Source organism: Miscanthus floridulus, chromosome 8 (assembly GCF_019320115.1).
Source record: "Miscanthus floridulus cultivar M001 chromosome 8, ASM1932011v1, whole genome shotgun sequence".
In the NCBI taxonomy this organism is placed as follows: Eukaryota; Viridiplantae; Streptophyta; class Magnoliopsida; order Poales; family Poaceae; genus Miscanthus; species Miscanthus floridulus.
In genome coordinates, this window is record NC_089587.1 from 40444446 (window position 1) to 40516048 (window position 71603).

A 71603-nucleotide genomic window follows, 5' to 3' on the forward strand; every position below is an offset into this window, starting at 1 on the left:
GAATCTACTCCTGGAAGGATGGTGTGAAGGGTAACTTTGATATGTTCTAGGAGGTGGCTCAATAGCTTGAGGACAAGTACTTTTAGAAAAAGTTAGAGCAGGTCAGAACTGCATCAAATGCAGAAGGTAGACAATGGCTCACAGGTTTGATGAGGGATTTGGAGAAATGGATGAGAGCTCACGATGCCAGTGGATGGAGGTACGAGTTTCAGTGCTAGCAACATGGCAGAGTCATTCAATAAGTTGCTATTGGGGATATGTGGTATGCCCATGAATATAATCAGTTCAATTCACCTTCTATAAGCTTGTTGCCTGGTTCAACTGATAGACACACACAAGCAATGAAGTTGTGGAGTGATGGGGAGATATGGGCTCCAAAACCAAAGGCACACCTAGAGAAGGCAAATGAAAGGGCTGGACACACATGAGGTTACATGCTTTCACCATGACACAGGGACTTACCAGGTCGAGCATAGTGGTACAGCATCCGATGATGAGGTCCTAGAGTCAAGGATGCATGTGGTTGTCCTCCAAGATTTCAAATGCACTTGTGGTAAACCAAGGCAGTACCACTTTCTATGTTCTTATTTGGTGGCAGCAGCTAGGCATCACAACTATAATATCGAGAGCAAGATACCTCATGAGTTTAGTGTCGACACTGCTTGTGCACACATGGAGCCCTCGCTTCGTGCCTTTCTGGGACCCTAGAGAGTGGCCTCCATATGATGGGCTGAAGTACATTGTGGATCCAGCTTACTGTTGGAACAAGCGTGGATCAAGGAAGAGGATGAGGCACAGGATGGTTATGGATTAGATACCCGGAAGAACGAGGCATGGGAGAGGAACCCCATTTGTTACTTACCTCGAGCAGTACGAGTGCTGCAAGTGTGGTAGACTTGGCCACAATTCACAAAGTTGCCATTGGTAGATTAGTGAGGTGCGATTATTTGTTGATTACATTATTTAATATTTGTCGAATTCATTTAATTAAATATGCATGTCTCAATTTATGCATGTAATTGTGTCAATTACTTGTACATTTCTAAGTTCATGTTTCATTGTATATTGAATTTCTAATTCATTATATTTTTTTGTAGGATGGCATAATTCCACCTGCTCGACCCGACGTACGAGGCGACCCACCAAGGAAGTCTCATAGCACAGGGACAGGTAATAATCTATATGTTTCATTCAAATTTTGGTGAGCGTACATTTGTTCATGAAGTAATAGGAGACTATGTTTTATTCTATAGCAGGACCTTCCGCTCCTTCATCCTAGAACCCACAATGGGTTCTTGTACATGCGGTATGATGAACATGTACACTCCTTTCCTGCAAAGAGCTAGCCTAGATGTTATCTCTTTTCAGGTTAGTCATGGGTTGCCCAAGTTAACTCAACAGCCATAATTGTGTTGGTTGACAGGTATTATATTCAATCATTGCCTCCATTCATGGCCATTTGTTCATGCACTTGCCTTTTTGACATGTAATCTTGCTTTGTCTAAAATATAGGTGGTGGCTAGAGACTCACAGCTTCCACCTACCTTTCGGGGAGATGATAGTCATGCTCTAGGACTGTTAGAAGATGCTAGGCCTGAGGATTCACGGCAACCCAATCACCGGGTAGTGCAAGTCAGAAGGCTAGAGAGCATAAGTAGAGGCCTTCCTTGGGCGTGAGCTTGGCGAGCAAGGGGCTCACACTTCTGGAGTTCTCATCTCCTAGCTCCGACAAGAGTTCTCACAGTGCCCTGAGGAGGCAGATGAGGAGACAGTTGGGTACTACTCTAGGGCGTGGATCCTACACCTGTTTAACTGCGTTCTCTTCCCCGACGCCATGGGTGACACTACGTCCTAGATGTGGGTCCACTGCCTCAGTGACTGGGACTAGGCGGGTCATTACAGCTAGGGCTCTATAGTCTTGGGTTTTCTATATCGGTAGCTGTGCGAGGGGTGTCGTCGGACTTTGTCCAACATGTTACTTGGTGGGTGCATGTACCTGCTCCAGCTGTGGATGTGGGCTCATCTTCTAGTTGGTCATCCAGAGGTTCTGGCTCATCATGAGTGGTTCCAAGGTCAGCCTCCAAGTCAGCAGCCAACGTGGGCGTACCTTTGGGACCAGGTCAGGGTTCCGTATGTGAGGTTAGAGCGGGCGTACATTGAGTTCACGAACAAGCTAGACACGCTGACGGCATCTAGTGTAACTAAATTTTATTTCCCATGTTGGTTTGAAATGGATTAGTCTACCATCTAACATCTTGTTTGGACATGTTGCAGGTGGAGTGGGAGCCACACGATGGAGAGGGGGCACTTCCTTTCAATTGAGCAACATTTGTGGGTTCAACGACAACTTCTATAGAATGAGGTGCCCTCTAATCTCCTTCTACACTATTGAGTTCCACCTACCAGATAGAGTGGCACGCCAATTTGGAGTGAGACAGCTTTGGCCTACGGCTCCGTTCTCGACTAGCGTTGACTTACACAAGTAAGTGTTTTGCTATTTTAAATGTCTCGTGATGGTCCATTTCTATTAATATGGTGACATGTACATGGATTCAAGTAATGATGACATACGTGCAGGTTGGATCATCAGAAGAATAGAAAGATTTTTGACTAGGAGAAGCACCACCAGTTCTACATTGAGCAATGGGAGGAGATGCATGACAACGTGGATGAGAACAATGAGCCGCACACGAACCATGAGTTTAGGTGGTACCAAGCTTGGTACTAGCGTGCAACACGTTGCAGGCTAAGGGTATAGTGGACAGAAGATGACTATGCCAACATTGAGTCCTCCGACAATGAAGACACGGCGTACGACCAATCTACTTATGTAGGAAGGCAGGTGGAGGTAGGACCTATCGTGGACAGAGTGGTAAGTCAATTGACTTATTTTTCTATGTTAAGTTGCATACCAATACATTAGGCGTTAGAGTTATCTATTTTAGTTAGTGCCACCTTCGAGCCATATCCTCCTTATAATACGTTAGATTCTTGTACAAAAGAAAACAAAACCTATTGCTATCTGTTCAGAAGTATTATTACTGAGAACTTTGTTGCAGGGTAATACACTCAAATGCTCCATTGAAGAAATTGAGCACATTCGACTGAGAGTCAAGGATGACTACATGCGTAGCTTCCTAGATGTGGTCCATTTCTATTAATATGGTGACATGTACATGGATTCAAGTAACAATGACATACGTGTAGGTTGGATCATCAGAAGAATAGAAAGATTTTTGACTGGGAGAAGCACCACCTAGTTCTACATTGAAGCAATGGGAGGAGATGAACGACAACATGGACGAGAACAACGAGCCGCACACGAACCATGAGTTCAGGCGGTACCAAGCTTGGTACCAGCGTGCGACACGTTGGAGGCTGAGGGTATAGTGGACAGAAGATGACTACGCCAATATTGAGTCCTCCGATGATGAATACATGGTGTATGACCAATCTACTCATGCAGGAAGGCAGGTGGAGGTAGGACCGATCGTGGACAGAGTGGTAAGTCAATTGACTTATTTTTCTACATTAAGTTGCATACCAATACATTAGGTGTTAGAGTTATCTATTTCAGTTAGTGCCACCATCAAGCCATATCCTCCTTATAATACATTAGATTCTTGTACAAAAGAAAACAAAACCTATTGCTATCTGTTAGAAGTATTATTACTGAGAACTTTGTTGTAGGGTAATACACTCAAATGCTCCGTTGAAGAAATTGAGCACATTCGGCCGAGAGTCAAGGACGACTACATGCGTAGCTTCCTAGACATAAGATTCAAAATATTCTTTCAAATATATTATTAATACATTAGATTCTTTCAGGTTAACATAATTTTGTACAACAGAGGCTGTCACATTGGCTACGCCGTGTGGCTGCTCATTGTGGTTGCAGGACAGACACGACGCAAGACGTGTACATTCCTTCCACAGGCAGAGGAGGCTTAGGTTCCTCTAGCCAAGCAGCTATAGTGGATAGGGACAAGGACAAGGACGATGATGAGGATGACATGGACTAGAGGCACGAGGAGCTTGGCCCCTCTTAGCTCTATGATGCTCCCTCGACTCAGCCTACACAGCCTCTAGGCACTAAGCGACGCTGTCCACCTGACCCTTACACTCCAGGTACGAGTGCTCTCGGTCACAAGGGTAAGGGTAAGAGTAGGAGGCTGTGAGGGTTGTGGTAGATGTTAGTATGCACTATTATAGATTTTGTATTTACTTTCCTATAACTATTTGAGACTGTATGGACATTGTGGACTATTTGGACTGTGCATGACATGTTATGTTGATTGTGATGTTCTTTGTGGTTGCATTGTGCTCTCTAGATGATTAAATGTTTGGATTATATAATGATGTCTCTGTTTATAACTGTGGATGCTCCTAAAACAAGGGAAACTCTTGCGATTTTTTTTCGTGAACCATTAATCATTCTACATTGCTAAAAAGGCACAAATATAGTACACAAATTAAATGTAAATTCATTAGAATGTGTATAGTCCAATGTATCGTACAGACGCTTTGCAGATGAACCTAGACTTTTCAAGTAACAGTGAACGAATAAAGGCTTTTTAGAAAATAAAAATAGACTTTTAAGTTACAAGGACAACAACGATTTATCACTTCACTGACATAGTACTGGCATGCAAGGAAGCACAACTCCACTCCATCTCCACCATCCATCTTATGACCATTTGATCCAAGGGCTGAGGTGAAGAGGCACATGGATCGCTGACATGGCACATTGAGAGGCCTCTATTCCTCCTCTCAACCTATAAATAACCCCTCACTCCCTCTCATTCACACACAAAACAAGGAAGAAGAGCACTCCTCAGCATTTTCTTTTGTTGCAGTACCAATGTCTGGAGGGTCGTCTAGAGGGAGAGAAAAGGGGAAGGGAATAACCATTAGGTGGGAGGGTCCTCTTGGTCCCGATTTCTTTGAGGAAGCTCTTTATGAGAGGTTCTCAGTTGAGAGCAAAAATGATTTCACCAAAGAGGCACCACTGAGAGGATACGATGAACAAAAAGAAGAGTGGCCAAAATACATGCATGGTGAGGACTGCCTAGTGCAGATGTTCACTGATAGAATAGATGGAGGTCAATGTTTCTTTAAATGCCCGTGAGCATGGGTACTTGCTATTATTATTTGTTTCTTCAATATGTTGCTCGTCTATAAAACTTATATGACATACTTATTGCAGTCTTCCTTGACCGAAGAAAACTATGGGTTCACTAGGTGGGTCAATCCTCAACCTATTTATCCACATATGGAGTACATCTACTATCTATAGGACCGTATCTTCAATCTAGAAAGAGAAGTTAGCAGCAGTTACAAGGACGACGGACGGGACGACAACAACAATGGTGCCAATTCATAGGAGGCACTCTGCAATGATCCATATTGCACCTGCCCTAATCATAGGAACAAGGGTCCTCCATCACCACCCTCGCCGCCACCACCACCACCAACAATGGGAGGCTATTTTGGAGAAGGTGCAACATAATTTGCTATGTGGATACACTACTAGGATGACTTTATCTTATTCACATGGCACATTTATGTGTTTGTTGTTTGGTTTAATTACCTAAGGCATGTTAGGTTTAGTCAAAGGAATTATGTACCCTAGATCGGTACATGATCTCACATGCCATTTTATGTGTTTTGTGTGTTGAAAAGGCTCAAATCTAGTACACAGATTAAATATAAATTCATTAGAATGTGTATAGTCCAACCGTATCGTGCAGACTTGGGTTGAGACTCCCGACTCATGTCGGGACTTCCGACGACCACAATCACTAGGCAGGCTAAGTGACTAGGTGTTAGGACTTCTGGCATGAGTCATGACTTATGACTATTGGGAGTTCTGGCTTATGTCGGGACTTCCAACACCAACAGTCACTGAAAAATATTCTATGTGCTCGTGGAGTGCTAGAGTGTCTTTCTTTTAATTTTATTTTTATGCTTGAGCACTATATCTTCCTCAGACCAACTAAGTTTACATCATTCTTTATATTGTGGTGGATCCTAAACTCAAAAACAAAAATAAAACCATTAGAGAGCGCATAATGAGTAATACCTACGACATATCTCATTAAGATCACATTTGTCCCTAATTTGGATGTCATCAATACACCAAAACCCACATAGGGGGCAAATGCACTTTCAAATCCTCAGTCTAAAATATACTAAGTAAGCAACTCATCATCTAAGTACCAGTCCTCTACCATAATCCTGTTGCTGTGGCTAAGCTCACCTACATTACTCTGACCTGCCTGTCGCCTGTAGTAAGCGGCCTTCGCTAGATCTGCGGCCTCTACGGCCTGAGTGAACAACGCGTCGTCATCCTCCTCCGCCTGTAAGCCCACCTCTGCTAGAGCGATGAGCTCGCTCAGTCTGTTAGTGTCATCATCTGCCTCCTCTGCCTGCAAGCCCGCCTTTGCTAGAGCGATGAGCTCACACAGTCTGCCAGTGTCGGACAACGAAAAAAGGCTTTTAAGCACTCACTGGCACATAATGCAACAACAAGCTTATTCAAGACCTGCATCTATACTCTTATCTCCTCCCTTGCCTCCTCCCTTGCCCTCTCCTCCTCTAACGTCATCCGTCTCTCCAATCCACATTTGTCAAACCCAACATCGATCGGGTTACAAATACCGCGCTATCTAGCAAACTCACGCATCTTTTCTTTGTGATGTTTAATGAATAGGTTGACGTAGTCAGGTCCATATCCCCTCTTCCATGCAATTACTTGCCTCTCCTTCAGTTCATCCAAGAACTTAGCTTGACCATCATAACATTCCCACCTATATTTCCTAGTGCTCTGATCAAACAAAAAATTATATCATATGTCTTAGCAAAAGAAACAAAATACGATTTCATGTTTACCACAAAATAACCAACCTCATCATATTCAACCATATGGCCGCAATAATGGCCTATTCCAAGCTCCGAAGGGACTAGGTCATAGTTGGATTTAACACCACATTCGCACATGACAGGAGGTGCTTTGTAAATTCACATTTCTTTCTTCTTTTCCTTAACCTTTCGTGGTTCTTTCGGCCATTGGTTCTTAGGACCATACAACCACTCCTTGAAACGACACTTCGCCATTGAAAATACCTAAATAAGGTGACATTAGTACATGAACACATATAGCTCAATATTTCAACACATACACTTTACACTTACTTCATGCTTGTTTGGACACACAAACTCCAACATATTCTCAGGGTTTATCATAGCTCGATCTCCGCAATGGCACAGAGGAGGTTCCTCGAGTCATCTAACTATGGCTATGTGCTTCTCCTTAACTGTCATTGGCGGAGGGTTAGGGGGTGGAACCCACCGCTTGAAGTGCTCATGTGGATGTCTCCCTTTAAACCAATCGTCGAAAAGGAGATACCTATGATCAAACTTGTTTGCACCGTCGATCCACTTAAAGAAAAGGCACCTCTCATGGTCCCACACAATGAGATTCCAACAAAATATTAGTAGCATACTTACATAAATAAAGAAAAAAAAAGTGCAAACAATTTCTTACATTAAAACGACTGTATGTGTAGAAGCACCGTGTCGCTGTGTCTGGATATTTCAATTGAAAAACGTGGGTCAGGAAACCACAGTCACAGTTAGAGATAGGAAGGTCAGGAGGGACGGGGGCATCTTTGCTAGACGCGTCGGGGTATAATTCTCGAGGACGACCCCATTTTCGCCAAAACTTTTCCCAATATATTTCTTGAATCTAACAAAACGGATGTAATTTAACAAACAAAAATCAAAACATCACAAATAAATGTCAATAAGAACCATAACTACAATACAACTAATTTCGTTATAAGAACCGAAAGCAATTAATATTAAACCCTAAACCTAGGGTTTTTCATTTAATGCACAACAATGAACCCATAACATAACTACATGCGCTGCGATTACCTAGGTTTGCTAGTTTTTTCACGCCTTGGCATCATCCTACGGTTGTATAATACAAGTATTGAGGGATAGAATGAAACCCTAAGTAATGACGATTCTTAGGTTAAAAATCCGACTAATATATATCGAATCGATGCGAAAAAACTAGGAGGAAAGCGATGATACCTTGCTCTCGAAGATATACGGATCAAATCAAAGTTTTCAAGGTTCAATATGTCGATTCGTGAGGTAGGATGAGGTGGGAAGAGAAAAAACCCGAGAGGAATGAGAAAGAAGAGCAAGAAGGCTCGGACAGGGAGGTTGGGGCCGGTGTTAAAACACAAGCTCGACGCCAGTCATCCTGGCGCCGAGCTCGGCGTCATGAGCTACGGCACCCGAGCTTGGCGTTGGCGCCGAGCTCCCTACCATATCATCGTCACGTTGGCTTCGAGCCTAGGAGCTCGGCGCCAGGGATGATAATGCCGAGACAGGGGGTTCAGATTTTAAAATCTTTCCTCGAGAAACATATTTATGAATTTTTTTTTTAAAAAAAAGCTAAAAAATAAAAAACAATTCAGTCGCAGGACTCAGGACCCACACAAGGCTTTTCCGCGTGTCTCGCCAATCTTTGGCCGGTTGTGGCCTCTTCCTCTCTAAATTCCGGCCAGATCCGCAGCCCCTTTTCCCATCGCTGAGGCTTGGCTGCAGTGATGGAAGCCAATAGCGAGATGACGGGGTCCAGCACGCCTCAGTCGGCGGCATGCGCAGCCGCGATCTCTGCGGTGCTCGGCGACGACGACCTCCTCCGCGAGATCCTGCTCCGCCTCGGCTTCCCCACCACCCTCGTCTGCAAGCGCTGGCTCCGGCTCGCCTCAGACCCGGCCTTCCTCCGGCGCTTCCGAGAGCGTCACCCGCCCGCACTTCTGGGCTCCTACCTCAGGCAAATGGGCTCATGGCGCCCGCAGTTCGTGCCAGTCTCACAGTCCCCTGAGCTCTCCGCCGCCATTCGCCGTGCGAGCGTCACCGACGGTCAGTTCTTCATCAGCGACTGCCGAAACGTGCGCCTCCTCGTCAGGGATTTCGATCCCGCAGTCCTCAGCCCGTTGCAGCCTTCGTGTGCAAAGGCCATCCTCCCACCGCCACCGAAGCATAGTCTCGTATGGTTCTTCCTCTCCGAGAGAGAGGAGGAAGTCAGCGTCGACGGTGCCGGTGCCATCGCTGTACTGATGCTGCCTATCGGTACGGAAACAAAACTCCAAGTAGATTTGCGCACTCCACGGTCTGGCGTCTGGGTCGTCCGTCGCAGTGAAGTAATACTTCTCCCGGAGAAATTGCCTCCAATTCGGTACATGCTGCCGCCGGTCCGAGGCAAGATCTACAGCTTGACCAAGTCTGAGCATGTTCTCCGGTTGGATATGGCCGCCGCCAAGAGTTCTCTTCTCCGGCTCCGTAACTGCCAATGGCTAGCGAAACATCGGTTTAAATTAGTGAAACAATAATGATACTTATTTTTCATCTCTTTGTTTCTTTTTGGTATTTTGTGAAGCTCTTAAATCTGCTTTCTTTCTCTATACTTATTTTTTCATTTAATTCTCTCTTTCCCTCTTCACTGCTTCTATTTCATACGTCCTCTCATCATGCTCTAATTTTCTCTTTGTTTCTCAATATTTTGTGATTACCTCAGTACATCATTAATTCGCTTGATTATTCCGCACATCGTTATTTTCATGTTCATTTTCATTTTGAGTTGGAATGGTTCTTTTTTTCTAAAGCTAGAACATGGAGGCTTTTACCGTCGTGTCATTATAAAAGTTGGTAATTACTCATAAGTCATTAAAAAAGTTGAGTTTTCACAGGTGCCACCGCTCTGAACTCTTTTATCCTCCACCTCACTTCCATCGAATTTGACTCTAACCGTGTATGTGAAAAGTCAAAAATACTCTCATGTCTAAATATGCAATTAATTTTTTTTTAGCATCTTAACAATCTTAAATAAAAAAAATTTAAAACTAAAAAGTTATAGATCCCATTGATATCTATAATATTTATATAATAACTATCTTCATTTGATTCTGTACAAAAAAAAATTGTGACTTTTCTAAGATATATTAATCATATCAAATCATATATTTTTTGTACAAAAATAATGAAGATAATTTTTATACAAAAATTGTAGATACTGTCGAGATCTACAATTTTCTAGTTTTGAGTTTTTTTATTTGAGGTCACTAAGATACTCCAAAAAATTAATTATATATTCAAACTTGAGGGTATTTTTAACTTTTCACACTCGTGGTTTGACACCGTTACAGTTAAATCTGACGGAAGTGGCGTGAAGGGCAAAAGAGTTCATAGCAGTGACACGTGTAAAAACTCAACTTTTTAAATAGTTTATGAGTAATGACTAACTTTTATAATGGTACATAGGTAAAAGCCTCTTGAACATGTTATCCAAAAGTTCGAACACTTCTATCGGAAGGCCGTGTTTAGTTCACCTGAATCGGCACCGTCGAAAATACTATAGCTACACTGTAGTGGCAGTAGCATTTTTTTATTTAGTAATAATTGTCCAATCGTTGACTAATTAGGCTCAAAACGTTTGTCTCGCAAAGTACAATCAAACTGTGCAATTAGTTTTTGATTTCGTCAACATTTAGTACTCCATGCATGTACCGTAAGTTTGATGTGACGGAAAATCTTCTTTTTGTATAGTGCCAAAGTTTAAATTTTGGGGTGAACTAAACATGGCCTAAATATAATATTTTGCTCGTGAAGCTAGAACACTTTTCATTTAAAGTTGGAATAATTTTTCACACGAAACTAGAAAAATTTGTCGTGAATATGGAATATTCTTCTGTTAAAATAGAGAATTACTTATTTTACAGTATCTGCCAATCATCCATGTTCCTTTTTAGGCAGCTGGCCAGTGGCCACCGCGGTACAACAGGAGGCGGAGCGGAGAACTGCTTCAGCGAAAAGTATAGCACAATCCCGGAGGTGGGCACGGATCAGCGTTGGGAAGATGATGATGATTAGGGGCACGTTGCTGCTGTATTTTATACAGCCAGGAACCGTATGAGTCTAACCGAACGGGCCCTAGATGAATATACGAGGGAGGAGCATCGCTCTTCAAGGATGAAAAATGAAAACGATAAACTGGCAGCCTTCAAGCTACAGTGTAAATCTAGTGGCATTGAAATCAAGCGATACGTTTTCATATCTCCCATGAATAATGATATGACAACAAAAACTGGCAAATCAAACGAGGACATGATTCATGCTAAGGCAATAAGTCTAATTCATCTACAAGGTAGCAGGAATATAGATTACATGTGAATGCAAATAACAGAATATATACTTGACTGTTGACTAGAGTTTATTCGTGATGTACAGATTGACTCAAGATTATCTAATGAATCTCTAATCATTATTGATGTTCTGCAAGCATGCACCATGCATAACTAATTTGTTACCACTTGTTTAATTCTGACAATCTGCTCAGAATATGGACAGTCCAAGATTACAAGATGAACTATACAACGGTAACTTTTGGTTTCACGGTACACTGCGGACCTGGATATACACTCGATAGATCTCGTATACAGGAGAAAAAAATATTGAACCCCATCTGATAAATGGTAAGACAGAGAAACAATTGGCATTGAAATCCATTGCCACATGTAGTCAGATTCCAGCTGCAGTATTGACGTGCCTCCCAGGTATTCTCCATCAGGAGTACAGGCGGCACTTTCCAGTTCCAGCACATATTGTACACTCGTCGACATCACCCGCAACATGTCGCAGGCAGTACTTGATGCGATCATTCATGATATCCTGCAAAGCATATTCAGCATGGAGAGTGCAATAACATGTTACTGAGTAAATAGATCAACTCATCAACGAGCCCTGTCCTTAATTGCTCACAGTTAGACAATTGCCTCCTGTACTTTTAAGAAATTGATACCAGAATTCCAGATCATAGCCCGTATAGACTGACGATTATGCACAAGAATAATGCCAGCTGGTTATAATGTAAAAGTTGCCTTTTATTTATACATTTATATACAACTATAGTTACACTAGTTGCTACATAAGCCTTTACAGTATACAGTGCTTAAATGCCCTAGACCTTGAAAATTAATCACTATGCAAATATGACATATCATAGACATACATGAAGGTCAACAAGGCCATTACTTACACACATATTATAATTTTGTTTTGTAGAAAATTTCAACATTCTTTTTCCAAAAGAGGACAGCAATTCTAGCGATCTATTTGTTAACAAAATTCTTTGTCACAAAATTCCACAAGAACTGTTGTGTTAATAACTGCAAATCAGATTCACATCATATCTACTTTGCTTCTCTACTAACAACTGCTGAAAATGGTAGAAATAACCTAGAGGGAACTCACAAGCACGTACCACCATAAGCTCATGCAGCCCAAGAGGGGCAGTGACAATATAGGGTATATTTGAGTGCTCCTTTGATGCCTCTGCTGCTAAAGCAGGAATGTCCTGAGAAAAATCAAACATGGTGTCAGTGCATATGAAAATCCTTGTCTGAACATAACTATTATATGCAGCTGCATGTACAGGGTAGATACACATCTTCATCCTAAATAAACTATAAGCAATGGAATACATTACCTTTAACAATTAACACCCTTGTCAGCAAGCATTGTCAACCTTACATAAATACAAAAAAAAAGGGAAAAAACATACTTGCTTCCAGTGTCGTCCAGGGGAAAGGAAATATGGACTAACAATAACTCGGGATGCTCCTTGTTGCACACATTTTCCAAATGCATCCTTTATAGTAGGCTCCGCTAGCTCCTGCGTTTTTTAAGAAACTGAAGGTAAAGCAACAAAACTTACTGATCACAAAGAAAATAAAGAATACTACAAAGAACTAGAAATCAGGAAATATAGAAAATAGCAGAAAAAGAAATTAAGCAATACATACATTTAGCATGAAAAACACACCCACTGTTCATCCAACATTGAACAATTAATACACCAAGAGTTACTAAAAAAAGAGCCCCAAGTACAATATAAATCACATAGAGTGGAGGTAACTATGGTGCTAACTGCTATCCTGTAGATTGCTATATGCCAGGTCACCTTTCATTCAAATCACTTAATGTTGTATTTAACTGATTCCAATTAGCAGCATTAATTTCACCAATTGATGATCAAGATGGATATATTCTTTAACTTGGCTAATAGGCATTAAGTTCAACTGTTTTGTGGTACACAACAGGTACATTACCAAAGGTTCACTGTAGTGGCACTATGGTGTGATCTCCAATATTCTGTGAAATGGCACTAAGCAACGATAATACAATAAGATTCAACAATTTATTCAATTGCAGTTTGAAAATCACAATAATTCTTGACAAGTGGTTTGATGATTCAATCACCTAAATGTTGCATAAAGCATCAGAAAATGAAAAGATGAGGGCCATGACAGCCGCAATTGCTTCTCTTGACTATAGAAATCGAGTGGTTGATGTTTTCTATTCTAAACCATAATACCATGAGGCAGTAACCTGAATTGTTTCTTGGTAGATATTGGCAACATGATATGTATTGGTTTGAGCATAAGCTGGAGATTTCAAAATTGGCTAGCAAGCCAGTGTCAAGCTGTCAGTTAGCTGTATTCTGGAAAAGTTTTTTAGGGCCTGTTTGGTTTGCACCCAAATGTTCCATATATTAGCTAGCAATTTTTGGTTGCCAAATTGGTGGCCAAGGATTTGGCCAACTTTGGCAAGCACAATGGACTAAGATGGCCAAATGGAATACTACATTTCTGTGGAGTTTGTTTCCCTGATTATCCAACAGTATAGTATGTATATAACTCAAGCCTATAATCTTTTACACTACTTGAACCAGAAGACCAGCTGAGTATCTCCACTCCAGAGTAAAATTATACTAAGAGGACAAGAACAAATGTATGCATTTTAAAACATCCAAATAAAGGGAACTAAATCTAAACTTCCTATTAGAGGGTGTGTAGGTGTGTGTTTTAGGCAGTTTTTTCCCCTTCTTCCTTATGAAAACACATATGCTCAAGGAAAAAAAAAACTTGCAAGCTAAGCTAACCAATTCTACATGGAGACTAATAATAGGGAAAAGTTACATAGGGAGTAGAATACTAGCACTAGTTTGGTTTTGTTTTGCTCTGAACAGAAAATGTATGGTCTAGAGTGTTTAAAGAGTTGTGTTTTATGTTTTTAATTTACTGAACCAGACATTAAAGGGAAAGAACATATAAATAAAGAAAGCTAGCAAAAAAAAGGACGTTGCATTTGGCCCCATTGGCTGCTAAGGACAAGTGACTACTATTCATCTACTCTTAGTAAAATTTCAGTTTCCTTTGATACAGCCTGTTGAAAAAAGTATGCTATCTTCTCATTCTAGGATATTGCATCATGTTATCTGGGGTACTATTTTGTTTTCCACTCAGACATAATGCAATGATAGTTTCCCATGCCCTTTTCCTTTGCCAAAAACATCTACATCTCATTGACTGATTTCATACAAAATAGCTCCATCCTCCCCTGACCTATACTACGGATCTGAAGTCAAAGTGCTTAAAACCCAACACAAGAAATCTTCTTAGAAGCAGATACATTATATACAGAATTCAAGAATTCATCCTCCATTTGTTCTTTGGTTGTAGCTTCAGTATTAGATGAAAGCATAAGTCTAGTGTTTATCTACCTAGGATACTTATCTAGATGGCTGTGTCAGCCCTTATCCTTATCCTTATCTTGCTTTAACATCTACTTTAGCATCTATAGCTTTCTTAAGTTGCAAGCAAGCTATACTATATGTATCCCCAACCTGCCATAGTTGTGGCAAGGCTAATGAAATCACAAATTCAGCCCCAAACCTGTGCTTTGGTTCCAACAAATGGTATCTAGAGCCTAGTTTTACCTGGGGTTTTTCACCTTTACCAATCCTCAACCCGCAGCCATGTCCAACCGGTCCAATCATTCTTCTTCCCACTCTTCCCATGGCTCCACCACCTCCAGCGGGCGGAGCAGGATGTCCCTGGCTTGCTGCGCTGCAATAGACGTGGGAACGAAGTGTCGAGACTGCAGCGGGAGGGCAGAGGACGCGCAGCCGGAGGAGCACCGGGCTAGGAGGCGCAGATGGAGGACAGAACCGAATGCTGGCAGACAGGACGGGGACGAGAGGAGGGGCAAATGGTCGAGTCTGTCCGCTCCAGAGGCACGGGCGGCAGGGATGCGCAGTGCGGGCAGGAACGGGACAGCGTCGGCCCATTGGCGACGCAGCTGACGCGGAGCGGGAGAACGGGCGGACGCGGTGGACGCGAGGCTGTCGACCGCGACGCGGACCGGGGCCTGCGGGGCGCAGGGAACCGCGCGGCCTTCGGAACAAGCGGTACGGATGCAGACGCAGGAGCGGGACCGGACAGGCTGGGAACAAGCGAGGCGCACCGGACCGACGCGCGACTTTGATGGAGGACGCGCGCGTGGCTTCGACACGGGACGACACGGGACGTGACCACGACCTGGGCGGACGCGGACGCGACTTCCGCGCTCCGGGCAGACGCGGCCTCGACGGTGTTCCAGGAGGACGCGACCGGGATCCGCGAGTCGACCGTGCACTGGAGGCGCAGCAACTGCGGGAGGAGGCGGCGCGGCTAGAGGCGGAGCAGGACTTCGACCGGGAGCACGACGGACGGGACGCTGGCGCGTGGAGCCCTCACAGGCGGCACGCCTTCCCTTCCCCGGCCGGCACCGTGGTCGCCGTGGCCGGCCCGGCTCCCCTCCTGTCGTGCAGACTGTCGTCAAGGGCGCCGGCGGCGGATGGTCCATGCTCACCAAGACCAACTACGCCGAGTGGTCCATGGTGATGAAGGTGAAGATGCAGGCGCGGCGCATGTGGGCCGTTACGGTACGGTGATGCCGACTTCGACAAGGATCGGCGGGCGCTGGAGGCGCTTCTTGCTGCTGTTCCGACGGAGATGCACTCCTCCCTCGCGAACAAGCGGACCGCCAAGGACGCCTGGGACGCCATCGCCGCGGCACGCATCGGCATCGACCGCGCCTGCAGGTCCACGCTTCAGAAGCTACGTCGGGAGTGGAAGAACCTGGCTTTCAAGCCGGGTGAGGACGTCGACGACTTCGCTCTCCACCTCAACACCCTGATGCAGCAGTTGGCGCGGTACAGCGACAACGACATCGACGAGGAGAGAGCTGTCGAGAAGTTCCTCCGCGTCGTCGTCAAGTACTCGCAGGTCGCCATCGCGATCGAGATGTTGCTGGACTTTTCCGAGCTGTCGGTCGAGGAGGTGACGGGTCGCCTCAAGGCCGTCGACAACCGCGAGCAGCTACCTCCCTCAGAGCCGGGCACCATCGGTGGCAAGCTTCTCTTCACCGAGGAGCAGTGGCTCGCCCGCCAGCGGGAGCAGAAGGGGGAGGCCTCGGGTTCTTCGGCTTTAGGTTCGTCGAGCAACCGCAAGCGTCGGTCGCGCAAGCGAGACAAGGCGCGTGGTGGCGCTCCTGACAGCACCGACGGCGAGCGCAAGGTTACCCGCGACGACACCTGCAAGAACTGCGGGAGGACCGGCCACTGAGCCAAGGACTGCCGGCAGGCGAAGCGCGGCGGTCAGGCACACATCGTGCAAGCGCAGGAGGGTGACGAGCCGGCTCTATTCTTCGTACACGGGAGCATCAAGCCGCACTCCTCTCCCGCACCAGCGGCCGCCGCGCTCCTCCACCTCGACGAGTCGCGGGCCCACGTCTTCCTCAGCAACGGGTTCGGCGGCGACAAGATCGACGGGCGGTACCTCGACACCGGCGCCACCCACCACATGACCGGGCGGCGGGAGTTCTTCTCCGAGCTCGATCATCAAGTTCGGGGACGCCTCCGCTAGGGAGATCAAGGGCGCCGGCTCCGTCGTCTTCACCGCCAAGACTGGCAAGCACCGGCTGCTCACCGGCGTCTACTACATCCCCGCGCTGAGGAACTCCATCATCAGCTCGGGACAGCTGGATGAGAACGGCTCGCGCGTGGAGATCGAGCACGGAGTCCTGCAGATCTAGGATCGCCTTCTCGCCAAGGTGAACAGACGCACCAACCGCCTCTACGTTCTTCATGTGCAAGTGGCGCAGCCCGTGTGTCTTGTAGCCCACCGCGACGACGACGCCTGGGGGTGGCACGAGCGCTTTAGGCACCTCAACTTCGAGGCCCTGAAGCAGCTCGACAACAAGGAGATGGTGCAAGGCATGCTGCGAGTCAAGCACATGGAGCAGTTCTGCGACACCTGCATCCTCACCAAGCAGCGGCGGCTCCCCTTCCCCCGCCAAGCGAGCTTCCGCGCCAAGGAGAAGCTAGAGCTCGTGCACGGCGACCTCTGCGGCCCCATGACACCGGCCACACCTGGAGGCCGGCGCTTCTTCCTGCTTCTCGTCGACGACGTGTCCCGCTACATGTGGGCGGTCCTACTCGACACCAAGGCGGCAGCTGCGGACGCCATCAAGCTGTTGCGGAGAAGGAGTGCGGCCGCAAGCTTCAGGTGCTACGCACTGACAACGGCGGCTGAGTTCGTGGCGTACTATGCCGACGAGGGGATCCAGCGCCACTTCTCCGCGTCGTACACCCTGCAGCAGAACGGCGTCGTTGAGCGCCGCAACCAGACAATGGTAGCCACCGCTCGCGCCCTCCTAAAGCAGAGAGGGATGCCGGCAATCTACTGGGGGGAGGCCGTGATGACTGTCGTCCATCTCCTCAACCGCTCGTCCACCAAGGCCTTTGACGGCAAGACGTCGTACGAGGCCTAGCATGGACGCAAGCCGGTGGTGACCCACCTCCACTTCTTCGGCTGCCTCGCCTTCGCCAAGGAGCTCAACCACGTCGGCAAGCTCGACGACCGGAGCACGCCAGGAGTCTTCATCGGCTACGCGGAGGGCGTCAAGGCCTACCGCATCCTCGACCCTGCGACACAGCGCGTCCGCATCTCCCGGCCGTGTTCGACGAAAGGCGAGGCTGGGCTTGGAACAAGGCAGTGGACGACGGCTCGACTTCGACTCTCAAAGACTTCGTCGTTGACTACATCCACTTTGAGGGAGCCGGGGGAGCTAGCAGCTCATCTTCACCGAGCTCGTCCACCTCGGCACCCGGCTCGCCATCAGCTCCAGCGAGTCCTCCACCGCCTACACCACCAGCGAGTCCTCCACCACTGGCTCCGCTCCGCTCTCCTACACCGGCGGCGCCCCACTCTCCTACACCGGCTCCTCACTCTCCCGCACCGGCGCCCACATCTCCGAGATCGGCACCAGCAGCTTCGGTCCGTGACGGGCAGCGCACGGTGGAGTTCACCACTCCGCTATCCGACGACAAGGACCGCGTCGATGCCTACCACGACGACGAGCCTCTGCGCTACCGCACCTTGGACAACATCTTCGGTGATCAGCCCGTCCCTGGACTGGCGATGCACGACTTCGAGGCGGAGCTGCACCTGGCGCACGAGGACGGCGAGCCCCGCTCCTTCGCTGATGAGGAGGGAGACGCGGCATGGCGCGCCGCGATGCAGCAGGAGATGGACGCGGTCGAGCGGAACCGGATGTGGGAGCTGGCAGATCTTCCCGCCGGCCACCGCGCCATCACCCTTAAGTGGGTCTACAAGCTCAAGAAGGATGAGGCCGCGGCGGTGATCAAGCACAAGGAGCGTCTGGTGGCACGCGGGTTCGTCCAGCAGGAGGGAGTCGACTTCGATGATGCCTTCGCGCCCGTCGCGCGGATGGAGTCCGTTCGTCTCCTTGCGTTGGCGGCCCAGCAGGGTTGGCGTGTGCACCACATGAACGTCAAGTCCACCTTCCTCAACGGTGACCTGAAGGAAGAGCTCTACGTCCACCAGCCACCGGGATTCGTCATTCCCGGCAAGACGAACAAGGTTCTTCGCCTGCGCAAAGCCCTCTACGGCTTGCGGCAGGCGCCCGAGCTTGGAACGCCAAGCTGGACTCCAACCTCAAGCAAATGGGGTTCCAGCAGAGTCCTCACGAGGCTGCTGTCTACCGGCGGGGCAAGGGAGACAATGCCCTGTTGGTAGGCGTCTACGTCGACGACTTGGTGATCACCGGCACCAAAGAGGCCGAGGTGGAGGCGTTCAAGGAAGAGATGAAAGCCACCTTCCAGATGAGTGACATGGGCCTTCTCTCCTACCTGGGGATCAAGGTCCACCAGGACAACTCCGGTATCTCCCTTTGCCAGACCGCCTACGCCAAGCGCATCGTCGAGTTGGGCGGGCTCACCGGCTGCAACCCAACCCACACTCCCATGGAGGAGAGGCGGAAGCTGAGCCGCAACAGCATGGCGAAAGAGGTCGACGCCACGCGGTACCGGCGCATTGTGGGCAGCCTTCGCTACCTCGTCCACACGCGTCCAGACCCAGTGTTCGCCGTTGGCTACGTCAGTCGGATCATGCAGCGACCGACGACAGAGCACGAGCAGGCCGTCAAGAGGATCCTCCGCTACGTCACGGGCACTTCCGACTACGGCTTGCACTACCCGAGGTGTCCCGGTGCGGAGCACTTCATCGGGTACAGCGACAGCGACCTCGCCGACGATATCGACACAAGCAAGAGCACCAGCGGAACGCAATTCTTCCTCGGCAAGTGTCTGATCAGCTGGTAGTCGGTCAAGCAGCAAGTGGTGGCTCTGTCCAGTTGCGAGGCGGAGTACATCGCTGCCACAACCGCTTCGACTCAAGCTCTCTGGTTGGCTCGGCTGCTGGGCGATCTCCTAGGCAGAGACGCAGAAGCAATGGAGCTCAAGGTGGACAGCAAGTCCGCCTTGGCCTTGGCGAAGAATCCCGTCTTCCATGAGCGCAGCAAGCATATCCGCATCAAGTACCACTTCATCAGGAGCTGCTTGGATGAAGGGAGCATCAAGGCCGACTACATCAACACCCAAGATCAGCTCGCCGACCTTCTCACCAAGTCCCTTGGACGGGTCAAGTTCCAGGAGCTTCACGCCAGGATTGGGATGGTTCAAATTCCCCAGAAGGCGCCACACAAGACTTAGGGGGAGAATGAAAGCATAAGTCTAGTTTTTATCTACCTATGATACTTATCTAGAGTAGTTGGTAGTTGTGTCAGCCCTTATCTTGCTTTAGCATCTACTGTAGCATCTCTAGAATATGTTGTAGCTTTCTTAAGTTGCAAGCAAGTTATCCTATATGTATCCCCAACCTGCCATAGTTGTGACAAGGCTAATGAAATCACAAATTCAGCCCCAAACCTGTGCTTTTGTTCCAACATTACATGCTGAAATTACCTTGGAATAATTTGGGACACAAAACTAATTTCTTCAATGTGCTGGTCAAAGAGAAAATTAATTTTCAACAACCCTTCTTTATGGAAAATGACAGAATCACAGCCTGGCATATTTGGATATTGGGAGGCAAAGAAATGGAGAAATGGACTGGTCTTTCAACGACGGAAACCCAATTTCAATGTCAGGAAAAAGAGCTTCAATGTGCAAATCCTTCTCCAAATCATGCAGGACAAAAGAAAGCCATAGATGATATCTCTTTCTTGTGTAAATGATTTCTACCTGTTTAGTCTTTCTCACTTTTGTTTTCTCCTTTTTCTCAGTACAGTTATCTTATTCCTTTTCTTTTATATTAATATATATCTAGCATAGTAGGGGTTTCCCCTACTGTATTTCCTTAAAAAACAATATAAGTGAAATGAGGACAGATTCTATATTCCATAACTACTTTATCTATTTGATTCAATAAGGTGGCATCAGCCTTGTATTGTCCTTTGAGAGTTTAAGTACAGGATATCCAGAGTCAAGTACAAATTTCATCAGCAATTAAATACAAACAAACTACATAGGATACTGAACAAAATCGATCATGGTAATTCTGAATGAATGAGCTGGCACTGAACAATACAAGGTGCAATGCATAGCTCGAAAGCAGAGTCAGACTTGGCTACGCATAGAATACACAAATTAGTACACGTTAATACTTAAATTCAAAACATGCTGGTCCAAATTTCCCAAATCCAAAAAGATTGTGGGTCACATAGAATTCAACTTACAAGTTGATTTACTGATGCCTACTTTTTTCAGAAAATTGTAAACAGGCACAGTACTGATTTGCATCAAAAATTTGGACGATGCTAGAAGCTAAGTGCATTAATAAATTAGATTTTTCCATTTCTCACAAAGAAAAAACATAATAAGGCATAAAAAGGCTGGAACAACGAAAAATACCATATGAGCAGGCTCAACAATCCTATAGCTAGTCTTCGCCCGGAACATCTCAACAAAGTCATCTGCATTTTTCAATAAACGAATCAAGACATAGTAAAAGCACCATGAATGCAAAAGATAAGGCTTGCAAGAAAAATCAGGTTTATTACTTAGCAAGAGATTGGACTCTTGGCGTCTTGACCCATGATCAACAATAACCACAGCATCCTTATCCCCCACAGCAAAATCCTCCCTCCCAGATGTTTCGGACCCAGGGGCAGGTTTCGGTATGGAATTCATAGCCAGGTTTCCACTAGACCTTCCAGCTCTCCGCAGGTTGACAAAATGGATGGCCTTCCTCACAGCAGTGCTACGGATGCCAAGAAATAACAGATGCCATTATGAGAAGCAGCGACACAGGAGCAGTAGCAGACCGCACAATTTGCTAAGAGGTTAGATAAATGAATTTACCTTGACACAAGTTGTTTTGCAGGAGTTGCCGTATAGGGCTGGGAGGGGACTGAAACAGGGTGCATAGCAGGGGGGCAGTTCAGGTGAAGAACCACCAAGATTCAATGGGGTGAAAACTGGTATGAGCTCTCAAGCCAGTGCAACCCTCCAAACCTAGCTGCACGAATTCAGTGGCAGACCCAGAAATGAGGCAAATGAGGGGCTAATAATTTAAGGCTAGAAAACTTACTAGTGGTATACTAAAACATATAATAGATATAACAGACAATACTGGTGAAACGCAGTCAGATTTTGCAACAAAGTGGAAGAAAATAGCTGGATTCTAGACATTAGTTCGGTATGTATTAGCCCAATGACTCGCAAACAATGCGCACTGAAGCACCAAGGTTTAAGAGCCAGTTTTCCGAAACCTTGTTTTACATCAAACTCGTGGCCAGTTTTCTGAAACCTTGTTTTACATCAAACTCGTACTTCGCATGGTTGCATTCATCGAAACCATGCTATTAAAATCTAGACATTGGCATTTATCGAAGAAATTATGATAAATGAAAATCAGAAATCAACACTCCATTACTCAGTGGCTCACTGTGGTCTCGGGGTCGTGCTGTGCAGCAATCCAGCAGGGGGCGAGGGCATGGGGCTGGCCAGTAGGGGCGACCTGCGCACGCGCTGATCTGCCGGCACGCGGGCTTCCTTGCCCAGGGCCCAAGTCGCCGGTCGATGGGGAGGCAAGAGGTCGGAGTCCGGAGGGGCACCACCACACCAGCACGCCCTGTCAGGGAGGAGGAGAACGGAGGGCGGAGGCACGGAGGCGAGCGGAGGGGGCGTGTGTGGTCGGGGGATTTGGCGGCCGCTTGGCGGTTTGGGCGCGGTGCTGCTAGGCGCTCCACGCTACGGGTAAGAGCGAGTGGGCGGCCGTAGGGGCTGAAGCTATAGGGCACGTTGATTGCCTAGACCAAATGGCCGACCGTGCCTGGGGTGCAACCAGCCCAGTTTATTTGCCTGGACAAGCCCGTTAGCCAGCCCCGCACGCCCCTCAAAGCAGGGCTGGGCCTGGCCCAGGGAAACGAATTTCATTTGAGAGAATTCCTTATTTGACACTGGGAAAATGAGTCGTTCCTTTCTTGGCCCTGAAATTTTCTTCGTTCCTTATTTGACACTGACTTCAACTTTCGTTCCTAATTTGACACTGCCGTCAATTCCGTTAGCTAACGGTGTTAACTGACCGTTAAAAAGACGTTTTTGCCCCTAGAAAAAAAACGGCGAAGCAAATTTGAGAGGAAAAAAAACCTGCGCCCGCCTCTGATGCATGCGCCCAGCTACAAAAAAAAAGGCGCAGGTTTTTTTTTTCTCTCAAATTTGCTTCGCCGCTTTTTTTTCTAGGGGCAAAAATGTCTTTTTAACGGCCAGTTAACACCGTTAGCTAACGGATTTGACGGCAGTGTCAAATTAGGAACGAAAGTTGAAGTGAGTGTCAAATAGGGAACGAAGAAAATTTCAGGGCCAAGAAAGGAACGACTCATTTTCCCAGTGTCAAATAAGGAATTCTCTCATTTCATTTTCACTTCTCTAGAGCCCGGTTCGTGTGGGTGCGGTGCGTGCGACCCGTGAAGTTCTCGTCGCCTCCCTTCTCGTTACGGGGGGGGCGCTGGCCCAGCCACGTGTGCCCTCGGCGGCCATGGCAGCTGCAACGGAGGTGACTGGATGCATACCTAGGCCCATATTTTCTAAGGCAAAAACCGTGAGGGAGTTCCACACAGTACTTCCAAATAAAACTATAAACAAGAAGTTACATACTTACAAAGCTTGACAAAGCAAGGGAAAAATTAACTGATGGCATTTAACCAAAAACATAAAGAAAATTTAATAACTTCCTTAAAACAAATAGCCCATAAAAGGCACTTGTTTTTTGAAATTACAAAACCAGAGACTATGACTCGGACGTCTTCCTTTAGAGACCTTGTCATTCTGAAGTTTCCATAGCTCCCAAGCGGCTATTAGCACGTCTTCCATGAAGAAAGGCAAGTTTTGTTGAGCTCTTGCTCGGGAGATACGGAGTTGAGAACTTTGGGTTACATCCCACTAGATAAGAAGCTTCTGCCAGCAGCTCCTTGCAAATTCACACGAGAAAAACAAATGACCGATGTCTTCTTCTACTTTCATGCTAAAAGTTCATGTTAAAAGTCGGACTCTAAAATTAATCTCATATTCACATTTTAAAATTTTAGCAAAATCGCTAGCAATTTTTGGATTTTGAATTAATGCCTAACAAATTTTGGATCTTGTTAGATCAAATGATTATGGACAACCAAATCCAAATAGATGTGCATCCAAAACAAGTAAACTCCAATTGAACTTAATCCACTACGACTTCTATAAGGCAGTGGCGAGCCGGCGGCGGCATGCCGAGGATATGCGGGAGGGATTAATTACTGAGGAAAAAGGAATAATTACCACTACAATACTGTTAATTATATAAATTTATTTTTTATTTACTTGTGTCAAATCAACGGTTCAGCAAAAACCACCTGAATGTAGCACTGGTACCTTCCAACACTATAACAAAGCTCAAAAAAAATTTCTCCACAAAATTAGTGCAATTAATTTGACCAAATTTATTCTATTGTTCTAAAATTAACGCAATTATTTACTAGTTCATCTTCCATATATATGTAAGCTTAGAATCCTGGTCAAATCTTACTCTTCTACAATCCATATATCTTTATATTTATCTATAAATCAATGCAATTAATGATTATCTCTACTATAATGGACTAATTGAAATTATACTAGATCTCTAGGAAAATGTCTCCCGCTGAGAGCCTCCAACCATTGTGCACCCAGGAAAAGGAATTCGTCTCTATTAAAATGCTAATAAAACACCAGAAACCCTCCGACAGTCGATGTGTGATGTGTGATTGCAGGCTTCTCACCCCGCGCCTTCCATCGCACTTAAAGATGGCAACGGGCACAATTTTTGTGGGTATAGTGTATATAAACCCGCACTTGAACTGAAACCCACACCAGCGCCCGCGCCCATTACCCACGACAGGTACAATAGTGTGCCCGCACCCACCACCCGCAGGCACAGAATACCCACGGGCACACCCACTAGCCCGCCAGATATCAAAAACATAGAGTGAAAAAGTAACAACTAAGTAGCTAACAAGGCAATTGGATAACATTAGTATAGTACAGTACATGGCAATATCAAATTCTACACCAATTATGGTTCATAGATCACACTCACACCGTCACACATGATACAGTAGTACAATATATATAGTACAACTTCAACAAGCTGCTATCAATCAAAGTCGACACTCGTGATGCATGATTCTTCCTTCATTTCTTCTTCTATGTAAAGGCAAGACTAAAAGGTATCAACCTTACCATCATCTTGATCTAGCAAGGTATTTTTTAATGGTAGTAGTTGCAGCCTATAGATTACAGGTTTTAGAATATATGAAACATAAAAATGACCATTTTATTACCTTTAAGCGAGTGACGAAGCCAACTTTGGCTACACATAAGAGCTTCCACCATTTGAGGAGTAAGACGGTTGCGATGCTCACTTAAAACTCTACCACCAGTGCTAAAAGCTGACTCGAAAGCTACTGTGGTGACTGGAATAGCAAAAATATCACGAGTAATCATCCTCAAAGTTGGGAAACAAGTTCCCGCAACCTTCCACCAGCCAAGAACATCAAAATATTCACTCTCATTATGAGGAAGTGGTTCTTCATCCAAATAGCGATCTAACTCATTCTTGGCTTTAGACAAACTTGAAGTTTGTTTATTTACAGCAAGTGACTTGAATATGGACAGCACAGCCGCTGCACTAACAGTAGAAGAAGCAGCACCAAAAGATGATGTACCCACACCCTCTTGGCCAGTTTGCATGTGGTATTCACACATCAACTCTGTTAGCAACTCATAGCTCTTTTTGGCATATTTAGCAGCTTCATCTTCACCCAATAGAGCAATGTAGCAAGCTTCCAACATTATCATCTTAAGACGTGGATCAAGAATAACAGCTAAAGCCATAAGACCTTGGATGTCAAATCAATATTTATCATACTTCTCTATCATGGCAATGGACATTTTCCTAATTATCTCATTTTCATCTTCTTTCCAAGAATTAATTTTAAGTTTGATCTCACATACTTTGGGGAAGATGTTAGCTGTCACATACTTGCTTCTAGAAAACAATGTAGCAAGCTGATAGAACAATTCTAATTTCTCACAAACAAGCGAAGCAAATTTCCAATCATCTTCTGGAGGACAATCAAAGCTTTGATCAAGGGTTCCTAACCATTCAAAAACTTTCCTATAAGGTATAGCAATACTAAGCATGATATAAGTCGAGTTCCATCTAGTTTTGCCCTATAAGGTACTACGGCATGCAGCTGCCTTCAGCCGCGTGATGTGGGATGAATTTTGACCTATAGGTTGAATACGTGCAGTGGATGAGGCAGAGGGCGGAGTAGACGTGCAAGGATCAAATTCCTGCTGCCCTGGAGACACTGCGACCTACATCTTCATGGGAGAGAGAGGCTGCTTCTGGGCAGGAAGAGGATACTGTTTTGCTTGGCGGACGAGGTTTTGGGATAGCCATGGCTTCTTTCTATTTTATTTCGTAGGATATGCAATCCCTTACAACTGCATTTATACCTTCAGAACTTGAACTTCGTTGCTTGAGTGTACAGTGATAACCATATAACTATATAGAAGTTGATCGTTTTTGCCTTATTTCTGTGGTATGCTTCCTTTCTTGATCATAGACATTGTCTGGTCCATGCTCATGTGTACAGTGATAACCATATACATGGTTCCCTTGCAGAGCAGTTGTGGTTTCATTAGCTAACGGTGACGTCTAGAATAGGAAGTTGTAAGGTTAAGTTGATTTGTCATGGCTTTGCAGGTACAGATCAAATTAGATGAAAACTAACTTGAATTAGTTGATAAAAGTACTCGCAGGGCTTCTATTTTCAGGGAGTATATTGAAGCAGGAAATGACATGAAGATCAATAATACAAGGATGTAGCACGGGGATTTGTTGCACGGGGAGTGTGCCTTCCTTTTTGGTTTTGGTGGAGCAAGGAAGAGCAATAAGCAGCGCTCTCCACAGCCACGGATTCGACTGCCCAGGTGCTACATCAGATCTCAGTTTTCCTTGTGTCTATGACATATGACCTCTGGACTTAATTTAGTTTGGTTTCTCCAACTACTGTAGGAGATGGCAAAGTGGAATGCCAGGTACAGGGAGAAGTTTGGCTTCATGTTTATGATTTTGCGCCTCTGGGAGGATTGCACCTGAGCCTGGCTGAGCTTAAGGTCTGTTTTCTACCAAAGTACTACTTCCAGAAGGGCTTGCCAGGTACAGGGAGAAGTTGGCTCCAGGATCATGCCGAAATGTGCTTATTATGAAGTGTGTAAGTAATTTTATTTTAACTTTACTTGCAGATGCTACCCAAATTCTCTACCCTTGCATGCAATGTGCTGATATATTTTTCTTGAAGGCAAGTATTTATCGTGCTATTGCATTCCATGGTATTCCAAAAGAAATTTTATTGAATTCTCTTTGAGTTCTGAAAAGCTTTCGATATTTCCATTCTGACTGTATTTACTCATATTAATGAAGACTGAAAGGCTTTTGATATTTCAGAGTGGTGTGCACCTTCAATCTAGAAACAAGAATTCTGTATACAAATCATTTTCCTTATCCTTTTTCTTTTGTAGGCTGACATATGCCAGTTGGGGATGGACCAAAGGAAGGTTGTGCTAGCTAGGGAGTACTGTGATGACATCAAAAGGAAGAACAAACCAACTATTCTTTCACATCGTATCCTGATTAGTGATTTTGATCTTGTTCTCTTTATTAATTCCCAAGCGCTGATATCTGCAGTTAACTTATGTACTACTATGCAGTGGCTATACTTCTCTTTTTTTCATGAGGTACCATTGCAAATAAGTTAGGCAAAGTATTCAGTATGAGCTGCAACTGTATCTGGCCGCAAACGGATTGTAGCTTGTATGCATAGATCATTTCTCTAGGCTGATAACATAGCTTGTATGCATAGATCATTTCTCTATACTACTAACAGTTGTTGTTTTGGTTCTGAAATATTTTCTGCAGTTAACTGAATTATGACTTTATTTTCTGATATCCATTCAGGTGGACAGGTGGAAACAGGCATGAGAATACGTCAGGGATCATACACTTATTTTTGTTTAAAATATTTGTAGCACAATGTGGTATTTTATTGTATGTCCTTTGCATTTAAGAAAATGTTGCATTTTCATGTAAATTTAAAGTGTTGGTTGGAAATATGAACTGATCTTTCATCATGATTTCCATGTGTTGAGGTTGTTGAAGCTACACTTATTTCTAGAATACAAAGATTGGAGCAGAGACTAATGAAAATTGAGCCTCATGTGAGTACCAAAGAAGTCTCTGCACCCTTGAACTTTTTTATATTACATATAACTCTTGCTCTTCTTGTAGAAAACTGTACACGATGATGTGTTTTTTTTTTACTGCATACTCCATTTAAGCATTGTCACTTAGATGCTTCTCAATCATTGGCTTCAAACCTTTAAGCTGTTACTCCCATCCCCTATTTCATTGGGATTTCGATTTAGGCAACTTTCATTATAGTGCACACAGTGGAATTCAAACAGCAATGCTTCCAGTTATTTCCATCTCTTGTATGCCTTCCAGAAGCCCAACTGCAAATTCACAGTCCATCCCTTTCCTATAACACATTTCCCATCTTAACTAATCTGAGCTCCTGATCTTCAGATACATCAACCAGTACAAAGAATAAGAGTTTATATACTCCCAGTTTTGGCTACTAAGTGACTGACTCTACAGCAGACCTCATATAGGACATGCTGTGCTAAATGTCATTGCAGCACTTTCAGAAAGTTAATCCATTAATTTGTCGTCAGCTTTTGACTCTGCTCCAGTAGAAAGAGCCCTACAAAGTTGATTCTGCATTTTCAATGTGCCGATCTAGGTATGGTGGGACTTAGTAGTTCACTACTGCAGTTAGTAGTTTTTTGCTTTCGTTTGTGAAATGAAGTTTATGAGCTGCTTGGTGGTTTAAACGCCACCATAGGTCTCTGCATTTGTGTTGAATCATATTACTCGAGCACTTAAAACTTCGATGGCAAATATTGCTTTCCACTTGCATCTCAGGTGGCTACATTGCTAGAAGTTCTACCAAATCGATTGACAGCTGATGTGCTGGAGCAGCTTCGTCTAAGTAAACAAGCATTGGTATAAAAACTACATTCTGGAAGCAATTTTAGCGGCCACTTTTCAAACTTTTATTTTGATTTTATTTATTTATGTACTCATGTGTCAAGGTTGAGCTGGATTCACGAGCAGGTGACCTCAAACAGATGCTTATTGATAGATTGAGTGATAACATGACCTATTATGCCTTGCTATGCATGAGTGTTTTTCGGATTAAACTATGAAAAAAATATCGGTGTTTGGTTATTTTCATGTATATCCCTGAGATAAGCCCATGGCGTTAGCACGGGCACTATACTAGTTATTAATATGGTTTGAACTTGTCTGGTCCAGTTGTAGAACTAATCTATTGGGAACTTTTGAGTTATGACACATTATTTAGTATAAAGGTTTGTCATTCCGTTTATTCTCCATCACAAATCACAAGTTAATTAGTGAATCACAGTTCCAGAGTAACACATCTACCTAAGATAAGATGAGGAGGGCTAATATGGTTCTGCTCGTGGCAGTTGGCTTCCTCATGCTTTGCTTCCAGTACCCACTAATTTCTTGTTCTCCTATATACAGTTCATTGTTTCAGCAACTTGAATCGAATATATAGCAAGTGAATGTTACTATCTGTTCTTTCCACTGGTGTTCTTCACAACAGATGCTGTAGCCCTCAAGAAAGTTTGTACGTCTAATTAAGAAGATCCCGCCACAGGGTAAAGCATGTGATCCCCAAACTTGCCATGACAACGCTAAAAAAGATTTCACCGCCGATGGAGCTCGATGCCCGGATCATTCATCTTGCTAAGTGCAGGGCCATTGCGTTGCTGGAGGTTGCCAGCGCATCGTGTGCGCGCTCTTAAAAAAAAAAAAAAAAAAAAACGCACTCTACAAAATGAGACCTCCATCTCTTCAACATCAACAACGAAATGGGTACTGACTGGCTATGGTGGATAGGATGCCATGATGTACTGACGTCGATGCAGAAATTAAATAAAGCTTCATATTGAGTCGCCAATTTATATATGAAGTTTGTTTATAGAGTTCAGCAAATATATATATGATGTAATGTAGGATCTGCTCTTAGGGCACCAAGGCTTCGAAGAAATCGCATCCACACCCGTCTCGCCGTGACGTTCCCATCCCAAATCGTATCCGTTCCCGTTCCCCGGCCTCCTAGCAAGCGGATTGGCGAAGCCGCCATGGCATGCATTACGTTGACGCAGCAGCCAGGAGGGCGGCTCCAGCGTGCAGGAGCTGCTTCCTGCTGCAGCTGCACGCCTAAAGCGGTGACGCCTGGACCTGACGAATGAATAAGCCACCAGCCTCTCGACGCAATGAAAAAAATTGATTAAAAGCATTCATGCATATATAAGCTAGTAATTAAGACATACATATGCTTTGCACTGGGTCTACTACATATCTTGCCATGGTAGGCAGGCATGTCCCTTGGCGGGAAACCACACGGCTTCTCTCAAAATAAGAGTACCATACCAACGAAGAGATGTCCTAAACTATGTCATAGGTCTGCTGCGTGCAGCGTACAGGAGGCGTTACGGATCAAGCTCCTCCACCTTAACCTGCAGGTCGCGCAGCACAAGCTCATTACCACAGGGCTGGGTTATTCTCTCTTCGATCTCCTCAAACTTGCGTTTTCTCTTGTTGAATTCCTTCACCAGTTCCTCATGCAACTTTTCCTGTTCGCTTATCCTGGTTTCGATTATTTCCAAAAGCTTCATTTTACTATCCAGATTTCTTGTTCTTGTGACGACATCCAGATGGTCGTTTGACTCGCTCGTGATGGTATTGGGCAAGCCGGAGACGACTGGAAACGTTATCTTCGGATCACTGAAAAAGGACCAGACTAATTTAACACGGAGTTATGGAATAAATGCACCATCAAAATAAAGAATGATTTGTGATGCAAATGCTAGCATAACTAATGCTAAATATGTAGTTAAATTAACTGATGCTCTTTTTCGAGGCTGGGAATGACAAGAAACGCCCAACATGCATGCTGATTAAACAGAATTTTCTTCTTAAGTTAAAATAATAAAGCCAAATACATTGCCAGTTGCTTCCTTAGCTGGTATTCTAGTGATCTCAATGCCATCTAACAGAATCGAATGCATCATGATGTACAACCAAATTAGCCAATGGAAAGTAGCAAGGTGGGGCTGCGTTTAAAAAAAAGGAGAGCCAAAAAGACCATGGAGGTTGAGGAGGCCACACAGACACCTGCATGCTGCAACAAGCTGACAACCCTAGAGTTGATTATGGCAGTAAAAATACTGACCTGTATCCAAGAAGTAGTTTCCCTTTTCCTTTGATTACACCACCATCCAATGATATTGCTCCACCATTCAAATAAGGCATGGCTTGGAGCATATCATTTCGGGTTTCATACACTTGAAGCTCTCCAAAGAGACTATAAAATAAAGTTTCACGGAGTCCATGCCCTCTACTTGTGGTTATGTTCAGATTATCATAAGAAAGATTTATCATATTGACAGCAAATCCTCTGAATCCCTTAGGTCCATGTGGAGAAGGCCAAGCCAGGTTTAATTCCTTTTGTGGACTGTTCAGCAAAACGCCTCCTTTGTAGGGCCTGTCAAAGAGATGTGCCATCAACAAAAAAGCAAAAATCCATAAGGCAAATTGCAAGACTAGATTTCCTTCTCTCCTTTGACAATACATATATAAAATGGGGTTGGCGAAGGCCAGCTACTTATGATACAAATAACTACTTAATTCTCATACTATTCTAACCTACACAGGCAACTTGGGGAATTAAATTTTGATATTAACTTTTATAATAATGTCGTGCACAGCTTTCATTAGTGGGAAGGCTTAGTATTGCTTAGAGATAACCACACTATCAAGCTTAGTTCCTAGCTATCATGTTAAACGATCTTTAGTCAAGATTGTGTTAGTTAGATGTCGCTAATACCATCAGTTTTGTTAGATGTTAGGTAGATTTGTCAAGCCAGCACTATACCAGGTGAACACCTTTGGAAATAAAACAAGATTAAACACAACTCTCCATCTAATCAGCTTCTCAGGGGCTCCCTGAGAGGGTGGATGCCAACTGCTACTATCCTACTGTGTACTCCCCAAGGCCATAGAAAATAATAATGAGGAAATAAGTGCAGTATGTTTTATTTGCAAAAAGTATATCGGATTTCTGGGTAAGTTCTTTCAAAGAATTGTCCGGAGAAGTATACAGCCTTTGTGAGTTCTTTCAAAAATATGCTAGAGAAATTAACTTGACCCAGAAAATACTATCTGTTTAGATGCAAAATTAACGTTATCAAAAGCCCATATGCAACCTACACATAAGGTTCCTTGGTCAAAATTACTTAGCACTCAAATGGAGAACCACGGAAACAACTTTATATCAACTAGAAAATGTGGATCTTACACTATATCATCTAAGCAAATGACAGCAAATCTTCTCTTTATGGGAACGCCCAAAGCAGCTGCTTCACGGTGAATACCAAAGCCAACATCCACTCCTCCATCAGTGTTGTATTTCTCAATGTAATTAGCAGCTTCCTGTGTCTTGCAAACTACTGAGAGCATGTCATCTTTGCCAAGATACACAGCAAGCATCCTATAAATGTACACATCCATTACAAGTGATTATCATCAAATTAAAAAAGATCCAAAACAAACTACATATCAGTGTCAATAGATAAATTTACATACTGTTTTTTTGCTTTGAAGAGAAAAAAATTACCTGCCAATTTTGCCATCAGGCACAGTTCCAAGTAGGGCAACAATACCAACAACGCCATCCATGAAATCACCACTGGAACATATCACAAAAGCAGCAGTGCCAATTTTTTCTCTAATTTTATCACGAACCAACTCCTTTGCATCAATGAATGACCCAACCATGGCCCCAATCTCATCTGGTAAAAAACTTTGAAGTTACATAAAGAAGCAAACCAAAAGCCAGTTGTGGTAATCATAGAAATGGCAGCAGACTCCATAAAACAGATGGACCAATGCAGCTGGAGCCCAAGCTCAAGTTATGATTATAATACCAACACTATGCCAGTATGAAAATAGGAATATTTCAGGACATAGAAAATTCACCTTTTATAGTGTCAATTTGTTTCTCCAGTGAGACCTTACGAGAATATAGAGTTTTAAGTGTCTCTTCTGTAGACTTTATCTTCGAGTAGGTATCTCCAACTTTATTTTTCGTTTTCTGCAGAAGGCACGAAATAGTAATTGACAGAGATCAAGCGACTTCATGCTTGAGTTTTCTTTTCAATCTTGCTTCCAAGTTGATCATAATTGTAAGAAAAATCTAGCTAAGTACTTATTGATTTAAACTTCAAATCAAACAGACTTCACCTTCTCTAATAATATTAAGTGCAACATATAACGGTGTAGTGCTCTGTACTTCTAATAATGCCAATTTCGTACCTTAACAACATCTTTTACATATGTGACAAGATGGCTAGGTTGACCAGGAGCAAGTTGACTGGGAAGTAAAAGATTTGAACTTTCTACAATTGAGATTGGACAGCTGAAAATAGGTTCAGATCCGTCCTCCAAGGTGGTCAACGCCAAATCAAAAGATTGAACTTGAAGCTGGAAAGGTTAAAATTCAGCAATACATTTGAAACATTGGCATAAAAATGCCAGAAATCTTACAAGTAATTGATACCTGAATCTTTATTTGCAGATCAGGATAAGATGTGTGACATGCCACAATAGTGACTGTTCCTTGTTCATGAGGAAGCTGCACACGAGAAAGAACACACCTTCCATGTTTAATAGCATACTGTGCTCCTTCCACTAGTGGTAACTCATTTGATGTGATGTTGAGTGTATGCAGAGGTCCATCAATGGATTCATCAATGAGACCATCACTATCAGACACTTCAAATGTGACATTCTCCAAGAAGGAACCTGCCGGACAACTTTCTGGAACCTGCCAAATCAAATAACAATAAATAAACAAATAAACCCCAAACACTATCTAAAAATTAAGGGTCAAATCATAGGAACAACATTCAAGGGAAAAAGTATCTTACATTTACTGCTTTTAATTCTCTCGTGGCTATTTGAAATATTTTCGTGAAGATCTCCTTCTCATTGTGAAAAATTGTTATAGAAGCTGTACATGATAGTAATAAACACAATAAATAGAATTAAAACTTGTTACAAAATGCTGGCGTAAGCATAATACAAAACAACTGACCTTCTGAACCAAAGCCCCTGACAACTCTTAGTGTTCTACAAAGGTCAATAAAACCAGCACCATTTACCTGGGAAGTTTTCTCTTCAGTATACAAGTTGGCAGATGCATAACTGCAGAACTATAATCAACATAATGGATTCCATGATTGTCAAAACATGAGTTAGAAACAGGGGAACAGTTAATGTAACTTTATCTCTAACAACATATCAAATTCCTTCAAGCATACAGTAAAGTTCATCTGTCATCCAGTAAAAAACACCATTAAACTGATATGGCGTGGGGAGCGCAGAGGATAGCGAGGCAATGATCACGGCTGAATCGCCGGCAGCCACCGTCGAAGGAGAAGACGGCGGCCTTGGGGGGTCCTATTTCCTTCGATGCCTTATTCACAGCAGATCCAGTGCCCTTTATACTCAGGTGCACTTCTAACAAACTAGGAAACCAACTCCTAATAATCCTCCCGACTCCTTCCTTCCTAACCAAGGATGGCGCATGCGCCTTCTAACCAATGATGCCGCATGCGCCTTCTTATTTTAGCCTCTGGACCTGGCGTGCATGCCCATGAAGGCCTGGTGGCCGTGCATGCTCCTGGAGACCTCTTCCACTGCCATAACATAAACTGTGATCAATATTTATACCAACTTGTCACGGTGGAAAAAAATCCCCACATGGCATATATGCGAACTGATCCAGACTTTCTCCTTCACCCAGGCCTCCCTCTCCTTCAAATTCAATTTGATGGGGGTGGCAGTAAACAATCATGTTTCAAACTTTCAATGCAGAGACCTAGTCACCTAGAGGGTCCAAAACTGACTATCTGAATAGTAACAGCCAGCGGTATGTATTTCTTCTTCTAACTATATGTGAGCACTTTTAAGGATCAAGCTGTGCAAGGCACTATTATGATTTTCCTTTTTTTGTGATGAATGAAAAGTTCCTTCTGTATAAATGCAGTTGTGAGTTGGAAAAAAAAAACCCAGATTAACTACTGTGCCACTAGCTATCGGGTCGCATGTCCCTATTTCTATGAAGTTCAAACAACGAGATCCAAGCTGCAATTTATCTTTGCGGGCTTCTGAATGGGTCAGTGGGCATAGGATAGGCTTGGGCTTTTATAGGAATTGGAACTCTCTGGCTTGGCTGGGTCAGTACTTCAGGTTATGCTCATGTTGGCCAGTAAACAATACGAAAAGTAAAGTGGTTAGTCAAAAAGAAAGGTAAATCTAAGGTCAGAATGCATTAAAATGTTCGAATTCGTACATTAAAGTCTTGGCATTGATGCATTGTGTTGACCGGTCAAAAATATCATTGTACTTTAAAAAAATATCATTGTGTTGAACGGTCAAAAACATAATTGTACTTTACAAAAATTGAAAGATGAACCGGAACCATACATAAATATAATATGACTAACACATCTGTTCAGGCCCTGTAGTTGTGCACTGGATACTTCTGGATATAGAGTATATAGTCATACATTATGTGAAACAATTACCTTCTGAACAGAGCATTGTTTGTCTAGAAAACACATTCCATCAACATGGACATTGAGTTTTGTTCCTTCTTCAACATGATTGCCGAATTGATCGAACACCTGCCACATCAAGTGGATTCAGGGTCTGAGATAAACAAACACCATGTGAGGAGTTACTGAACCACATTTAATATTATACTTTATACACCCCCCAAATTTCAGATGTACAGTAAGACATAACTATTGCATTGTAGAATCACTATTCATGGTTCCAGGTTTTAACTCAAGAGTAAACATTTTTTATTGTACATATCAGTAGCCAACAAAGATCAAGAAAGTGACTACCACTGAAAAGCAAGCATTTAAGTGTAGTTTGTTCCTCTGAAACACTTTTCTTGCCCATCACAAAAATTACCTTCTATTTTTTTGTTTGGATGAAAAGAGAATTAATCTTTTGGTACATTAATGCAATGTCAAGACCTAAATTCCTATTAAAATAAGATGCTATTAATACTCAATAAGTTATGATGGTTCATAAGGATTTCTAATAGCTATGTTGGATCCCTTACTAGTCATCAGCAATATAACCAATTATGTATGTTTACGTAAAATAGTGGTGTACAAGTTGTCATCATAATCACGTACCTCCAGAAAGACATTATCAATCAATCTTCCAGGAGTTAAATTCTTTTCTTGGAAAAGGGAAATGTTGATATTAATGGTTGATGGATGGCCTGGTTTAACTGCACAGAAACATATTAACTGAGTGAGAACAAGACTTGGTACTTAATGAACAATATGAAAAAATCCTCATGAAATACATATAAATGTAACTATAAAATTGTAAAATATGAATGTAAAAGATAAGATAAACGAGCTTGCTATCTAACCTTCACATGGACAGATACCAGAAAACTCATCAGCAGATGAAGAAATCTTCAATTTCGCTTCATACTTTGGCCGTAGCAGATCCAAATTGCTGGTTTCGAACCGAAAATCCTTCATGGCCAGCGTGACATCAAATATAATTAACAATAAAACATTAAAATTACCAGATACTGTCAGTATTGTAAAAAGAATGTTCATACGACATACCATGATATTCAAAGTTAATGAATCTGACGAGAGTTCCACCTCAATATTATCAACTTGTGCAAGAACATCATCACCATCAAGTATAGTTGCAATAACGCTCGATGTATCGAGGAAAGGAATTCTGTTTTCATACTTGTCATGGCTTCTAATAGCAAGACATCTAATTGGACACCCAAGCCTGTAATATCTATTCTTATCAAACTGGAAAGGCAAAGAGTAACTGTAGCAAGAACAGACATAACAAATGAAGCAACATCAAGAGTTCTGTGTAGAATTCCACATGACTGGCACCCATTGAAATTTTTGGGCAATTTTGAGGCAGTGCTGGAGTACAGAGTCTACTGAGTCCATATTATGGGCTAATGGTTATAATGGCACTATATATTAAGGATGAGAGAGCTGTACGGACACCATAAGAACAGGTAGCAATTCAGGACTTCAAGTGCATCATAAAGCATTTTTCTTTTGTACGAATGAAGATGTAAAGAAAATCTTGGTAACAGTCAAATCACATGAGAGCATATGAGAGTAATTTAGTTGACTAAACATTAAATCAATCAACAAGAGCATACTCCCTCCGTCCCACAAAGAATGTCATTCTCATTTCCCGAGAAGTCAAACATTTTTAACTTTGACCAAGTAAAAGAATAAAAGAATATTAATATTTATAATGCATAATTAATATCATTAGATAAATCGTGGAATATATTTTCATAATAAATTTATCTAGTGATACAAATGTTGCTAATATTTTCTATAAAGCTAGTCAAACTTGAGAAAGTTTGACTGTTGTGGACTCTTTCATTGGAAAGCAGTACACTAAAGGAAGAAGAAGATGCCAGCAACCACCAGTGGCTAATTCTGGGCTGCTGCTACAAGTTAGGAGCTGGAGACTAGGAATAGGAGATTTGGTCAGCAGGTTGTTAGTGCATGTTAGTGCACAGCCGGCCAAGTTAGGATCTGGAGAGTAGGAATAGGAGATTTGGTCAGCAGATTGTGAGTGCATGTTAGTGCACAGCCGGACATTAGGGGGATATAACTAAGTGCCGGCTGATTGAGAGGGATGAGCAGAAGTAGAGTTAGCCGATCAGAGCCTCCCAGGGAGGGCGATCTCCTTTACTGCTGCTATTCCAGTTAATGCAGCCATTGTAATCACCTTCCAGTTCATCAATAGAGTGCCCAGATTCCTAGCCATATCATTGACCAGCATGCATCCTATAGCGTCATTCTTTTTGACACGGAGGGAGTAGTTAACTAAGTATCTAATCTTCGATGTTAAGGAATTAGAATAAGGAAGGGAATAACATCTGATTTAATGTTCACGAGACAAAAAGCAAGTACACATGCATCCTGGAGCAAACCTTATATCCACATGAGTCTTATCAGTGGAAAAGTCAGCAACACTGAAAATAAATTGCCTAGAGTTCGTGTCTGGACAAACTTTTAAAGTAGTCTTATGATGAATGACACTTGAATCTCTGCAATCCTGCCAAAAGGAACATACAGCATAAGGTTTAAAACACATGTTTTTGCAGCTAATTCCATATTTAAACAGTACTATACTTACCACAGAGAAAATAAACTGGTAAACTCCAGATTTGCTAAAGATAAGTGAACTTTTCCTCAATGGAAATACATACAGGCCATCTATGTCATTATGCGATGAGGGCTTCACCCTTTTATGTATTAATTTTGCAGGACAGTCTTTACTCGTCAAATATCTAACCTCCATTACCATCTCCAGCTCGTCATCCTTCACAATATTCTTCTGGTCAGGAAGACCAGTGGAGCTAGGCTTATAATTTCCTGGCCGCAAAACAGCTATGATCTCATGTGGAGGTTGATAACCAGCCATGACAACTTCGTATGGTAGATCCTGTCAAAGTAGTAGGTACACGCAAAAGGAAAACACCACGTAAACAAACACAGTTTAAAGACATGAGCGCAAGTCTATTAAATTACTGACCCCTCCTAGTCCATGAATATTTCTTATAACTTCTATTGATGCAGGAGCCTTCTCCTTTCTCTTTTTCAGCATTTGATTCCAAGAATCATCATCTATTATTTTGCACTGCAAGTATAGCAATTAAACAAACAGCAAATGCCCAGAAATTTGCATGCATTTTACAAAAATGTTACCATTTTATTATCTATAATGCTGACAGGAAAGGAGACTGATTCTTTGATAAAGATATTGGGACTTGTGTCTTTAGCTTTAATAATATAGCATCCTTGCCCATCAGGGTACTCAATAGGCCTGAAATTTTTGCAAAACTTTACCTTTACAGAAACAACAGGAAGAGGGAAGCAATTTTTTTTTTATGAAACATAAGAGGGAAGCAAGTAGGTTACTATAATAAATAAATGGGATAAAAAAGACCTGCATATAAGGCGGACTTCACCTGTGAATAAGACATTTACACATTAGAAATCAAAGATACACTAACCTCTTTGATAATGAGGATACAAGATTCACAGTAGAGCATGAGTGAACTCACCACAAATATCTCCTTGCAGTCCCTGAACAACAATGTACTCCAAAGTGGTACACATAGAATTTTTCAATGTACAGAAACTAGCTTTCATCTGTCCAGTTGCTCCCTTAAGTATTTTAAGATGATCTCCTCTCCTCCATGTTTGCCCTCTTCTGCTAATTGACGTATGAACTCTAACGACTTCAACTGCAGGATCGTAATAAAAGATAAGAAATAATGCTACTACTGGATTTAATGCTTTGTTAGTTGAATAAGCACACAATAAGCGCAATGGCATTGCATCCATAACGCCTCACCATCATTGGATATTCCAAGTCGATCCTTGCAATTTGGATTGATAATAAGAGTGGGTTCATCATCTCCACCATCCATTTCCGCATCATACTTTTCATGCATTTCCGTGATCCAATCATAATACTGTTTCTCGAACTGCTTATAACTTAGTAAATTTCCATCTTTACCATGTGCTTCAATATCAACCTCCTCAGCTAGTTAGCAAAAGATTTAGACCACCACAAATATTAGAATAATTAAAAGTGGATTTAGCAAGTAAATGCACTGTTAGAAGGCGACTGGAGAAGTAAATCAGATGGGTCGATAAAGAACAAACCTGAGCAACTGTTCAAGTAATTGCTACCCCAATTACGAAGTGCCTTTGTAAACGGATCGTGTTGTGCTAAGTCAGTCTGCAAATTTAACATAACTACAGTAAGTAACATAACATTGTTGTGTGCATATCTAAGGAACAAGTGCATAACTCATAGAATATGAATCAATGTGGTAACTGTTGACTGCATACCATAAATAATTAAATATCAATGTAATACACATACACTCTGCAAAACATCTCCTTTCTGAAACAGTAGTTCAGTGGAAATAATTCATTGCAGCAATTTGACACACTTATAGACAGACAGCTGATTGGCCTTTTCGTTTTCACAAGACATCAAGCTCCACTTGGAACACATATTTTATATTATATTGCTTGGTTCAAAGTTCAAACTACTTTTGCAAAATATGTAATTTTACCTCATATAAAACAAGTGATGTTCTACTCCAACATATGCAATTAAATAAGTTCTGCTTTGACAAATAACTTTGTGAACATCAGGGTGGGTGTACGAAAAACAATGAGAATATTTGACTCAAATATTTCACACTGTAGAAAAGATAGGTTTTTACAGCGATAGCTTATTTTAGTATGCATGTACTGTTCTAAACAGTAAACACCTTCAAATTAGTGTGCCCAGGGAGTTTTTCTTTACATATTTTTTTTATATTTGGTCTACCAAAGCAGCCTAGCTTCAGTAAAGGCCAACAATTCTTTCGTACACCTGGTAACATAGGAAATGAAAAGGAAAGTAGAAACAGTGTAACATAGCAGATAAGGACTGAAATATGGCAATTTACCTTTGACAGCGTTGGATAAAACCCTGCATCTGTTTCTGCAAAAACAGATAAACCAAAAAGAATAAATAATGCATGCAATTAAATAATAAAATTTGATAGGTGTTTGGATCAGATGGGTCACTAATAGTTTTCAGAAAAAAAAAAGTAGATTGTTTAGAGAAAAAATGCTTTAAATTTTGTAGTTATACTTTCAAAACAGGTAGATAATACTTGTTCGATCCTAGATAATTAAGCCAGCTTTTAATGACCTTATGTTTGGTGGCGTTCAAACATATAACAGATGAGAATGACTGTCATTCCTTTTAACTTTATACTTGCCACCAAGATCTGCCTACTTGCACCTGCCCATTAATCCTGGTAGCAGCAGTGAGTGTTAACTTGACACAAAGCAAAACAGGCTAGGCCAGTGACACATAGCATCAAATTGTGTTGGCCAGTTGCCACTACATCAATCTCCACGCTGAGCACAAGACGCATAGATAAAAGTGGTCATCAAGCTAATCGCGCAACCATGAGCAATATGTTGATGCTGCAATGGCAAATGGCACTCAAACCAGAGTACCAACAAGCTAAATCAATGTGTCATCCCTCCTACCACCTCTACATGTGGATTAGGTAACCAACTGAGTCGCTGTGCAATCTAACTTGTACCTACATAAGTTACTTCAATGCAGGCAATCACACAGCAGTGTTATACTGTTCACCAGGCTCACCAGCACAGCTCTTAGTGGAACTTGAGACAATATGTCATGTACCTCATTGTCTAGCAGGAGGTACTTATTTAGTTAGACAACCAGCATGATAATTGTCACTACTATGAGCGTGAGGTTCATCATGGTCTTAAAACAATAATATCCATACTGCCAAAACAACTGCCACGTTGGGTCTACTAAAACAAGCATGCAACAACATAACATGGGGATCTACCAAAAACAGCTTTCCAGCGTGGGTTGTGTAAGTTTGTTGATTGCAAAAATACAAGTACTTAAATATATAAAACCAAACATTGAAGGTACATGTGTAGTTGCACACAAGTTTGTAAATATCCTAATGAATTTTTCCTGGTTTTTCAGCTAACACTGGTTGCGAGTAAAAACCAATTTCAAAAACTATCCAAGCACCACCTCAGGAAACCTTTTGGTCTGGTAACAAGTAGAAGCAGTATCATGAGCTTACCTACAAAGCATTTCACCCTCTTGAAGCATCGCCTAAAAAACTCAGCCTTTTGGCCTTTTCTTTGTTTAGGTTCCATGAATGGAAGAGGACCCTATAGTGAAAAAATGATGATGTGGTCAAGAGATTGATGAAAAAGAAAAATGATGTAGTCTGACGCAAAAGTAATCTGGTTTTTCATCTGCAAAAACTCTGCCAACATCCGCACAAAATAATTTATCTCTGAATATAAAAGAAGGATTATTTGACTAAATTGGTATGTATTGTGCTGGAAATATATAATGTATTCAAATTTCAGTATAGGGAGTTTAGCATTATAAAGTTAACAATTTCCTCCCACTATTAATTTTCCCAAGATGAATCTTCCTTAGGATCTGCAACAACGGGACATAGTACTTGAGTTTGAGAAGAAAATCCCCGAAGACAAACCAAAACTTAATCAGCTCAGCAGGCTCTGACAGATAACGAAGGCATCAGACATTAGTACATGTGGAATGTTTTGGGCTGGTTAGCATTATCAAAAGTAACCGAATAAATCAGGCAACAGAGAGGTTCTGCAAGAAATTCTCTGTTGACGTGGTACCAGATTTTACGTTACCAAACCATTGTGTTAACCAAATGGGTTGTACAAGATTTGGAGTTACCAAGTGTTAGAGGAAGTAGAGTTTGAAACATTACAAGGACATGCAAGTAATCCAAGGATTACCAAAGCAGTCCCAAAGACACAAAAGACAGGAAAGCAAGATAAAAAGGGTACAGAGACCCACGTCCTCGACACCCCCGACAGACTGGAACTTGTGACAAAAGAGAACAACGCAACGGAACCCAACGGAGCAGTGAAGCCACGGTGGCGAAGTATCCACCCAGGACAGACAAGACAAGCTTCCAACAGCAACGGCGGCAAAGCATCCGCTAAGGAAATGACCAGGCAACCCTCGGCGGCAACGCATCCGCCAAGGAGGCCGGCACGACGACGGTGGCAAAATATCCACCAGAGGAGCACGACCGCCAAGTATCCGCCGATGACAAAACGCACCACAGTAGCGGCAAAGTATCCTATGAAAGCACGCGGCGGCAAAGCTTCTGCTAGAGGGGGGAGACTGAAGCGACGTAGGCGGCAAAGCATCTGCCCATGCAACATTGACGGCAAAGCATCCCTCGAAGAAGAGCTGTAGTGGCAACGCATCAGCTACGAGAGACCAAACGACTGCGGCAACACCAAGCAAAACCGCTGGACAGACCACTGAGACGAGTAGATTGAAGCATTTACAGGCACAACACTGCAGGGGGCAGCTCCGGCGAGAGAGATGGAAGACAGCTCTGGTGAGAGAGGTGGAAGATGGAGCAAGGGCACAACGGTAGTGCTCCAACGAAGCCTTCGTGAAGGGTAGTGACATTCGCAGACGCCACCAACGCTGGCAAGCACTGTAGTAGGACCTTCGTCCCCAGACCTGCCCCATCGACAAGCGCAACGAATGGAGTCTTCGGCGACGCCTCCAAGAAGGTAGGTGACGCATGATGCGCCACCGCCGCCGGCCCAGAGCAAGCCAAGCAAGGTTTTCACCCAGAATCCATTCAGGGAACGGTCGCCACACCGACCAGCGCCGGGTTACGCCCGTCACTCCGCGGCTGGCCCAAATCGGTTCCGACGAAGGCAGCCACAACCTCGGCCCTCCACCCCATGAGCGCCGCGAAGCAGAGGCCAGGACCCACGGGCCACAACCGCGAGAGCCAAGAACACGACCATGCACCGCGCCGGCCGGCCAGCTAGTGCCAGGCAACCAACCACCGGCCGGCACGCCAGCCAGCTAGCAACCGCCGACCAGCAGCAGCCAGATCTAGCCGCCGCGGGGTGGCTGGGGGCAGACCATCGGCCACAGCACCGGCAGCCGCGACCACGACCCCTGCAGCCGCACGGCCGTGCAGGCCACTGCCACCCGTGCCATGGCCGGCACCAAGCCATGGCCGCCAGCCTCCGGCCTCCCGTTCACGAAGCCCGGATCTGCGCAGGACGAGGACGTCGCACCTGAGAGGTCTACAGACGCCACATCCGGCCCTAGGGGGCCCGGATCCGGCCGGCCGGAGACCCCATCTCACTGAAGCCGTAGAGGGAGAGGACTGGGGGGAGGAGAGAGGGGGATGGTGGGGGCTACGAACGGGAACCCCCCTTTTCGGGGCAGCGGCGGCCGGAGGGGAGGTGGCGAGGGGGGGCCTGACGGCGCCGGCGAGGTTGCCTCAAGGGGGGCCAGAGGCAGCAAATCAAGAAAGTGGCATGATTGGTGCCCAATTGAGGGGAATCCTAGGCGCACCATTAGCAGGTGCTAATATAGAAGCTTAGTAAGAGTGATTGGAGTGAAATAAGGGGTGATTGGGCTATGTCATGGCCTATCGATAAGGATAGCTTGCATAGGGGTCAAGTAAGCCTCTCTATATAAGGAGAGATGTATCAATCTAATCAAAGCAAGAATTAGAAGGAAAAGACTTGTCTCTTGCTCGGCCGTGGGCAAGGCCCCCGGCCAACCTCCTCTCTCCCTCTCAACCTAAGCCGCCGCCATAACACCAAGCCAATCAGTTAACCAAATGGGTTGTAAACGATCCACAACAAGGGCTGTAATAAGCACGCAGGCTGACCATACATGATAACCTAATTTGGTGCGTGAGAAATTGTGCAAAAGTTATATGGAATAACCCAAATCAGGGTTCAACAAAATTGGTACTGATGGTTTCAGTATGAAAATATTATAGAATGATAGAAGGTAAGATATTCACTACTAGCGGCTTGTGAGAAATGGTAAGATTCCATTATGCTTCAACCAAGAAAAATAAGGAAATGCTAGAATGCTACAAGAGTAGAAGGAAAAGCAATACTAGCAAGGGAAAACATTATTGCACGTCATAGAACAGAATGGTTTGCACCAGATGTTGGCTTATTAACTAGCTATGCAAAATCAGAACATGAGAGTCAGAAAGAACACATCATAACTCATGACCAAATTAGAGTGGATATTCAATAGTGTACCCATCTAGCATCAGGAAGTAAACGTCCAAGCCTCCGAATTGACACACGAGAGAAGTTGTCGAAATTTTCTTTTATTTCAAAGCCATCAATTCTTAACTTCTCCAAGATAGAATCTATAGATTCTTTTCCCTGGAGAACAGTAAGTTAGTATGGATGCACTACAACATATTCATAGATCATAACAAATTCTATAATACCTGTATGATTGGAAAATACACACACCTCAACCGCGCATGGGCTTTACAAGAAGCTGTGGATGCAACATGAAAACTAATTAAGGCGACGGAAAAAAATATCATATCCTAATTTTAATGGAAGAGGATAAATTACCTGTTGTTTTTTGTGTAAATGTCATGTGCAAAATGAAATCAGGACCATTTGAAGAGTGCATATTAGTTACTGTGACTTCACCCTCTTGTATCTCTGATAAATTTACGCCATTAACCTGAAATACATCCACAAAAAGGCATCTCTCAACAAAATAAACTGGTACATAAAAGCTGCACATTTTGTGGCCATGTCGATCATTCCAATGCAACTATGCCAACTTTTCATGTGGACCATTTGATAAGAATTGGGTAGGCTAGATTCTGGGTGGCCAAGATCATCATTCACAAGGTCTAAATGTTTAATGAGCATATGCGTGCCTCTGTGGTGCACATGAGGAATGAGAAAGATAATTCTAGGGGATTACAGTAGGTTCCACATTGTTTTTTATTTTCCATTTTCTGCCATGTGTGGACAAACAGGATATGAACGATGATGGAAAAAATTGGGTGACATCAATGCCTTGTAGGCCGATCACCATCAGCATTCATAAGAGAGATTTGGACCTTGAGTGCACTGGCGGAGCTTAGTGAGGGCCATAATGGGCCATGGCCCCCCTAAGCTAGATCAATTTTTAATGAAGGTCTTGGATTTACTACTTTAGTTGCTAATCAAATATTAATATATCCTCTCTTCTTGTTTACATCATATTGGCCCTCTCTCCAATTATGGCCAAGCTCCGCCACTGCTCGAGTGAACCAATTAGCCAAGTTCATGGACCTAAAACTGCAAACTAATAGTTCGGGGACATATGTGACAATGCCGAACAAGTTTAAGGACCACTAGAGCATTTTCCTCTTTCAGATTTAACTAATCAGTAATGGTCTGATACTGAGACTTGTAGCACTATCAAAGAACGCTAGTCAAACCTCGAATTCCACTGGGTTCCTTGTATTTCTCCATTCATTATCCTCATCATACTGAACAAATTAAAAACAAATCTCATTAGTATAACTGCACTGATTAGGATATAATCCTAATTTGCAAACAGAATATTACCAAACCCTCCACAGATCTAGTCAACCACTAAAAACATGTAAAAGTGAAGTGCATCAGTACAGCAGTCAAAATAGCTCGATTCTGATGGATCAATGATCATCTTGAATTCCGAAATTCAACTTGCAGGCAAGCCACATTGTGAGACTCGTGGTAATGTTACTGTTTTGAAAAAAAAAACTCTAAAAACATTATCTTGAAAAAAGAGTTATGGGCCAGCAATAAGCCAATAAGGCTGGTAACAGGTGATTATCTGGATACCTGATCTCAAGCTTAGTTTCAAGCCTGGACCTACTTTAATTGGATCTTGAGAAACACACCAATTAAGATTGGTTAGCCGCACTGTACAAGTCCATTGCACAGTCAAATTATATCAGGGAAGATGCACAAATGAGTATTAATTACAATGCCCTCATTTAACAGATTAGTTTCCTGGAGCTATTCAAAAGGTTCAATAGCTTTGTGCTTCTGGCTTTAGTTTTAATACTCTACAAACAATTAAACAGTTGACTATGTAGATCTTGCTGGTATCAGAAAAACTTGGCCTGAAAATCTCAGTTCATAATAAATTCAAAGAACAAGCACACCTATTCATGCCCAAATATAGTGCAAAAATGGAAACTTCAAACTTAACCTTCCTAAGATAAAATAAAGATATTATTAAGTCACTAGATTATAGTACGGAATGATTTTACATCAGAACCTGTATGTATGGAAAATATATGTCCTTCAAAAAACCACGAAGTCTAGCTCCTTCCAAGTGTCCTTTCAGCCCACAGATCTCGACCTGTGAATGTGAATTAAAACATAAGTGCAGAAAGAATTATATGTTTGCATAATGGAAGTTAACAAGAGATCAATCCATTTTCTCTATAATCCCACTAAATATGTTTAAAAGGTGAACAACTTTACAAAACATTAGCAAACTACATAGGCTCCAATGCAGATTTATTTCTTGAAACTTGTTTTATAGAACACAATGGTGAAAACGGGTTGCAAAACAGACACTTGGAGAAGTATATATGACTTGTACACTAATGAGTAAAATACTTTACCAACCAGTCATGACAGTGTTTAAGTATTTTAGATCAAAGTATTCTAACAGTAAGGAAGGTTCACTCATTTCTACTAGATAGGAGGGCGTGAGACAAGCATGGGATCTCACATGCCCTATAAGGCTACAACACACAACATAGCATAACGATTATATATATATACATATATATCAATTAACGAGTTCCCACTAGAAGGTGAATGCCATAGAGAAAGGACACTTCTCCATGAAATATTAAGTGAGCACATATATCCTAGAAAATTGGTATTGGAATTTCCTATTTAAGACTGAATTATCGCAACAATTACTTTTGAGAACATATTCAATGCAGGACACTGTTTCAGGACACCAGAACATTCAGAAAGTAGTTCACCTGGGTAAAACTTTGATGTGGTGACAACAAGATCTCTTCTTTAGATGGATCCCTAAGTCCTCCAGCAGTCTGCAATCCAGAGGGTACTGATCTAATCTACTTTGCAACTTACAACAAGTAAAATAGAAAAAGAGTAAAAATTGGAGAGAGAAAGCAACCTTCCAAGTGTGTTCGGAATTCTTAGCCGATGGCTTTTTCACTAAGGCTTCCCTTGAAAGGTGCAAGGTAAACACTTTTTTCGATTCCTTGGTTTTAGAGGAAACTATAGCAATTCTGTTGCAGAGAAGAAACAGAACAAGCTCATGAAGCATAAAAGAAAAACTATCTAAGATTATGTGACAAATGCATACCTTCCAAGATGCATCGAGGCAATAGTTCCACCATAACCAAACATGCCAAAGAAGGGCTGCAAATATGTAACAAAATCAATACATAAGTACATCAACAACAAAGCCATTTAGTCCAAGCAAGCTGGTTACACTAGAGATGAAACCGAACATGAGCAACTAATACGACAGAAAAAGGATAAAAAAACATATAAAAATACAAAAGGCATCAATATAAGAAATATCATTAGGGGATCTAAAAGCCTGGTGTAGGTACGAGGATAGCTGATTTAATTAATACATGAGCAGCCTACACATTGAATTCTTTAACTGTATCACATTTTTTCGAGTTATAAGATACTCATTAAGTTTTATCTACAAAAATTAAAAAGATTTATAAAGGAGCGCAGTATATTTACATATGAAAAGTCATATTAAAAAGGAAATTGTAAAATATGGAGCCAAGCAATTTCTTTAACTCAAGCCGTTGCCATGAAATATGTAATGCTAAACAGGATCAACAAAGGACTGCACTGCATCCATCTTTCAACAGACGGATAATATGAAATGTAGAGAACAAGTATATTATACCCTGTTTTAAAAAGGTGGACTGTGGGAACTTAGGTTAAGCATTTAAAAAAAAGGTTGGACTACCAATATTCTTTTTCCTACAGGACATAATTTGGATATATTTAAAGAGTAAATTGCATCCACCATACAAAAACTTGACAGGTGGGTGCAACTGGTCAAACAACTTGTAAATTGGTCAAATGGGTACAACAACTTAGTAAATTGATGCATATAAGGTCCAAACATTGCTAATACAGCAAAATACATACTCATCAGTTAGGTGCTAGAATTAACGATAATCCAACCAGTATGAACATCCCAAATAAAACCTGAACAATAGTAGAATGGTTGCAATCTACAAAAGATTATCACATTCGCACTATAAATTTTCAACCTTCTATTTTGGACAGAGAAGATTATTTCCATCTGGCCTACTTATTGATAAAATTGAGTAGCAATATTCACACGATAAGCCATGACCACAAGTCCGCAATCCTATCAATACCCTATGCTATCACTCCAGCATCCAACAACAAACTGTTGATCACCTTTCAGTGCAAATACAAACTTGTACAGTCATAATATTGGCCAAGAACAAAGTACTTGTTGCAAAAACAGAGAAACACCATGGTTCCAGTCCTACAAGCTTATGAACTAATACTAGTAAACAAGATTTATGTTGTAAACCAACAATCCTCCTCATGTGAAAAACCCACCTTGGCATGATTAGAATAGACAATTAAAGTTCAAGAACAAAAGACGCTAACTATATTCACGAGGAGTGACCAGATTCTCTGTGATGAGGCTCTATCGCTAGTGGCTTAGGTGATCAACATTGTGGAGCACCTACTTCGTGATGATGTCTGTCTTATAGCTGCTAAAATCATCTTAAACAGTTCCACAACACATAATGCACGTGCCACAAACCCACTATTAACCCTTGCATCTAATATGTGAGTACATATTTTATCACACTAGCAGCGTTTGTACCATACATGCACCAATTTTACCAAGTTATTTTACCAATTTTGAGCAGTTTACAAGTTGTTGGATTAATCTGCACCCACCTACCAAGTTGTTGTATGGTGAATGTAATTTACTCATATCTAAATAACAAACAGGTTCAGTGCTCAACCTTCAAGTGTTGCCCAACTGACCAAGTCCAAAAGGCAACCACATTTCCAAAATCCAAACCATCGCGTATCATGCTAATCCACCATGGTTTTGCCTAACATGGCAACAACATGCCCATCTGGTGTCCACATGAACATCCATGTCCGCATTCCTCGTCCATGCATCTCTCACAGTTCACGGCCCATTATGCATCATGTTTGGACTCAATTTGCTAGCTATAGGGGTGTCAACCAAACCCACTGCCCAAGCACCGTATCCTCCCTCGAACACACTAGTGGCACAACCACCCACCACCAAGTCAACTGCCACCACAAGATCAATGAAGGCTTTTTAATTGAGTTCACACTAGCAGAGAAACAAGAAATATGATCAATGCTACAACTCTAGAAGAGCCTCACTTCTGCAAAAAACAGTGAAAAAGATAAACATAGGTCTAGTCTAGGGGTGAGTATTAGGATAATTGGCGGTGGCGGTGCGAGGGAGGAGGGGCATGCTGCTGGGGGGGGGGCTGCGCGCTAGGGTTTGGGGTTGGCGAGGGGACTTAAAACAGAATGAAACTGGAGGAATCACCACTTCCATTGTGGGGGTGCCTTTCATATATATTGCCATGTACAGTGATGGTACAACAGAAGGCTATAACCCCCCACAACGGGAGTGTGGTGATTCCTCCACCTCATTCTGCATTCTACAGTGAGGCTGCCAGTATCTGGTTTTTGTTCCTATTCAGATTTCCAGAACCCTAACCCAAACAACCAAATGTGGAAGTAAGTCTACTGTCCACCAATTGGTCAACTTCAAATCTGCACATTTGCACTGCCAGGATGTTATCCAAACAATAATAGCCTTACTTTTTCATATACAATGCGATGCAACTGAAATAAATCGATGTGCAGTCAGTGAAGTGTTCTCACCACTAAGTATGGCGCTTTCCGGCCAATACCTTTTTGCCGAAATACTCTATGGTTTGAAGAACCCATTGTCCCCCTGCACAATATGTGAGATTAATTTTTAACAGACTATTGTAAATGGAGAAAATAGTATGAACAAACATAAATACAAGTACTAGTGAGGTTCATTTATTTCATGTATTGGAACTTGGAAGAATGCTACAAAAATGTCCATAACTTGGACGAAAATCTTTTTCTTCTCAAGGATACTTCCAACAAATATAGATCTGTTGAGAATCAAATAAAGGAAAAGGAGTGAAATGCTGATGTATATTAGCTATTATGCATGTCAATTGAGCAGAAAAATTCACAGATGTGTGTAATCTAGATATCCAATCCAACATTGTAGCTTTTGCTAAGAAGCCTGAGCTTGTATCCCAATATTATTCAATGACACACTCACTACACCACCCTAGAACTCCCACCATGGTTCACAAAATGAAAAATTACCAATCAAATTATACAGTGACTGAGCTACCCACATTACCATTTAGAGATAGAGTTCCCATATGAACCATCCATTCCCCTACCAGTGTCAAAAATCACGATCTTTTCTTTGTCAACAGTTATCCTACAAGAAGGTTCAAATTTCAGTAACAATACCAAGTCTGCAGTCCAAAAGACATGTATGCCCAAGAAAATAAATACTAGCACTGCAGAGCAAATAATAAAGGTCACAAACAAGGTGGAGAAAATGCGTAGTGTAACTATATGTAAACTTGAGGACAAAACTCTGAATAATGTAAGGTCACAAAACTTAACCCATAAACACCGACAGCAAAGAGCATCATGACGTATTAACTTTTTACTTGGAGGATAACATTAAAACCAACACTCAACTCACTCCCTTCATGTTGAGTACTCAATGGAAAAACAAAACAAGCTAAAAACAAAGTACAGCACAGCAACACTTTTTTATCTGTTAACCTAACACATTAAGGGTGCGTTCGGTTACGACGTTCCCGGTCCTTCCTGGCCAGGAAGGGTTCCGGACCTGTAGAAATTAACGAAGAAACAACGAGGCCGGGAATCAATTCCGTATAACCGAACGAGGCCTAAGAGAACCTTGCACACTACTTCTACCAGCAGTAGTAGCTTTTATAATGTTCAACTCATTCTTTCTAACTGTTCAACTCATCCTTTCTAACTGTATTAAGATGGTGATGCTGGTGTATCAATTAGCCTTTTCTTTTAGCATTACATGCTAAATGCAGCTTAATAACTACAAGAGTATATAGATAGGTGTAGTGACAGGTTGGTTGAACGGATAAAGGAAACAATATCAAAGATCGATTCTTTTAGACCCTAGTAATTTGATGGTAATATACAAATGCATGGGTACTAACTTGATCAGCTTTCTTTCTCCTGGGTCATTTGACCACAAAGCTTGTAGTGCATTATCCTGTGGTAAGGGAAAGGAATAAGAAAGGCAAATGGACGGGACACCATCAGAAAGAGCCAGAATTCAGAATATATAGGATTCTAATAAGAAAACTAACAGTAAGGTCAGCAAGAGCACTCTCAGTGCTATATTCTGCTGGAAGCTCCTGAAGCAGATCAGTCTGAGGGGTAAGGTCCCACATATTCTGCAGACAATGCAACAACTTTTCATGTAAGAAATATTATATGGATTATCTATGCTACAGCTTGATCTACTCAACTGATTCATGAATACTTGTGACACAACACGAACACAAGAATCTTGAGCCTTATCGAAAAAGAAAATGGATCTTGGGATCTCAACGATATGATTATGCAGAAATTGTATCTTAGCATGATAGGATGTGTGCATCAATTCTTAAAGAAGTTTATAGTGATCAGTACTTTGTATGAAGAATAGGTAAATCAAGTTTAAAGTGCAGAATAGCATTACATAAATAACTCACCTCATATATACTGGCTGATCCTCCTTTTCCATCCTGGTAAAACAAACAGATAAATCAAATAAAGTGTGCGATAGTATGCCGAGCCATCTCATTAATCAAAACATAACACATTGTTATAACAAAAAAAATGGTTATGGGCTTACATGGAGTTTTAATATATTGACACTCTTGGTGTCGAAGTTGCTCAACTTGATTTTGTCTGTTATTATTCCGTCAAGCAAGTCTGTTAGATAAACTTTGCCATTGACATCCCAATGTGTATTGCCCAACTCCCCCTTAACCTTAAGCAAGAGATCAGAAACAGATATTTCATAACCAGGGTCATGCAACGTGAGCATACTGCTCACGCCACTTGGCAGCAAGACCTGGAACCTGTACACTCTGCTTGCATTTGCCATCCCACAGCAAAACCTGCGGAGTAAGAACAGAGCGCTGTAAGAATAAGAATTCCGCGCACCGTAATCGAACGAAGGTAAGGAAACCCTGCGGAGCAATATGAAAAAAAAAACAAATATTTTTGCTTCGATCACAAATATTTCTGACACAAGAGCTATCCATTGCAGGAAGAGGGGCGAAAACCCCAAAAACAGAGCGCAGCGACAACAAAATTCCACGCACCATAATCAAACAAATGTAAGGAAACCCCGCCGAGCAGGATGAAAAAACAAATATTTTCGCTTCGAATCCCAAATATTTCCAAAACAAAGGAAGAGGGGCGAAGACCCCAAAAACAGAGCGCAGCAGGAACAAGAATTCCACGCACCATAATCGAAGGGATGTAAGAAAACCCCACCGAACAGGATAAAAAAAACAAATATTTTCGTTTCGACCATAAATATTTCTGAGACAAGAGCTATCCATTGCAGGAAAAGGGGCAAAACCCCCAAAAACAGAGCGCAGCGAGAACAAGAATTCCACGCACCGTAAGTCCGTAATCGAACGAAGGTCGCCGAGCAATTTAAAGAAACAAAAAATTTCGCTTCGATCACAAATATTCCCGACACAAGAGCTATCCATTGCAGGAAGAGGGACGGAAACCCCAAACATCAGAGCGCAGCGAGAACAAGAATTCAACGCACTGTAATCGAACGAAGGTAAGAAAACCCCGCTGAGCAGGATCAAAGAAACAAATATTTTCGCTTCGATCGACTTCAAATTGCCCAGCAGAAGAAAAAGGAAGTGGACAAAAAAAGAAAAAAAAAAAAAGAAGTCACCTGCGTGAGAAGCCGCTTCCGCCGCCGCGGCTCCCGCTCAGAACACGGAAACCACTGCTCCCCCAGACGCAGGGAGATGAAATTGGTTTCTTTCGAACTGAGAGTAGAGAAGGTTTCTGCAATGTGAGGACTGAGGAGGCGGTGCCGGTGCGGAGTTGATGCGAGAGGAGAAAACGAAGGGGCGGAGTTATGCGAAGAGGAAACGATGGGAGTGACTGAGCGAGTGAGGTAGCTTTTTTTTAAATAGTGAGGTAGGGTTTTGATTCGGAGAGAATTTCCCGTGAGCCAATAAAAAAAGATCACAATCCTCCGTAAATCATGCGAGAAGTTCAACAGTCTTCAGCGTCACTGTTTTAATTTTTTTTTATCCTCCATATCTATAGGTGTGAAAAATAAAAAATACCCTTAAGTCTAAATATATCATTAATTTTTTTGAGTATCTTAACGACTTCAGATGGAAAAACTCAAAACTATAAAGTTGTAAGATCTATAATTTTTATATAAAAATTATCTTCTTTTAATACCACAAAAAATATGATTTTTCTAAGACATATTAATCATATCAAATCATATCTTTTTTTATGGAATTAAATAAAAATAATTTTTATATAAAAATTATAGATCTCGACGAGATCTACAACTTTCTAGTTTTGAGTTTTTTTTATTTGAAGTCGTTAAGATGCTAAAAAATTTAATGATATATTTGGACTTAAGGGTATTTTTGACTTTTTGCACCTTCAGTTTGACACTGTTAGAGCTCAATCTAACGACAGTAGCATGGAGGAAAAAAAAAATTAAAACAGTGGCGCTGAAGACCGCTGAATTTTTTTAATAACTTACAAATAATTATAATCTTTTTTTTAATAGCTCACACGTAATTCCCTTCGATGAATGGGAAAACGCTAAGAAGCTCAAAGGGTCAGAGAAGTTATCGTTTCTCGCAGACGGTGGAGCCGTCGAGTTTGCCGCGCCACCCCCACCCCCACCTGTCAGATTCCTCACCCCTCAGCCGGCTGGAATCGGCGCGCGGCGTGCAGGAATCACGTTGGGGCCGAATCAGCGCGCTTTGCCTCGCGGAGGGGACGCCGGAGGAACGGCACGGACCTCGCCTGCGTGGATGTCGTGCTCGGCGTGCCCCAGCTGCCAGCTCCCAAGTCCCACCGATGCAGCAGGAGCGGAACTGCGGAATTTTTTATTAGGCTTACAAACTGTGGCTACCAAATTGCCTGTGCCGTGTGCAAACTTATGTTGATTGTACTTCCGTGTGAAAGAAAAAATAACAGCATGGTTGATAACTTATCAGCCGTATTCACGATGTTCGGTTGTTTCTGCAGGTGATAAATCTGCTGAAGTTGTTTTGTTGTGAGAAAAAATACGGTATCATGGTTGATAAGTTTAAGCGAACGGGGCTGATAATTAAAGCATGATCTAATAATTAAATGCTGTAACTAATCTATAAAACTGTTTACTGAGATTGACGGTTTCATTTACTTGAAAAGTTGACGTGGCACTCTCGGTAACTATGTCTCAGATGTCTTCCTTCAAAGACCTTGTCGCTCTGGAGTTTCCATAGCTTCCAAGCGTCTATTAGCATGGCTTCTATGAAGAAGGACAAGTTTGGTGAGCTTTTGCTCAGGAGATACAGTGTAGCAAACTTTGGGTTACATCACTGGAGCAAATTTACATGAGAAAAACAGATGATCGATGTCTTTCTTCTACTCTCATGTTAAAAGCTCATGTTAAAAGGTGGACTCTAAATTTTAAAATCTCAAATTCACATTTTAAAAAATTTAGCAAAATTGATTGCAATTTTTCGATTTTGAGTTAATTCCTAATAGATGTTAGATTTTGTTAGATCAAATGATTATGGACGTCCAAATCATTTTAGGTCCCATCCAAGTGCATCAAAACAAGTAAAGTCCAATTGAACTTAATCCACTACCACCTCTACAAGGCGGTGGCGGGCCGGCGGCAGCAAGCCGAGGATATACAGGAGGGGTTAATTGCTAAGGAAAAAGGAATAATCACTGCTAAAATACTCTTAATTAAATAAATTTATTTTTTTATTTGCTCGTGTCAAATTAACGGTCAGCAAAAACTACTTGAAAGTAGCACTGGTACCTTCCAACACTATAACAAAGCTCAAAAGAGTTTCCCCACAAAATTAACACAATTAATTACGGGTGTCCGTTCTTCCGGACCTACCGACCCACCCGCCCCCGTGCCTTGCGCCCGCGCCTCGCACGAAAAAAAAGCCGAAGCTTCTCGAGTCCTCCGATCATTCCGATATAGAGCAGCAATAGCAACTACACTGCTATAGGAGGACTTCGACCTCGGCGTCCCCTCTGACTCCGACGCCGTGGAGCTCTCTGGGTCAGATGCCGAGGTCAATGAGCTCTCGGGCTCAGACGCCGATGCAAACGGAGGCTCGAGCAATGGTGACGGCATGGATGAGGAGGATCGTGCCACAACCACCATCCCCCGCGCCGTGCCCGCTCTGGCGCACCGCCGCTGCCATCCCCCACGGCACCTCTGTCCCCTGCTCTGTGTTGCGTCATAAGGAATAAGAAGGGTGAAAAACGCATGTTGCAAGCGTACATTTTAAGTGTTTTAGATGTTTCAGAGGTATGTTGCGAGTGTTTCAGATGGATGTTGTAATGGTTGTACACGTATGTTGCAAGCGTCTGTTCCTAATGTTTCATCTGTGTTTTCGGACATATGTTGCAAGTGTGTTTATCTGGATGTTGTATATGTTTCACACATATATGTTGCAAGTGTTTTATCTGGATGTTGTGTATGTTTGTAATAGTTTCACATGTGTTTCAGGTGTTTTGCCAAGTGTTTCAGATGCATATTTTATGTGTTTCATCTGTTTTCATTCGTATGTTGCATCTGGATGTTTCAAAAGTGAATCAAGTGTTGTATCTCCCTTCTCGCCTTCTGCTGCCTCACCTCAGTGTCTCTGCGTCTTCTGCTGTCTTGCATCCTTCTTAGACCGTGGAGGGGGCGCGACAGAGGTTGGTGGAGGGGGTGCGCCGGGGATGGCGGCGCGGACGCAAGCGCGTGCTCTCCCCTCCTCTGTTACGCAAGCAGGATAGGATTTCCGTCAGACTCCAGTTTTTTTTTTTAGAAGAATCTGTCAGACTCCGGTTGATGGGTAGGGATACTGCTTTCGTTGCCAGCCCAAGCCCACGTATCGAGTCACGGTTGGCCGGTGGGAGCTATGTCCGGACGCGCCGCTGGGGCCGGACGTCCGAGCTGTGCCTCCGAATTAATTATTACCAACTCTATTCTATTATTCTAAATTTAACACAATTCATTATTTACTAGTTCATCTTCCATATATGTAAGTTTAGAATCCTAGTCAAACCTTACTCTTCTACAATCCAATATCTTTATATTTATCTACAAATCAATGCAATTAATGGTTATTATTAATATAGTTTGAACTTCTCTGGTCTAATTTTAGAATTAATCTATTGGGCACTTTTGAGTTACGACACATTATGTAGTATAAATGTTTGTCATTCCGTTTATTCTCCATCACAAATAATCACAAGTTAATTAGCCAACCACAGTTGGAGTAACACATCTAGCTAGAACAAGATGAGGAGGGCTAATATTTTTCTGCTCCTGGCAGTTGGCTTGCTCATGCTGGCTTCCGGTTTGTTCTCTTATATATATATATATATATATATATATATATATATATATATATATATATATATATATATATATATATATATATATATATATATATATATATATATATAGCAGACTGAATGTTATTCTCTATTGTTTCCACTGGTGTTCTTTATAGATGCTGTAGCCCTCAAGAAAGTTTGTACGTCTAAGAAGATCCCGCCACAGGGTAAATCATGTGATCCCCAAACTTGCCATGAGAACGCTAAAAAAGATTTCACCGCCGGTGGAGCTCGATGCCCCGATCATTCGTCTTGCTACGTGCAGGGCCATTGCGTTGCTGGAGGTTGCCAGCGCATCGTGTGCGCACTCTACGTAGACCCTCCATCTCTTCAACAACAAAACGGGTACTGACTGGCCATGGTGGTAGCCGGTAGGATGCCATGATGTACTGACATGACATCGATACACAAATAAATGGGGAAGTTTCATACCGAGTCGCCAATTTGCATATGAAGCTTGTTTTTAGACTTTTGCAATTGGCAAATATGACATTGATCTGCTCACAGGGCAGGCCGTAAAAGCTCCAGGGTTCCCGTGGAAGTGGCACTAAGGCTTTGAATGGCACCAAGGCTTTAAAGAAATCGCAATTTTGGGCCGACTCGAGGCCATGGAAATCGCAATTTAACCTTGCGGGCCATGGAATCAGTAGAAACACCAACAGTGACATAAGCATTATGCTTTGCTCTGGGTCTACATGCATCTTGCCATGGCAAGCAGGCATGTCCCTTTGCGAGAAACCACCGTCATATCGCACGGCTTCTCTCAAACTAGGAGTACCAACGAAGAGATGTCCTAAACTATGTCATAGGTCTGCTGCGTGCAGCGGCACAGGACAAAAAAGAACAAGTGACGTTCATTGGATAAGAGGTCATAGAGATTATCAGTTTTTCTAGATAAATATGGAGATTATCATGTATAGCGTTCTAATTGTGACATTTTTTTTTCTCATAGACAACGCTTATACTGGAAGGACTACGCAACAAAAAAAAAACGCAATCTACTAATCAGGCCTCTCAGAGCCATGCAAAATAGAACCAGTGGTAGAAACCAAATATTTTTCCTTTTTGCAGTGTCACTTATCAGCATATAACTGATGGTATCTCAATCAGTAGTGGTAATTGAATCAAAGAATGAGAAAAATCTATGGCACTGAATCAAAGTAAATGTTGAAAACATGTTTATAAATGACAACCTTTTAAGAGCATTGGAGTGCTTGATCTTTTATAGCTCTTCTCTGCATAGAGATTGAAGAATAAATCGAAGATTTGTTTTCTCTCAAAAGGTGAGCAACTAAATGTAGCTTAGTGGCATTTAACCAAAGTGGAAAAAAAATTCTGCCAACAATTAATTAAATCTGACAATATATCATCAAAAGGGTTTCCCTTTTTGTCATTATTGAAGATCCTTCCTGATACCAAGCAATGAAGAGATGCCGATGTAATAAAATGGTGAAGCCACAGGCAATAAAACACATCACCAATGCAATTCTGGAATTATAACCAGTATCAGTCTGACAATGCATCGTCCAAAGGATTTCCCTATTTTTCCTTTTGTTGAAGATCCTTTTTGTTACCAACCAATGCAAAGGTGCACATGTAAAACCTAAACCTGGAACCTATTATTCAAGCTATAAACTTATTATGACCTTATTTCTGCATTCCATCTTCTTCTAGATGTCTGCAAAAATCTTGAATCATTCCAGTGCATTGTCCAAAAATATGCAGGCAGCCTCATATAGCCACCACATGTGCAATTAGAAAATGGCCAAAAATTATAGGAATAAAGCATCATAGCAAAGATAAAGCTAACATTAAAACACCATATATTCGTAGGCAAAACTTTGTTTTAGTAAATAATTTGCTACACTTTTCCTTGTATTTTTTAACCCATAACTTTTAGTGTAGAAATCTGTACACCTAAAAAATACCTACTGCTATCGTCTTACCGCCCGCCCGGCGCCCGCACCGCATTAACCCTGCTCGCGCCCCGGCCCCGCTTACCCACGCCACGCATCCGGACGATCGTCCTCGCTCCGTCCCGCTCACTCCTCACGAACGCACGTCCAAATCCGATCCGAACGAAAATAAAAGATACGTCAATCGAGCCCGGCGGTTTCTTCCCCACAGCCGGCGGCCGGCCAAGCGCCGTCACCCGATGCTACGAACTCTAGGTACTGAGCCCGGCCAGGCGCCACCTCCGCGCGCGTGCGTGTGCGCAGCAGCGCCACGCCCCAACGCCAGCCGACCTGATGTTAGCTTGACATTAAGATGACGTCATATACTACATTTTCCCTTAGAAAATAAAATCTGAAATACACTACAGATACAAGAAAATCAATGCACATGAGTCGTTGATCAGCAACCGAGGTTCCCCGACCCATATCCTCCCCAGGTCACGGTCCAGTATCGGCCGTTATTCTCTCTTCCCCCACTTCGTTCGCCAATCCGTGAACTTTTCTACCGCATTCTTACAAAGCCCCTCTGCTTTCTTCTAATAAAGCTTCTATTTCATGTTTCTAGAGAAGCTTATCTGCTACTCCCTGCTGTCTATAGGTATGTTTGTTTGGGCTGTGGCTGTGAAAAAAGCTGTTGTGAGCTGTGAGCTGTGAAAAAAAGCTGCTGTGAGCTGTGAGAAAGCTAAAAGTCGTTTGGGTTTGGTAAGAAATGTTTGTAATGCCTCTGAACTGCTAGGAGAATGCTGACATTTAAATTTATTGTAAAACATTGTTTTGTTCACTAATTGGCATGTAAATTACCATTTTAAAAAGGAAAAATTATTTTTCTTAAAGATTTTCATTCACCATTAACATATAGTCCACATATATGAAATTATAGAATATCACAAAAGACATGGTTCACATAATGATGTCCTTCTTCAACATAACTATCTCTCTCTCGCACTAACCAAAGCATCGGCTATCCTACTGCGAATGGTATTCATAGGTGTCCTCATTCTCTCCGTCTTGATTGTCATCTTCTTGTGTGTCTGTCGTGGCACTGTGTTGTAGCAGGTACTCCTCATCACCATCACATCTATCGAACAACTTGTCTTCCAAATTGGTGTCACGAATAAAATTATGCAATGGCATACAAACTAGAATTATATGCTTCTGAGTTTGAGTAGAAAAACTTGGAATGCCCTTCAAAATACGCCACTTCTGCTTCAAGACCCCGAAAGCCCGCTCAATAACATTTCGAAGAGATGAATGCAAGAAATTGAACACCTCGTTCTTTCCTTGAGGAGCACGTCCATTGCGAAGTCGAAACTCTTGTATATGGTATGTGCTTCCTTTAAAAGGAGCAAGATATCCTATTCGATTTGGATAACCAGAGTCCATGAAATAATATTTACCTATAAAACCAAATCAGCAAAGCCAAATAACAATAGAAATATTGACAACTAGTAACGAAACATGCATACCTTTAGGAGGCACGGGAAATGAAGGAAAATTTGCTAACGCATGGTTCAGGATGCGTGTCATGTGTAGAACCTGGCCAACCAGCAACCGCAAAAATAAACCTCATGTCAAAATCACAAACAGCTGACACATTCTGAGATGTGTAGCCATGTCGACATGTGTAGTTCACCACTTCATCTGCTGGCACTGCTACTGGAACATGTGAACCATCAATAGCTCCAATAGCTTCTTTGAAATAAGGCCAGAAACGTTCCTCCTTGACCTTATCATGCTCAGTACAGAAAGTAGGATCTCTTGGCTTGATATTGTCTTTTGATAACTTGCGCAGATAATTTAGTACTTCATGAAATTTAGTGTGAACTGTCCAGAGTGACTGGGTAAAACGATTTTCAGCTTGTGAAAATGATTCGGGTCCTCCAACGATCCACAAGAACATTGCCAATGACTCCATTGATGATATATTATTAGTTGATGTTAAGCCATAGTTCGAGATTAGCAAGTTATGCAGTGCCATGAAAACATCAGTACTCATTCGAAACATCTTATAGAAGTACCTCGGACGACCCATGTATCTCATAACCCATTGAAGTCCAGTTTCTGGTGTTTCCCTATACTTTCCTTTGTGCAAATACCGCTCAGTATATTGGTAACCCATTTCACCAGTAATGGCAGCCTGCTGCGACAGTTCTGCAAGAAGCAGTAGTCCCTTTTGTCCATTTTTTGCCAAATTCTCCATGTTTTCATCCATCTACATAAGACATAAATCAAAACTCAGGAAAAATATTGACAGCAATCAAAACACATACAACAATAGGGATGGAAGCAATCAAAATATTGATAGATCAAACATGGAAGCAATAACTCAGGAAAATATTGTTTCAGAGTATAGGCAACATTATTTCAAATGGTTCTGAACATGGAAGCAAATAACTCAGGAAAATATTGGTTCAGAGTACAGGCAACATTATTTCAAATGGTTCTGAACATAGAAGCAAATAAATGGTTCTCACAACACAACACTAAAAATAAATAACTGAAAGCTTCTACGTGCGCCTCATGCGTTCTATATGCTCCCTCTCAAACAAGTCAAACCTTCCTTCTTTTGTTTCCAGCATACTAAAGACCTCCCTAAATTTAGGCTTCACAATCAGAAAGGTGGTTGTATGCATTAGAGTTGTTTTCTCTTGCACCCCACAATCTTAACCATCTTCATGGCCTCTGCAATGCTAGGGACTTGGCTGGTTGGAGGTGCAGATGATGCTTCAACACTTGTGGAGATCTTCTCTGCTGCAGTTTCTATCTTCAAACATGTATTCTTGTACATGCGAAAGAATGGGCTCTTCTTATCCTTTTTGTCAGTAGCAGTAGAGGACTCCTTTCATTTCTTTTTTCCTGGTTTTGATTTTTTCAAAGCAGCCAACTTGACATCATCATTATGTGGAGGTTTCTGTATCTCACCCACATCCTCATCACTTGAGTCATCGGAGGAAATATCTCCAGGACAGGATGCACTTGCCCCGCTAACATGTATCTTATCAAACAACATATGAAGATCGTCAAGATGCTTCGGTCCTTGTTTTATGAACCTAACATGATTGCATTTGATACCTTTATCAGGATTGTTGCATCTCTGAAATTAAATGGATAAAGTTAACAAGTCAGCCCATATACTCAAAATGCATAATTGTAAATGAAAAAAGGACAGTACACAGTTCTTACAGCTAGGTGTTCATCCCACCATTCGTTGGAGCAGTCAACAATTTGCTTTGCCTCATTCCATCCAAGACCGGTGGCAGAATTCTTCAACTCCATAAACCATGTATATTCCTTTTTCAGATTGTCTAACTTATTCTTCAATTGTTTCTTTGTTTGCTTCAGCCCAGTTTTTTCTTCATACTTAGTTACCATATTTTTCCAAGCAGTCCTAGTGAACAATCCCAAGGGTCTATTCCCAGCTTCTATCTCTCCTTTGCATATGTCAATGAAATGCCTCACATTGATATCACACCAATCTGCCTTATCAGCCATCTTTTTAGGAGAGTTAAGAAAACAGTGATGTGTCAGCATATAGTAGAACTAACAAAAGTAGGTCACATTGGTATCACACCAATCTGCCAGATGTTCATTGAGTTTGATAGATATGGATCTGAAACCAGTTACTCATGCCTACACCTTTTATTTTAGTTATGGATATCCTTGACACTAGCTACACATGCGTAGTAATTTATTCATCTATTACACATCTGATCTTAGATAGACATATGATGGGGCCCTGACAATTTCAGCTACAACCTCATGCTATTCCATAAGACATAATTTTGCTCTTTGTATATAAATAAATATGCTAGCACCCATTTACTGAAATGTTCCTTTGTTTCTCTCCAACAAAGCACGAGAGTTGTGCAGTCATTTCATTAAGAAGGGAAAATACAAAGGAGAAGCAAAGGCCTACTCTCACACCCCCCACAGAGTCTTATAATTTGGTCGAGTGTTCTTAGAAACTGGAGTCTTTGGCTATCCGAATAAGCAACAAGAGATATACCTAGATCAAGGGAAATACTTTTGGCCCTGAACTTGAATTTTTTTATCAAAAACCAGAAACTACAGGTCGGTTTAAAATCAGCAAATCTCTCTTGTTGACAGCCATGAATACAGCTTGTGTTCTGGTGAACAAGTGTTGCCATCAGCTCCCTACAAATTTATGCTGACTTAGGGTGTAGAAAAAAATACAAAAAAGAATGAGAGGACAACAAACTGAAACGCCACTGCCATGTGATAACAGAGGCTTTGCGTTGCAAGCAATCAAGCAACAACAAAGCTGCCATGCATGTATCTTGGATGCTGGTTTTATCCATAGATAATGATGATTGCAGTGGAACCATCTGTGTTCCCCTTAATTTTTTTTTCTATGGTCCAATGTGCTTCATGATAACACCTGGTGCTAATTGCAGGGAACACCAGTTAAAATCCAAACTACTGGTTATCACTTGCCAGCCTCGTCACCCCTGGCTCCCAGACACCTAAAACTAGTGTAGCAGCCTAGAATGTGATGAATGCATCCAAAGCTAAAGAATTATTAATCTTCTAATAGCTTTTCTATGCACTACAGCTGCAATATAGAAGAATCAGATTAATGAGTACTACAAGCACTATTTTTTTCATTTCTAACCCATTTTGTTACCTTTCCTAGTTTGACCACCGCAATTTGGCATACACAATACTGCTACCATGATAACACAGGGATCAATTGAGATGCAGATATGACATCCATTTCAAACATGAGCAACAAATGTGTACAATCACTAGTGACAGCATGGAACCTTACTTGGAATTTCAAGTTATTTATCATGCACACAACAAAACTAGGGCCTCCATCTTGCCATGAAGCATTCCAGAAAATCGCCACTATCCAAAGCACATAAGTGGGGAAACAAATCAACCATTTCACTTTCATGTAATGGATTTACACAGATGACTACACTTGTTCTTCTAAATGGATCAGTGGAAACACAGATGCAGGTGGAAGGGGAGTCGGAGGAGTTACCTCACCAGATCTGGAAGGGGAGGTTGGTGGCGTGTAGATCGGGAGGTCGACGACGGGCTCCGGGGAAGGACGAGGCGCCGCTGCCGCCATCGGCTTCTGGGCGCCGTTGCCGCCGGCTTCAGGGGAGGTGAACGAGGGGCGCCGCCGTGGGCTCGCTGGGAGGACGATGAGGGTCGTGGATGCTCGATTCGGTGGGTGGAGCGCCGCTGCCGGCTTGAGGGGAGGCAGATGGGCGCCGCCGCCGCCGGAGGGCACGCCGGACCGCCGCTGGAGGGCGCGCCAAAACCCTAGAGCAGCAGGCGTCGGGTAGGACCAGAGGAGGCGCGGGTGGGGAGCGAGAGCGACAGAGGCGTCGGTGGAAAAGAAAAACGAAGGGGTATGCTCATAACCCGTGGCATTGCGGGTAATTTTTACGAACCATCCGCCCTCACAGCCGGAAAAAGAACGTCTCAGGTGGCTGTGGAGAATGAACTATACAAAAGTTGCTTTTGTGAAAGAAGAGGTTCAGAAGCCCATCCCTTTGGTTTAGCTTTTGACTTTTCTGGAAAGCAAAAGCACTTTCACAGCTTAACCAAAGGGACCCTATAATTCGATGCGCAAAGGTCCCTGCGAGCAATAACCTTTCCCAAGTTGAGTTCTTAAATCTTTCTTTTTACATTACAAAAATTATTGATGGCATAATAAATATTTATGCCAACATTAAAAATAATGTTTTAAGTACAAATTATTTTAAAAAAAAACACACATTTTAATATTATTTTTAATCCATCAAACTTTAAAAATTCATAGCTTTTTCTTCGAAACTTCGATTTCGTTGGATCCAATTACTAACCAAAACACCAGCCTTGCAAGATGGCTGATGGGTTTGGGTATAAAATCACAAATGGTATGTTCCCGTGCAACACACGGATATTATTCTAGTATACTAAAAAACTACCAAAGAAACCAATTTGCAATTTGTTATTACAGATTTGCAGAACTAAGTGAGTATTTGGATCCAGGGACTATCACATTGGACGTTCGGATGCTAATTAGTAGGACTAAACATGAGTTAATCGTAAAACTAATTACACAGATGAAGACTAATTCACGAGACGAATCTATTAAGCCTAATTAATCCATAATTAGCATATGTTTACTGTAGCACCATATTATCAAATCATGAACTAATTAGGTTTAATGGAATCGTCTCGTAAATTAGTTTCAATCTGTGCGATTAGTTTTCGTAATTAGTCTATATTTAATACTCTAAATTAGCATCAAACATGACGGGACTAAAATAAGGAAGATTCATCCGTCCCCTAAAGGTTAGACGCATGCTTACCACAATCTTGCAAGCTAAAAGGCCTATTTGGATGCACCAACTAAACTTTAGCTGGCTGCTAGGCATCTAAACAGCTCAGCTAAAAGACCAGCTAAAGTTTAGTTAGGTTTAGCTATTTCAACCCAGCTAAAGCCAACTAAAATTTAACTGAGTCTATTAGCTAGAGCATCTGTCGGGTTTTAAAACCCGAAATCCCCAATGGACCCGCTTCTCTACAAAACTCGGTCCAACAGGCAGCACAGCGACAACACACGTCTGGGCCAGCCCATATACATAATGACAGGCTGAGACAACGATCCGGTCCCCGACAGGAAGGCCTGACCAAGGTGGAACCGCGGTCCGACTCCGACTCCCTTCTCCGACCGAGGTTACGCTGGACCTCTGCTCGTTGCTCTTTCCCGACCGATACGGTCGGGACCGACTGGGAACGACTGACCGGGGACGCCCGCTCGGTGTGGGCCCGGGGTGCAGATGGAGCATATAAGGTAAGGCGCTCAAGTCAATCGTAATACCGAGGACTATACCATGCCATGTCCTGCGTACCCTACAGGACGGTGTCATCGGGGCATGTCAGGTGAACACGGTAGAGCCTGTCATACGCGTCAGAGTATAAATAGTATTGTGGGGGACGTCGTTTGTCGTACTAGATGAACAAGGTAGAGCCTGCCAGATGTGTCTGAACATAAACAGTATTGTGGGCATCGATGGCCATCCCGTATCCGATGGTGTGAGCAACAAGACTAGGCAGCACATGTATACACACACTCTCTTTTTCTCTGACTTATAAGACCATCCCCTTCAATTATAAAAGAGGATGTGCTCTCTCCTAAAAGCCCATCCCCCCTGAAGACTGGTCGACTCGACAGTTCAATAGCTCTAGGACTCGATAGCTACACAGTCTTAATGTTTTTCTAAACGGTAAACGGTCTTTACACGGTCGTCCTTCGTTTAGCGTTTAGGCTGTTTACACGGTATTTAAACAAAGTTAAACGGTTTTGTACTTTCAAAAAATCCATATAATTATATATGTGCATGTAAAAAATTAAGTATTCTAGCATTTATACATATATATCTGAGTAAAAATCAATTATTTTGGTATGTATATATATTTATGCACGTAAAAAGAACAAAATATAGACATTCATGCATGTAACATATCAAGTGTACATATTTATAAATATAATAAATTTAAGTATACAAATTTATCCATACAAAACTGAACTAGATTTATTTTGTGTTCGCCTAAACAGTCGTTTAAACAGTTGTTTAGCACAATGGATGAATTTAGCTAATTCTAAATTTTTTTGCAATAATTAAGTCCTATAGTTAGCCCAATTAACCCATTGTGCCTAGAAAGTGTTTCTATTGATCTACCGTACAAAAGTTTAGCAACCTACGTTACAATCCTACTCTAACATGACAATTCTATGAATGTAAAGGACAAGAATTGAATTGCTCAAAGTGAATGCACCAAGTAAAGATAGAAAGAGGAACATGGCGATATTTTGCCGAGGTATCGAAGAGTCGCCACTCTCCACTAGTCCTCGTTGGAGCACCCGCGCAAGGGTGTAGCTCCCCCTTGATCCGCGCAAGAATCAAGTGCTCTCTACGGGTTGATTCTTTGACACTCCATCGCAGTGAATTACCCACAACCGCTCACAACTTGAGTTGGGTCATCCACAAGCTCCACCGAATGATCACCAAACTTCCAATCACTACCAAGCTGTTTAGGTGATGGCGATCACCAAGAGTAACAAGCATGAACTCTCACTCGACCATGATAAGCCTAATGAGAAGGGTGGATGCACACTTTGCTACTCTTGCTTTCACTAATGAGGGCTCTCTTTGGGATTTTCAAATCTCACCTTACTAGGACTTTGCTCTTCTTGACACTCTCAAAGGTGTTTCTTAGCTATTGAAATGAGCAAAAGTATCCCCTCACATGAATAAAGAAAGTATTTATAACCTTGGTTGAAAAACGAACCGTTATATGTCTCTGCGGGGTGACCGGACGCTCCGATCAGTTCTCCATGAACTCTAGTGTTTAAGTTATGACCGGACACTGTCCAGCGTCCGGTCATGATTTTCCCTCTGTGGAACCTTACTGGAGTCGACCGGACACTGGGACCCAGCGTCCGGTCACTCACCTCTCAACGCCCGGTCACACCAGACGAAATCACCTTGATCAAATGAATTGACCGAACTCTGTGCCATCGTCCGGTAACTCCGGAACCAGCGTCCGGTCAGCATTTGACCCTCCATTCACTTCCAACTCTCAATCATACATGAATGAAGTTTGCTCTAATGGATCTAAAGGCTTTTTAGGAGCTACCTAGTGCTAGATTTAGCAAGTGTGCACCACACCTAACTCACTAGAGTTACCTAGGTCAAGCTATCCGTCCATACCCCCCTTAATAGTATGACCAAAGGAAAAACAAAGTCCTAAACTACTCTAAGTGTCTTCTCAACATCAAATGACACTTAGAACTAGTCTATCCTTAACCTTGTTGTCCATCCTTTGAAAATCAAAACAATTTTTATCGTAGGGGCATGACCACCATGATAGCCCAATCGATCTCTATTACTGTGACCTAACTTAATTGCCTCTGCAAAACACACATTAGTCACAGTAATCACGTATTGTCATTAATCACCAAAACCCAACTAGGGGCCTAGATGCTTTCAATCTCCCCCTTTTGGTGATTGATGACGTTTTTTAACATGCTTGGTTCATATAAGCTTTTGACAATAAGAACAAAAGTGTTAGGCAAGCTTATATGACCCAAGCCAACATGATGTACTCAAAAGATATGAAATAAGCAAGAGTACAAATGATAAAGCTCATTTGCATCGAGTAAAATGCGGAAGCAAAGCAAATGAGCATAACACAAGTGATATGATATATAAATAATTCAAAGTAGAGAGCACACATGTCACATATCACATAAATATCATGATCACATTAATATCACAATTATGATCACACTTAAGTAGTTCAATGCATAATAGTAAACATGAATGCAAAATGTATCCCACATAAAACTCCAAATGTAATAGATAAGCTAATAGATAGACTCTCCCTAAATGTATCGCTCCCCCTGAGACTAACATACTCGATCCCTCTCTCCCTTTGGCATCAAACACCAAAACCTAAGGGTCGGTCGGTGGGTCTGCAGTGGACGAGTCGGGCATTGAGGTGCGAGGAGCGAGCTAAAACTGTGTGCCATCATCATCTAATCCTGAGCTCTGAGCAGTCTAACCCTCTATAGCTATAAGTGATGCTGAAGCGGTCTAGGTCGGATCTATAACTGGTGCTGCCTACTCTAATGATGTAACTGACAAAGGGAGCATCTTTGTAGTCCCGATAATAGGTGCAACTGTGGAAGGACCTAGGACATATAGCTCTAGCGGTGTAGGCTACCCTGTCAACTCACTGAATAAAGCACCAAGGCTCCTAGAAACTAGGGTGAGCACTGACGAACTCTGAGGCGGAGTAAAGCCCATATGAAGAGGAGTGAACTGTGGGGCTGGCACTGGTGAAGCAAACCACTAGGACACCTGCTCTATAAGTGAAGGAAACTATGGTGCTGGCGGTCTCTGACTCTGAAGCCCACTAGACTGTAAAGCTGGAGTCATAGAAGTGGTGGCAGGCTGACCAAGCTGGGGTGAAGGCTATGGCGGTGGAGCCCCAATAGCTATCACAACATGCTGTATAAACCCAAGTAGCTGCTGCTGCATGAGAAGCTGTTGCCGATGCATGGCCTGCTGCTGCTGGATCGCCTGCTGTTGTCGCTGGAACTCATCCTGCCAAGTCTGAAACTGTGCAAATGTAGCAGCGGTCTCCTAAGCCTAGCGAGCTTGATCTTGCCTCATTCGCTCAAGTATAGCAAGTAGAGCGGGATCTGTCTGTGGTGCAGGTGGAGCTAAACTGGAGCTACCAGCCTTATGGTCATGTCGTCGTGGAGGTATCTGAGGGATAGGCTGGTAGTCATCATCTGAGCTGTCACTAGTGTCAACACAGAATTTTGTCCCATGCCAACGACACACGCAGTAAGCCAGAAGGGTCCGCTCGATGGAGCAGATCTGCCTAGCTTCAGCGCAGGGGTGGTCGATCCTGCACAATCCTCCCGAGGCATGCTAGTCAATTTGACCCTGCAATTGATAAGGAGAGAAAGTTCATCAGTAATTAAGGACAAAACTTACCGGTGTTGCTAGACAGTTCTGAATGTACGGCTATGAGAGCCGATATGAAAGGAAATCGGTTATATAGCCGATTCCAGTATATTCATGAGAATAAGTCAGTTAGAGCTCATGGGGTCATGTGAAGAGAATCGGTTATCATTCAGGATAAACATCATTTAAACAAATATTAATCAATGGCAATAAGATATCATTGATGATCGGTCCATACTGAGTCAATGATTATGAGTAAACAAACTCCTTTTTATATAAAGAAACAATTCAACATCACTTAATCATTTAATAAAGATAAATCTAATAAACATGTTAGATCTCATCTATCGCCATGACCAGTAGGGCATGAGGCAGAATCATGTAGGCCGTAGAAACAACAATAGACTTGATGACTCTAACTCATTACTAATATCAGTGGGGCATGAGGCAGAATCATGTAGGCCATAATACAATAACAAGATCATGGGGCTAACACATCTTTCAACTTATCTCTACTTCAATGATCTTGTGATGTGAACTGTTCGTGAAAGCATTCGATATCGACTAAACAGACGATTCAGGCATAGCGCACAGTTAAGGTTGTAAGGAAAATGGACCCTTGGCCCATTTACTTTGGATTTTGGTATTTGATGACCAACACAACCAAATTGGACTAATGAATTTACAAGTGATTGTTTTGTAGTTCAATAGGATGCAAGACGTGACTTGGACAAAGGCGACATGATGATCCGATGATCAACACCTCAAGCAAGACCTTAGAAGCACAAGAGAAGACCCAAGATATTAAGCAAAGTCCAAGCATGAAGATAGAAACTAAGCCATACGCAAGATCACAAAGAAACGAGCTCGCAGAGGCGATCGGACGCTGGACCGAACGCTGGAAGAAGCGACCAGACGCTAGACCGGAGGCTTGGAAGACAGGTGTCATCAGCAGCGACCGGACGCTAGCGGCAACCGATCGGACGTAGGGCAGCAGCGTCCGATCGAGTACAGAGAGGTTTAAGAGCGGCAAAACTACGACCGGACATGTCTGGTGGCAGGTGACCGGACGCTAGCAGCATCCAATCAAGTGTTCATGGCTTCAACAGTCAGGATGACCGGACGCGTCCGGTTTGGACGAGTTCAGCGTCCGGTCAATAGCAGAAAAGTAGGATTTTATCCCTAATGGCTACTTTCTTAGTGGGGCTTATAAATACAACCCCCAACCGGCCAAATGAGTAGTGTGGAGCTAAGGAAACATACCAAGGGTGTTGATACACTATTTTAGTGATCTCCACTTGCATAGAGCTTAGTGATTCATTAGGTGATTAGCATAGGTGCTTTGCGAAGTGCTTAGGTTGATTAGACCATCGCTCATATGCTTGCTCTAGGTTTAGGCCTAGTGTTTAGTGAGGTTTGCATACCTCTTACCACTCGGTGCTTGTGTGCACCATTATTGTACATCGGAGGGGCTTGAAGTCTTGCGAGATCACACCAACCGCGTTTATGGTGTGATCGCCACCGTGTACCTGAGAGAACAAGGCCCGCAGCAGTTTGGCTGGAAGCTTGATAGTGAAGACGGCGGGGAGCATCTGGGAGAGGCTTGCCAGAAGGCATGTCGGAGACCCACTTGCATGTGGGGAAGGCCCGAGGCTATCAACGGAGTTACCCGACCGGGAGCTTAGCCCTTGCGAGGGATTCCTTGCGAGGGGCTCCAACGAGGACTAGAGGGAAGCTTGCGCGCTTCTCGATACCTTGGTAAAAATACCAGAGTCGTCGATGGGAGTTTGCATATCTCTACCTTGCTCTTTACCTTCCACATTTACATTGATTGAATTACTCCTTTTGCGG

At 42.7% G+C, this 71603-nt stretch overlaps 3 protein-coding genes, 1 long non-coding RNA gene and 1 pseudogene across 9 annotated transcripts; 2 read left to right on the forward strand and 3 right to left on the reverse strand.

The window, feature by feature from the left end:
• Positions 1-8526: 8526 nt before the first annotated feature.
• Positions 8527-9523, forward strand: LOC136471724 (uncharacterized). Its single transcript, XM_066469479.1, has one exon. The coding sequence runs from the start codon at positions 8625-8627 to the stop codon at positions 9411-9413; it is 789 nt and encodes a 262-aa protein (XP_066325576.1). The 5' UTR covers positions 8527-8624; the 3' UTR covers positions 9414-9523.
• Positions 9524-11188: 1665 nt separating this feature from the next.
• Positions 11189-22528, reverse strand: LOC136471725 (sirohydrochlorin ferrochelatase, chloroplastic-like). 4 transcript variants are annotated; one of them, XM_066469482.1, is made up of 7 exons: positions 22212-22528; positions 21626-21778; positions 21325-21524; positions 21176-21237; positions 12641-12751; positions 12341-12433; positions 11189-11748 (listed from the first exon to the last, which is right to left on the reverse strand). In XM_066469482.1, the coding sequence occupies exons 2-7, from the start codon at positions 21688-21690 to the stop codon at positions 11644-11646; spliced, it is 636 nt and encodes a 211-aa protein (XP_066325579.1). In that variant the 5' UTR covers positions 21691-21778; positions 22212-22528; the 3' UTR covers positions 11189-11643. The 4 variants fall into 4 exon arrangements, with proteins under 4 accessions (XP_066325579.1, XP_066325580.1, XP_066325577.1 ...); XM_066469483.1 differs by having other exon boundaries at positions 12331-12433; positions 21626-21782; XM_066469480.1 differs by having other exon boundaries at positions 21626-21782; positions 22212-22527.
• Positions 22529-26859: 4331 nt separating this feature from the next.
• LOC136471726 (uncharacterized) lies at positions 26860-28504 on the forward strand. Its single transcript, XR_010762098.1, has 3 exons — positions 26860-26962; positions 27092-27147; positions 27368-28504. It is a non-coding gene; the product is annotated as an uncharacterized lncRNA (long non-coding RNA).
• Positions 28505-29877: 1373 nt separating this feature from the next.
• LOC136476233 (structural maintenance of chromosomes flexible hinge domain-containing protein GMI1) lies at positions 29878-53747 on the reverse strand. 3 transcript variants are annotated; one of them, XR_010763453.1, is made up of 39 exons: positions 53589-53747; positions 52518-52785; positions 52375-52407; positions 51988-52074; positions 51835-51890; positions 50976-51059; positions 50453-50525; positions 47862-47917; positions 47670-47784; positions 47512-47580; positions 46788-46871; positions 45958-46008; positions 45092-45206; positions 44959-45011; positions 44762-44890; positions 41746-41836; positions 40570-40604; positions 39770-39845; positions 39456-39647; positions 39163-39345; positions 39045-39066; positions 38804-38921; positions 38631-38735; positions 38232-38540; positions 38026-38150; positions 36665-36842; positions 36460-36568; positions 36215-36312; positions 35591-35689; positions 34096-34213; positions 33929-34011; positions 33559-33825; positions 33315-33482; positions 32979-33093; positions 32617-32791; positions 32299-32490; positions 31174-31485; positions 30272-30725; positions 29878-30179 (listed from the first exon to the last, which is right to left on the reverse strand). XR_010763453.1 is itself a non-coding variant. In XM_066473996.1 (38 exons), the coding sequence occupies exons 2-38, from the start codon at positions 52770-52772 to the stop codon at positions 30431-30433; spliced, it is 4725 nt and encodes a 1574-aa protein (XP_066330093.1). In that variant the 5' UTR covers positions 52773-52785; positions 53589-53747; the 3' UTR covers positions 30225-30430. The 3 variants fall into 3 exon arrangements, 2 of the variants coding, with proteins under 2 accessions (XP_066330093.1, XP_066330094.1); XM_066473996.1 differs by lacking the exon at positions 29878-30179 and having other exon boundaries at positions 30225-30725; XM_066473997.1 differs by lacking the exon at positions 29878-30179 and having other exon boundaries at positions 30225-30725; positions 34096-34162; positions 53589-53746.
• Positions 53748-61754: 8007 nt separating this feature from the next.
• Positions 61755-62739, reverse strand: LOC136468919 (uncharacterized; annotated as a pseudogene).
• Between the last annotated feature and the right edge of the window lie 8864 nt (positions 62740-71603).

What these genes read in the sequence shown, in the direction of transcription:
- LOC136471725 (XM_066469482.1), bottom strand. Translation starts at nt 21,690, where the DNA reads ATGCACCCTGTTTCAGTCCCCTCCCAGCCCTATACGGCAACTCCTGCA. An exon ending in TTGTTGAGCCTGCTCATATG is followed by an intron (nt 12,752 to 21,175) that starts GTATTTTTCGTT and finishes TAAAAAACGCAG; the next exon opens with GAGCTAGCGGAGCCTACTAT. An exon ending in GGCTGCATGAGCTTATGGTG is followed by an intron (nt 11,749 to 12,340) that starts GTACGTGCTTGT and finishes TATGCTTTGCAG; the next exon opens with GATATCATGAATGATCGCAT.
- LOC136471724 (XM_066469479.1), top strand. Translation starts at nt 8,625, where the DNA reads ATGGAAGCCAATAGCGAGATGACGGGGTCCAGCACGCCTCAGTCGGCG.
- LOC136476233 (XM_066473996.1), bottom strand. Translation starts at nt 52,772, where the DNA reads ATGGCAAATGCAAGCAGAGTGTACAGGTTCCAGGTCTTGCTGCCAAGT. An exon ending in GGAGAAAGAAAGCTGATCAA is followed by an intron (nt 51,060 to 51,834) that starts GTTAGTACCCAT and finishes ACCTTCTTGTAG; the next exon opens with GATAACTGTTGACAAAGAAA. An exon ending in TTTATCCAACGCTGTCAAAG is followed by an intron (nt 39,846 to 40,569) that starts GTAAATTGCCAT and finishes TTAAATTTGCAG; the next exon opens with ACTGACTTAGCACAACACGA.